This window comes from Syngnathus typhle, linkage group LG19, assembly GCF_033458585.1.
Source record: "Syngnathus typhle isolate RoL2023-S1 ecotype Sweden linkage group LG19, RoL_Styp_1.0, whole genome shotgun sequence".
Classification (NCBI taxonomy): domain Eukaryota; kingdom Metazoa; phylum Chordata; class Actinopteri; order Syngnathiformes; family Syngnathidae; genus Syngnathus; species Syngnathus typhle.
The window spans coordinates 493,344-565,432 of record NC_083756.1 but is presented as its reverse complement, the minus strand read 5'-3'; positions in this window follow the sequence as shown (position 1 = coordinate 565,432).

The following is a 72,089-nucleotide window of genomic DNA, read 5'->3' as shown; positions in this document are numbered from 1 at the left end:
AATGCGATTTAAGCAATAAAATTAAAAATGCTTATTAAACATAAACCAAACGTTGGAGGTGGTCATTTCTTCATGCGCAGTGAATAACTCGGCACTCTAAAGCACCCGAGAGCGTTTTTTTCGATGCCAACCTAACCAGAGTGACGGGAGCGGCACAATTCAGAAAAAGCGCTCAGCTCGCCGAGAAAATGCAATTTAAGCAATAAAATTAAAAATGCTTATAAAACATAAACCAAACGTTGGAGGTGGTCATTTCTTCATGCGCAGTGATAAACTCGGCACTCTAAAGCACCCGAGAGCGTTTTTTTCGATGCCAACCTAACCAGAGTGACGGGAGCGGCACAATTCAGAAAAAGTGCTCAGCTCGCCGAGAAAATGCGATTTAAGCAATAAAATTAAAAATGCTTATAAAACATAAACCAAACGTTGGAGGTGGTCATTTCTTCATGCGCAGTGAATAACTCGGCACTCTAAAGCACCCGAGAGCGTTTTTTTCGATGCCAACCTAACCAGAGTGACGGGAGCGGCACAATTCAGAAAAAGTGCTCAGCTCGCCGAGAAAATGCGATTTAAGCAATAAAATTAAAAATGCTTATAAAACATAAACCAAACGTTGGAGGTGGTCATTTCTTAATGCGCAGTAATAAACTCGGCACTCTAAAGCACCCGTGAGCGTTTTTTTCGATGCCAACCTAACCAGAGTGACGGGAGCGGCACAATTCAGAAAAAGTGCTCAGCTCGCCGAGAAAATGCGATTTAAGCAATAAAACTAAAAATGCTTATAAAACATAAACCAAACGTTGGAGGTGGTCATTTCTTCATGCGCAGTGATAAAGTCGGCACTCTAAAGCACCCGAGAGCGTTTTTTTCGATGCCAACCTAACCAGAGTGACGGGAGCGGCACAATTCAGAAAAAGTGCTCAGCTCGCCGAGAAAATGCGATTTAAGCAATAAAATTAAAAATGCTTATTAAACATAAACCAAACGTTGGAGGTGGTCATTTCTTTATGCGCAGTGATAAACTCGGCACTCTAAAGCACCCGAGAGCGTTTTTTTCGATGCCAATCTAACCAGAGTGACGGGAGCGGCACAATTCAGAAAAAGTGCTCAGCTCGCCGAGAAAATGCGATTTAAGCAATAAAACTGAAAATGCTTATAAAACATAAACCAAACGTTGGAGGTGGTCATTTCTTCATGCGCAGTGAATAACTCGGCACTCTAAAGCACCCGAAAGCGTTTTTTTCGATGCCAACCTAACCAGAGTGACGGGAGCGGCACAATTCAGAAAAAGCGCTCAGCTCGCCGAGAAAATGCGATTTAAGCAATAAATTTAAAAATGCTTATAAAACATAAACCAAACGTTGGAGGTGGTCATTTCTTCATGCGCAGTGATAAACTCGGCACTCTAAAGCACCCGAGAGCGTTTTTTTCGATGCCAACCTAACCAGAGTGACGGGAGCGGCACAATTCAGAAAAAGTGCTCAGCTCGCCGAGAAAATGCGATTTAAGCAATAAAATTAAAAATGCTTATAAAACATAAACCAAACGTTGGAGGTGGTCATTTCTTCATGCGCAGTGATAAAGTCGGCACTCTAAAGCACCCGAGAGCGTTTTTTTCGATGCCAACCTAACCAGAGTGACGGGAGCGGCACAATTCAGAAAAAGTGCTCAGCTCGCCGAGAAAATGCGATTTAAGCAATAAAATTAAAAATGCTTATTAAACATAAACCAAACGTTGGAGGTGGTCATTTCTTCATGCGCAGTGATAAACTCGGCACTCTAAAGCACCCGAGAGCGTTTTTTTCGATGCCAACCTAACCAGAGTGACGGGAGCGGCACAATTCAGAAAAAGTGCTCAGCTCGCCGAGAAAATGCGATTTAAGCAATAAAACTAAAAATGCTTATAAAACATAAACCAAACGTTGGAGGTGGTCATTTCTTCATGCGCAGTGAATAACTCGGCACTCTAAAGCACCCGAGAGCGTTTTTTTCGATGCCAACCTAACCAGAGTGACGGGAGCGGCACAATTCAGAAAAAGCGCTCAGCTCGCCGAGAAAATGCGATTTAAGCAATAAATTTAAAAATGCTTATAAAACATAAACCAAACGTTGGAGGTGGTCATTTCTTCATGCGCAGTGATAAACTCGGCACTCTAAAGCACCCGAGAGCGTTTTTTTCGATGCCAACCTAACCAGAGTGACGGGAGCGGCACAATTCAGAAAAAGTGCTCAGCTCGCCGAGAAAATGCGATTTAAGCAATAAAATTAAAAATGCTTATAAAACATAAACCAAACGTTGGAGGTGGTCATTTCTTCATGCGCAGTGATAAACTCGGCACTCTAAAGCACCCGAGAGCGTTTTTTTCGATGCCAACCTAACCAGAGTGACGGGAGCGGCACAATTCAGAAAAAGCGCTCAGCTCGCCGAGAAAATGCGATTTAAGCAATAAAATTAAAAATGCTTATAAAACATAAACCAAACGTTGGAGGTGGTCATTTCTTCATGCGCAGTGATAAACTCGGCACTCTAAAGCACCCGAGAGCGTTTTTTTCGATGCCAACCTAACCAGAGTGACGGGAGCGGCACAATTCAGAAAAAGTGCTCAGCTCGCCGAGAAAATGCGATTTAAGCAATAAAATTAAAAATGCTTATAAAACATAAACCAAACGTTGGAGGTGGTCATTTCTTCATGCGCAGTGAATAACTCGGCACTCTAAAGCACCCGAGAGCGTTTTTTTCGATGCCAACCTAACCAGAGTGACGGGAGCGGCACAATTCAGAAAAAGTGCTCAGCTCGCCGAGAAAATGCGATTTAAGCAATAAAATTAAAAATGCTTATAAAACATAAACCAAACGTTGGAGGTGGTCATTTCTTAATGCGCAGTAATAAACTCGGCACTCTAAAGCACCCGTGAGCGTTTTTTTCGATGCCAACCTAACCAGAGTGACGGGAGCGGCACAATTCAGAAAAAGTGCTCAGCTCGCCGAGAAAATGCGATTTAAGCAATAAAACTAAAAATGCTTATAAAACATAAACCAAACGTTGGAGGTGGTCATTTCTTCATGCGCAGTGATAAAGTCGGCACTCTAAAGCACCCGAGAGCGTTTTTTTCGATGCCAACCTAACCAGAGTGACGGGAGCGGCACAATTCAGAAAAAGTGCTCAGCTCGCCGAGAAAATGCGATTTAAGCAATAAAATTAAAAATGCTTATTAAACATAAACCAAACGTTGGAGGTGGTCATTTCTTTATGCGCAGTGATAAACTCGGCACTCTAAAGCACCCGAGAGCGTTTTTTTCGATGCCAACCTAACCAGAGTGACGGGAGCGGCACAATTCAGAAAAAGTGCTCAGCTCGCCGAGAAAATGCGATTTAAGCAATAAAACTAAAAATGCTTATAAAACATAAACCAAACGTTGGAGGTGGTCATTTCTTCATGCGCAGTGAATAACTCGGCACTCTAAAGCACCCGAAAGCGTTTTTTTCGATGCCAACCTAACCAGAGTGACGGGAGCGGCACAATTCAGAAAAAGCGCTCAGCTCGCCGAGAAAATGCGATTTAAGCAATAAATTTAAAAATGCTTATAAAACATAAACCAAACGTTGGAGGTGGTCATTTCTTCATGCGCAGTGATAAACTCGGCACTCTAAAGCACCCGAGAGCGTTTTTTTCGATGCCAACCTAACCAGAGTGACGGGAGCGGCACAATTCAGAAAAAGTGCTCAGCTCGCCGAGAAAATGCGATTTAAGCAATAAAATTAAAAATGCTTATAAAACATACGTTGGAGGTGGTCATTTCTTCATGCGCAGTGATAAAGTCGGCACTCTAAAGCACCCGAGAGCGTTTTTTTCGATGCCAACCTAACCAGAGTGACGGGAGCGGCACAATTCAGAAAAAGTGCTCAGCTCGCCGAGAAAATGCGATTTAAGCAATAAAATTAAAAATGCTTATTAAACATAAACCAAACGTTGGAGGTGGTCATTTCTTCATGCGCAGTGATAAACTCGGCACTCTAAAGCACCCGAGAGCGTTTTTTTCGATGCCAACCTAACCAGAGTGACGGGAGCGGCACAATTCAGAAAAAGTGCTCAGCTCGCCGAGAAAATGCGATTTAAGCAATAAAACTAAAAATGCTTACAAAACATAAACCAAACGTTGGAGGTGGTCATTTCTTCATGCGCAGTGAATAACTCGGCACTCTAAAGCACCCGAGAGCGTTTTTTTCGATGCCAACCTAACCAGAGTGACGGGAGCGGCACAATTCAGAAAAAGCGCTCAGCTCGCCGAGAAAATGCGATTTAAGCAATAAATTTAAAAATGCTTATAAAACATAAACCAAACGTTGGAGGTGGTCATTTCTTCATGCGCAGTGATAAACTCGGCACTTTAAAGCACCCGAGAGCGTTTTTTTCGATGCCAACCTAACCAGAGTGACGGGAGCGGCACAATTCAGAAAAAGTGCTCAGCTCGCCGAGAAAATGCGATTTAAGCAATAAAATTAAAAATGCTTATTAAACATAAACCAAACGTTGGAGGTGGTCATTTCTTTATGCGCAGTGATAAACTCGGCACTCTAAAGCACCCGAGAGCGTTTTTTTCGATGCCAACCTAACCAGAGTGACGGGAGCGGCACAATTCAGAAAAAGTGCTCAGCTCGCCGAGAAAATGCGATTTAAGCAATAAAACTAAAAATGCTTATAAAACATAAACCAAACGTTGGAGGTGGTCATTTCTTCATGCGCAGTGAATAACTCGGCACTCTAAAGCACCCGAAAGCGTTTTTTTCGATGCCAACCTAACCAGAGTGACGGGAGCGGCACAATTCAGAAAAAGCGCTCAGCTCGCCGAGAAAATGCGATTTAAGCAATAAATTTAAAAATGCTTATAAAACATAAACCAAACGTTGGAGGTGGTCATTTCTTCATGCGCAGTGATAAACTCGGCACTCTAAAGCACCCGAGAGCGTTTTTTTCGATGCCAACCTAACCAGAGTGACGGGAGCGGCACAATTCAGAAAAAGTGCTCAGCTCGCCGAGAAAATGCGATTTAAGCAATAAAATTAAAAATGCTTATAAAACATAAACCAAACGTTGGAGGTGGTCATTTCTTCATGCGCAGTGATAAAGTCGGCACTCTAAAGCACCCGAGAGCGTTTTTTTCGATGCCAACCTAACCAGAGTGACGGGAGCGGCACAATTCAGAAAAAGTGCTCAGCTCGCCGAGAAAATGCGATTTAAGCAATAAAATTAAAAATGCTTATTAAACATAAACCAAACGTTGGAGGTGGTCATTTCTTCATGCGCAGTGATAAACTCGGCACTCTAAAGCACCCGAGAGCGTTTTTTTCGATGCCAACCTAACCAGAGTGACGGGAGCGGCACAATTCAGAAAAAGTGCTCAGCTCGCCGAGAAAATGCGATTTAAGCAATAAAACTAAAAATGCTTATAAAACATAAACCAAACGTTGGAGGTGGTCATTTCTTCATGCGCAGTGAATAACTCGGCACTCTAAAGCACCCGAGAGCGTTTTTTTCGATGCCAACCTAACCAGAGTGACGGGAGCGGCACAATTCAGAAAAAGTGCTCAGCTCGCCGAGAAAATGCGATTTAAGCAATAAAATTAAAAATGCTTATAAAACATAAACCAAACGTTGGAGGTGGTCATTTCTTCATGCGCAGTGATAAACTCGGCACTCTAAAGCACCCGAGAGCGTTTTTTTCGATGCCAACCTAACCAGAGTGACGGGAGCGGCACAATTCAGAAAAAGTGCTCAGCTCGCCGAGAAAATGCGATTTAAGCAATAAAATTAAAAATGCTTATAAAACATAAACCAAACGTTGGAGGTGGTCATTTCTTCATGCGCAGTGATAAACTCGGCACTCTAAAGCACCCGAGAGCGTTTTTTTCGATGCCAACCTAACCAGAGTGACGGGAGCGGCACAATTCAGAAAAAGCGCTCAGCTCGCCGAGAAAATGCGATTTAAGCAATAAAATTAAAAATGCTTATAAAACATAAACCAAACGTTGGAGGTGGTCATTTCTTCATGCGCAGTGATAAACTCGGCACTCTAAAGCACCCGAGAGCGTTTTTTTCGATGCCAACCTAACCAGAGTGACGGGAGCGGCACAATTCAGAAAAAGTGCTCAGCTCGCCGAGAAAATGCGATTTAAGCAATAAAATTAAAAATGCTTATAAAACATAAACCAAACGTTGGAGGTGGTCATTTCTTCATGCGCAGTGAATAACTTCGCACTCTAAAGCACCCGAGAGCGTTTTTTTCGATGCCAACCTAACCAGAGTGACGGGAGCGGCACAATTCAGAAAAAGTGCTCAGCTCGCCGAGAAAATGCGATTTAAGCAATAAAATTAAAAATGCGTATAAAACATAAACCAAACGTTGGAGGTGGTCATTTCTTAATGCGCAGTAATAAACTCGGCACTCTAAAGCACCCGTGAGCGTTTTTTTCGATGCCAACCTAACCAGAGTGACGGGAGCGGCACAATTCAGAAAAAGTGCTCAGCTCGCCGAGAAAATGCGATTTAAGCAATAAAACTAAAAATGCTTATAAAACATAAACCAAACGTTGGAGGTGGTCATTTCTTCATGCGCAGTGATAAAGTCGGCACTCTAAAGCACCCGAGAGCGTTTTTTTCGATGCCAACCTAACCAGAGTGACGGGAGCGGCACAATTCAGAAAAAGTGCTCAGCTCGCCGAGAAAATGCGATTTAAGCAATAAAATTAAAAATGCTTATTAAACATAAACCAAACGTTGGAGGTGGTCATTTCTTTATGCACAGTGATAAACTCGGCACTCTAAAGCACCCGAGAGCGTTTTTTTCTATGCCAACCTAACCAGAGTGACGGGAGCGGCACAATTCAGAAAAAGTGCTCAGCTCGCCGAGAAAATGCGATTCAAGCAATAAAATTAAAAATGCTTATTAAACATAAACCAAACGTTGGAGGTGGTCATTTCTTCATGCGCAGTGAATAACTCGGCACTCTAAAGCACCCGAGAGCGTTTTTTTCGATGCCAACCTAACCAGAGTGACGGGAGCGGCACAATTCAGAAAAAGTGCTCAGCTCGCCGAGAAAATGCGATTTAAGCAATAAAATTAAAAATGCTTATAAAACATAAACCAAACGTTGGAGGTGGTCATTTCTTAACGCGCAGTAATAAACTCGGCACTCTAAAGCACCCGAGAGCGTTTTTTTCGATGCCAACCTAACCAGAGTGACGGGAGCGGCACAATTCAGAAAAAGTGCTCAGCTCGCCGAGAAAATGCGATTTAAGCAATAAAATTAAAAATGCTTATAAAACATAAACCAAACGTTGGAGGTGGTCATTTCTTAATGCGCAGTAATAAACTCGGCACTCTAAAGCACCCGAGAGCGTTTTTTTCGATGCCAACCTAACCAGAGTGACGGGAGCGGCACAATTCAGAAAAAGTGCTCAGCTCGCCGAGAAAATGCGATTTAAGCAATAAAATTAAAAATGCTTATTAAACATAAACCAAACGTTGGAGGTGGTCATTTCTTTATGCGCAGTGATAAACTCGGCACTCTAAAGCACCCGAGAGCGTTTTTTTCGATGCCAACCTAACCAGAGTGACGGGAGCGGCACAATTCAGAAAAAGTGCTCAGCTCGCCGAGAAAATGCGATTTAAGCAATAAAACTAAAAATGCTTATAAAACATAAACCAAACGTTGGAGGTGGTCATTTCTTCATGCGCAGTGAATAACTCGGCACTCTAAAGCACCCGATAGCATTTTTTTCGATGCCAACCTAACCAGAGTGACGGGAGCGGCACAATTCAGAAAAAGTGCTCAGCTCGCCGAGAAAATGCGATTTAAGCAATAAAATTAAAAATGCTTATAAAACATAAACCAAACGTTGGAGGTGGTCATTTCTTCATGCGCAGTGATAAACTCGGCACTCTAAAGCACCCGAGAGCGTTTTTTTCGATGCCAACCTAACCAGAGTGACGGGAGCGGCACAATTCAGAAAAAGCGCTCAGCTCGCCGAGAAAATGCGATTTAAGCAATAAAATTAAAAATGCTTATAAAACATAAACCAAACGTTGGAGGTGGTCATTTCTTCATGCGCAGTGATAAACTCGGCACTCTAAAGCACCCGAGAGCGTTTTTTTCGATGCCAACCTAACCAGAGTGACGGGAGCGGCACAATTCAGAAAAAGTGCTCAGCTCGCCGAGAAAATGCGATTTAAGCAATAAAATTAAAAATGCTTATAAAACATAAACCAAACGTTGGAGGTGGTCATTTCTTCATGCGCAGTGAATAACTCGGCACTCTAAAGCACCCGAGAGCGTTTTTTTCGATGCCAACCTAACCAGAGTGACGGGAGCGGCACAATTCAGAAAAAGTGCTCAGCTCGCCGAGAAAATGCGATTTAAGCAATAAAATTAAAAATGCTTATAAAACATAAACCAAACGTTGGAGGTGGTCATTTCTTAATGCGCAGTAATAAACTCGGCACTCTAAAGCACCCGTGAGCGTTTTTTTCGATGCCAACCTAACCAGAGTGACGGGAGCGGCACAATTCAGAAAAAGTGCTCAGCTCGCCGAGAAAATGCGATTTAAGCAATAAAACTAAAAATGCTTATAAAACATAAACCAAACGTTGGAGGTGGTCATTTCTTCATGCGCAGTGATAAAGTCGGCACTCTAAAGCACCCGAGAGCGTTTTTTTCGATGCCAACCTAACCAGAGTGACGGGAGCGGCACAATTCAGAAAAAGTGCTCAGCTCGCCGAGAAAATGCGATTTAAGCAATAAAATTAAAAATGCTTATTAAACATAAACCAAACGTTGGAGGTGGTCATTTCTTTATGCGCAGTGATAAACTCGGCACTCTAAAGCACCCGAGAGCGTTTTTTTCGATGCCAACCTAACCAGAGTGACGGGAGCGGCACAATTCAGAAAAAGTGCTCAGCTCGCCGAGAAAATGCGATTTAAGCAATAAAACTAAAAATGCTTATAAAACATAAACCAAACGTTGGAGGTGGTCATTTCTTCATGCGCAGTGAATAACTCGGCACTCTAAAGCACCCGAAAGCGTTTTTTTCGATGCCAACCTAACCAGAGTGACGGGAGCGGCACAATTCAGAAAAAGCGCTCAGCTCGCCGAGAAAATGCGATTTAAGCAATAAATTTAAAAATGCTTATAAAACATAAACCAAACGTTGGAGGTGGTCATTTCTTCATGCGCAGTGATAAACTCGGCACTCTAAAGCACCCGAGAGCGTTTTTTTCGATGCCAACCTAACCAGAGTGACGGGAGCGGCACAATTCAGAAAAAGTGCTCAGCTCGCCGAGAAAATGCGATTTAAGCAATAAAATTAAAAATGCTTATAAAACATACGTTGGAGGTGGTCATTTCTTCATGCGCAGTGATAAAGTCGGCACTCTAAAGCACCCGAGAGCGTTTTTTTCGATGCCAACCTAACCAGAGTGACGGGAGCGGCACAATTCAGAAAAAGTGCTCAGCTCGCCGAGAAAATGCGATTTAAGCAATAAAATTAAAAATGCTTATTAAACATAAACCAAACGTTGGAGGTGGTCATTTCTTCATGCGCAGTGATAAACTCGGCACTCTAAAGCACCCGAGAGCGTTTTTTTCGATGCCAACCTAACCAGAGTGACGGGAGCGGCACAATTCAGAAAAAGTGCTCAGCTCGCCGAGAAAATGCGATTTAAGCAATAAAACTAAAAATGCTTACAAAACATAAACCAAACGTTGGAGGTGGTCATTTCTTCATGCGCAGTGAATAACTCGGCACTCTAAAGCACCCGAGAGCGTTTTTTTCGATGCCAACCTAACCAGAGTGACGGGAGCGGCACAATTCAGAAAAAGCGCTCAGCTCGCCGAGAAAATGCGATTTAAGCAATAAATTTAAAAATGCTTATAAAACATAAACCAAACGTTGGAGGTGGTCATTTCTTCATGCGCAGTGATAAACTCGGCACTTTAAAGCACCCGAGAGCGTTTTTTTCGATGCCAACCTAACCAGAGTGACGGGAGCGGCACAATTCAGAAAAAGTGCTCAGCTCGCCGAGAAAATGCGATTTAAGCAATAAAATTAAAAATGCTTATTAAACATAAACCAAACGTTGGAGGTGGTCATTTCTTTATGCGCAGTGATAAACTCGGCACTCTAAAGCACCCGAGAGCGTTTTTTTCGATGCCAACCTAACCAGAGTGACGGGAGCGGCACAATTCAGAAAAAGTGCTCAGCTCGCCGAGAAAATGCGATTTAAGCAATAAAACTAAAAATGCTTATAAAACATAAACCAAACGTTGGAGGTGGTCATTTCTTCATGCGCAGTGAATAACTCGGCACTCTAAAGCACCCGAAAGCGTTTTTTTCGATGCCAACCTAACCAGAGTGACGGGAGCGGCACAATTCAGAAAAAGCGCTCAGCTCGCCGAGAAAATGCGATTTAAGCAATAAATTTAAAAATGCTTATAAAACATAAACCAAACGTTGGAGGTGGTCATTTCTTCATGCGCAGTGATAAACTCGGCACTCTAAAGCACCCGAGAGCGTTTTTTTCGATGCCAACCTAACCAGAGTGACGGGAGCGGCACAATTCAGAAAAAGTGCTCAGCTCGCCGAGAAAATGCGATTTAAGCAATAAAATTAAAAATGCTTATAAAACATAAACCAAACGTTGGAGGTGGTCATTTCTTCATGCGCAGTGATAAAGTCGGCACTCTAAAGCACCCGAGAGCGTTTTTTTCGATGCCAACCTAACCAGAGTGACGGGAGCGGCACAATTCAGAAAAAGTGCTCAGCTCGCCGAGAAAATGCGATTTAAGCAATAAAATTAAAAATGCTTATTAAACATAAACCAAACGTTGGAGGTGGTCATTTCTTCATGCGCAGTGATAAACTCGGCACTCTAAAGCACCCGAGAGCGTTTTTTTCGATGCCAACCTAACCAGAGTGACGGGAGCGGCACAATTCAGAAAAAGTGCTCAGCTCGCCGAGAAAATGCGATTTAAGCAATAAAACTAAAAATGCTTATAAAACATAAACCAAACGTTGGAGGTGGTCATTTCTTCATGCGCAGTGAATAACTCGGCACTCTAAAGCACCCGAGAGCGTTTTTTTCGATGCCAACCTAACCAGAGTGACGGGAGCGGCACAATTCAGAAAAAGTGCTCAGCTCGCCGAGAAAATGCGATTTAAGCAATAAAATTAAAAATGCTTATAAAACATAAACCAAACGTTGGAGGTGGTCATTTCTTCATGCGCAGTGATAAACTCGGCACTCTAAAGCACCCGAGAGCGTTTTTTTCGATGCCAACCTAACCAGAGTGACGGGAGCGGCACAATTCAGAAAAAGTGCTCAGCTCGCCGAGAAAATGCGATTTAAGCAATAAAATTAAAAATGCTTATAAAACATAAACCAAACGTTGGAGGTGGTCATTTCTTCATGCGCAGTGATAAACTCGGCACTCTAAAGCACCCGAGAGCGTTTTTTTCGATGCCAACCTAACCAGAGTGACGGGAGCGGCACAATTCAGAAAAAGCGCTCAGCTCGCCGAGAAAATGCGATTTAAGCAATAAAATTAAAAATGCTTATAAAACATAAACCAAACGTTGGAGGTGGTCATTTCTTCATGCGCAGTGATAAACTCGGCACTCTAAAGCACCCGAGAGCGTTTTTTTCGATGCCAACCTAACCAGAGTGACGGGAGCGGCACAATTCAGAAAAAGTGCTCAGCTCGCCGAGAAAATGCGATTTAAGCAATAAAATTAAAAATGCTTATAAAACATAAACCAAACGTTGGAGGTGGTCATTTCTTCATGCGCAGTGAATAACTTCGCACTCTAAAGCACCCGAGAGCGTTTTTTTCGATGCCAACCTAACCAGAGTGACGGGAGCGGCACAATTCAGAAAAAGTGCTCAGCTCGCCGAGAAAATGCGATTTAAGCAATAAAATTAAAAATGCGTATAAAACATAAACCAAACGTTGGAGGTGGTCATTTCTTAATGCGCAGTAATAAACTCGGCACTCTAAAGCACCCGTGAGCGTTTTTTTCGATGCCAACCTAACCAGAGTGACGGGAGCGGCACAATTCAGAAAAAGTGCTCAGCTCGCCGAGAAAATGCGATTTAAGCAATAAAACTAAAAATGCTTATAAAACATAAACCAAACGTTGGAGGTGGTCATTTCTTCATGCGCAGTGATAAAGTCGGCACTCTAAAGCACCCGAGAGCGTTTTTTTCGATGCCAACCTAACCAGAGTGACGGGAGCGGCACAATTCAGAAAAAGTGCTCAGCTCGCCGAGAAAATGCGATTTAAGCAATAAAATTAAAAATGCTTATTAAACATAAACCAAACGTTGGAGGTGGTCATTTCTTTATGCACAGTGATAAACTCGGCACTCTAAAGCACCCGAGAGCGTTTTTTTCTATGCCAACCTAACCAGAGTGACGGGAGCGGCACAATTCAGAAAAAGTGCTCAGCTCGCCGAGAAAATGCGATTCAAGCAATAAAATTAAAAATGCTTATTAAACATAAACCAAACGTTGGAGGTGGTCATTTCTTCATGCGCAGTGAATAACTCGGCACTCTAAAGCACCCGAGAGCGTTTTTTTCGATGCCAACCTAACCAGAGTGACGGGAGCGGCACAATTCAGAAAAAGTGCTCAGCTCGCCGAGAAAATGCGATTTAAGCAATAAAATTAAAAATGCTTATAAAACATAAACCAAACGTTGGAGGTGGTCATTTCTTAACGCGCAGTAATAAACTCGGCACTCTAAAGCACCCGAGAGCGTTTTTTTCGATGCCAACCTAACCAGAGTGACGGGAGCGGCACAATTCAGAAAAAGTGCTCAGCTCGCCGAGAAAATGCGATTTAAGCAATAAAATTAAAAATGCTTATAAAACATAAACCAAACGTTGGAGGTGGTCATTTCTTAATGCGCAGTAATAAACTCGGCACTCTAAAGCACCCGAGAGCGTTTTTTTCGATGCCAACCTAACCAGAGTGACGGGAGCGGCACAATTCAGAAAAAGTGCTCAGCTCGCCGAGAAAATGCGATTTAAGCAATAAAATTAAAAATGCTTATTAAACATAAACCAAACGTTGGAGGTGGTCATTTCTTTATGCGCAGTGATAAACTCGGCACTCTAAAGCACCCGAGAGCGTTTTTTTCGATGCCAACCTAACCAGAGTGACGGGAGCGGCACAATTCAGAAAAAGTGCTCAGCTCGCCGAGAAAATGCGATTTAAGCAATAAAACTAAAAATGCTTATAAAACATAAACCAAACGTTGGAGGTGGTCATTTCTTCATGCGCAGTGAATAACTCGGCACTCTAAAGCACCCGATAGCATTTTTTTCGATGCCAACCTAACCAGAGTGACGGGAACGGCACAATTCAGAAAAAGCGCTCAGCTCGCCGAGAAAATGCGATTTAAGCAATAAATTTAAAAATGCTTATAAAACATAAACCAAACGTTGGAGGTGGTCATTTCTTCATGCGCAGTGATAAACTCGGCACTCTAAAGCACCCGAGAGCGTTTTTTTCGATGCCAACCTAACCAGAGTGACAGGAGCGGCACGATTCAGAAAAAGTGCTCAGCTCGCCGAGAAAATGCGATTTAAGCAATAAAATTAAAAATGCTTATAAAACATAAACCAAACGTTGGAGGTGGTCATTTCTTCATGCGCAGTGATAAAGTCGGCACTCTAAAGCACCCGAGAGCATTTTTTTCGATGCCAACCTAACCAGAGTGACGGGAGCGGCACATATCAGAAAAAGTGCTCAGCTCGCCGAGAAAATGCGATTTAAGCAATAAAATTAAAAATGCTTATTAAACATAAACCAAACGTTGGAGGTGGTCATTTCTTCATGCGCAGTGATAAACTCGGCACTCTAAAGCACCCGAGAGCGTTTTTTTCGATGCCAACCTAACCAGAGTGACGGGAGCGGCACAATTCAGAAAAAGTGCTCAGCTCGCCGAGAAAATGCGATTTAAGCAATAAAACTAAAAATGCTTATAAAACATAAACCAAACGTTGGAGGTGGTCATTTCTTCATGCGCAGTGAATAACTCGGCACTCTAAAGCACCCGAGAGCGTTTTTTTCGATGCCAACCTAACCAGAGTGACGGGAGCGGCACAATTCAGAAAAAGCGCTCAGCTCGCCGAGAAAATGCGATTTAAGCAATAAATTTAAAAATGCTTATAAAACATAAACCAAACGTTGGAGGTGGTCATTTCTTCATGCGCAGTGATAAACTCGGCACTCTAAAGCACCCGAGAGCGTTTTTTTCGATGCCAACCTAACCAGAGTGACGGGAGCGGCACAATTCAGAAAAAGTGCTCAGCTCGCCGAGAAAATGCGATTTAAGCAATAAAATTAAAAATGCTTATAAAACATAAACCAAACGTTGGAGGTGGTCATTTCTTCATGCGCAGTGATAAACTCGGCACTCTAAAGCACCCGAGAGCGTTTTTTTCGATGCCAACCTAACCAGAGTGACGGGAGCGGCACAATTCAGAAAAAGCGCTCAGCTCGCCGAGAAAATGCGATTTAAGCAATAAAATTAAAAATGCTTATAAAACATAAACCAAACGTTGGAGGTGGTCATTTCTTCATGCGCAGTGATAAACTCGGCACTCTAAAGCACCCGAGAGCGTTTTTTTCGATGCCAACCTAACCAGAGTGACGGGAGCGGCACAATTCAGAAAAAGTGCTCAGCTCGCCGAGAAAATGCGATTCAAGCAATAAAATTAAAAATGCTTATTAAACATAAACCAAACGTTGGAGGTGGTCATTTCTTCATGCGCAGTGAATAACTCGGCACTCTAAAGCACCCGAGAGCGTTTTTTTCGATGCCAACCTAACCAGAGTGACGGGAGCGGCACAATTCAGAAAAAGTGCTCAGCTCGCCGAGAAAATGCGATTTAAGCAATAAAATTAAAAATGCTTATAAAACATAAACCAAACGTTGGAGGTGGTCATTTCTTAATGCGCAGTAATAAACTCGGCACTCTAAAGCACCCGAGAGCGTTTTTGTCGATGCCAACCTAACCAGAGTGACGGGAGCGGCACAATTCAGAAAAAGTGCTCAGCTCGCCGAGAAAATGCGATTTAAGCAATAAAATTAAAAATGCTTATAAAACATAAACCAAACGTTGGAGGTGGTATTTCTTAATGCGCAGTAATAAACTCGGCACTCTAAAGCACCCGAGAGCGTTTTTTTCGATGCCAACCTAACCAGAGTGACGGGAGCGGCACAATTCAGAAAAAGTGCTCAGCTCGCCGAGAAAATGCGATTTAAGCAATAAAATTAAAAATGCTTATTAAACATAAACCAAACGTTGGAGGTGGTCATTTCTTCATGCACAGTGAATAACTCGGCACTCTAAAGCACCCGAGAGCGTTTTTTTCGATGCCAACCTAACCAGAGTGACGGGAGCGGCACAATTCAGAAAAAGCGCTCAGGTCGCCGAGAAAATGCGATTTAAGCAATAAAATTAAAAATGCTTATTAAACATAAACCAAACGTTGGAGGTGGTCATTTCTTCATGCGCAGTGAATAACTCGGCACTCTAAAGCACCCGAGAGCGTTTTTTTCGATGCCAACCTAACCAGAGTGACGGGAGCGGCACAATTCAGAAAAAGCGCTCAGCTCGCCGAGAAAAAGCGATTTAAGCAATAAAATTAAAAATGCTTATAAAACATAAACCAAACGTTGGAGGTGGTCATTTCTTCATGCGCAGTGATAAACTCGGCACTCTAAAGCACCCGAGAGCGTTTTTTTCGATGCCAACCTAACCAGAGTGACGGGAGCGGCACAATTCAGAAAAAGTGCTCAGCTCGCCGAGAAAATGCGATTCAAGCAATAAAATTAAAAATGCTTATAAAACATAAACCAAACGTTGGAGGTGGTCATTTCTTCATGCGCAGTGAATAACTCGGCACTCTAAAGCACCCGAGAGCGTTTTTTTCGATGCCAACCTAACCAGAGTGACGGGAGCGGCACAATTCAGAAAAAGTGCTCAGCTCGCCGAGAAAATGCGATTTAAGCAATAAAATTAAAAATGCTTATAAAACATAAACCAAACGTTGGAGGTGGTCATTTCTTAATGCGCAGTAATAAACTCGGCACTCTAAAGCACCCGAGAGCGTTTTTTTCGATGCCAACCTAACCAGAGTGACGGGAGCGGCACAACTCAGAAAAAGTGCTCAGCTCGCCGAGAAAATGCGATTTAAGCAATAAAATTAAAAATGCTTATAAAACATAAACCAAACGTTGGAAGTGGTCATTTCTTCATGCGCAGTGATAAACTCGGCACTCTAAAGCACCCGAGAGCGTTTTTTTCGATGCCAACCTAACCAGAGTTACGGGAGCGGCACAATTCAGAAAAAGCGCTCAGCTCGCCGAGAAAATGCGATTTAAGCAATAAAATTAAAAATGCTTATAAAACATAAACCAAACGTTGGAGGTGGTCATTTCTTCATGCGCAGTGAATAACTCGGCACTCTAAAGCACCCGAGAGCGTTTTTTTCAATGCCAACCTAACCAGAGTGACGGGAGCGGCACAATTCAGAAAAAGCGCTCAGGTCGCCGAGAAAATGCGATTTAAGCAATAAAATTAAAAATGCTTATTAAACATAAACCAAACGTTGGAGGTGGTCATTTCTTCATGCGCAGTGAATAACTCGGCACTCTAAAGCACCCGAGAGCATTTTTTTCGATGCCAACCTAACCAGAGTGACGGGAGCGGCACAATTCAGAAAAAGCGCTCAGCTCGCCGAGAAAATGCGATTTAAGCAATAAAATTAAAAATGCTTATAAAACATAAACCAAACGTTGGAGGTGGTCATTTCTTCATGCGCAGTGATAAACTCGGCACTCTAAAGCACCCGAGAGCGTTTTTTTCGATGCCAACCTAACCAGAGTGACGGGAGCGGAACAATTCAGAAAAAGCGCTCAGCTCGCCGAGAAAATGCGATTTAAGCAATAAAATTAAAAATGCTTATAAAACATAAACCAAACGTTGGAGGTGGTCATTTCTTCATGCGCAGTGATAAACTCGGCACTCTAAAGCACCCGAGAGCGTTTTTTTCGATGCCTTCCTAACCAGAGTGACGGGAGCGGCACAATTCAGAAAAAGTGCTCAGCTCGCCGAGAAAATGCGATTTAAGCAATAAAATTAAACATGCTTATAAAACATAAACCAAACGTTGGAGGTGGTCATTTCTTCATGCGCAGTGAATAACTCGGCACTCTAAAGCACCCGAGAGCGTTTTTTTCGATGCCAACCTAACCAGAGTGACGGGAGCGGCACAATTCAGAAAAAGTGCTCAGCTCGCCGAGAAAATGCGATTTAAGCAATAAAATTAAAAATGCTTATAAAACATAAACCAAACGTTGGAGGTGGTCATTTCTTAATGCGCAGTAATAAACTCGGCACTCTAAAGCACCCGAGAGCGTTTTTTTCGATGCCAACCTAACCAGAGTGACGGGAGCGGCACAATTCAGAAAAAGCGCTCAGCTCGCCGAGAAAATGCGATTTAAGCAATAAAATTAAAAATGCTTATAAAACATAAACCAAACGTTGGAGGTGGTCATTTCTTCGTGCGCAGTGAATAACTCGGCACTCTAAAGCACCCAAGAGCGTTTTTTTCGATGCCAACCTAACCAGAGTGACGGGAGCGGCACAATTCAGAAAAAGTGCTCAGCTCGCCGAGAAAATGCGATTTAAGCAATAAAATTAAAAATGCTTATAAAACATAAACCAAACGTTGGAGGTGGTCATTTCTTAATGCGCAGTAATAAACTCGGCACTCTAAAGCACCCGAGAGCGTTTTTTTCGATGCCAACCTAACCAGAGTGACGGGAGCGGCACAATTCAGAAAAAGTGCTCAGCTCGCCGAGAAAATGCGATTTAAGCAATAAAATTAAAAATGCTTATTAAACATAAACCAAACGTTGGAGGTGGTCATTTCTTCATGCGCAGTGAATAACTCGGCACTCTAAAGCACCCGAGAGCGTTTTTTTTTATGCCAACCTAACCAGAGTGACGGGAGCGGCACAATTCAGAAAAAGCGCTCAGCTCGCCGAGAAAATGCGATTTAAGCAATAAAATTAAAAATGCTTATTAAACAAAAAACCAAACGTTGGAGGTGGTCATTTCTTCATGCGCAGTGAATAACTCGGCACTCTAAAGCACCCAAGAGCGTTTTTTTCGATGCCAACCTAACCAGAGTGACGGGAGCGGCACAATTCAGAAAAAGCGCTCAGCTCTCCGAGAAAATGCGATTTAAGCAATAAAATTAAAAATGCTTATAAAACATAAACCAAACGTTGGAGGTGGTCATTTCTTCATGCGCAGTGATAAACTCGGCACTCTAAAGCACCCGAGAGCGTTTTTTTCGATGCCAACCTAACCAGAGTGACGGGAACGGCACAATTCAGAAAAAGTGCTCAGCTCGCCGAGAAAATGCGATTTAAGCAATAAAATTAAAAATGCTTATAAAACATAAACCAAACGTTGGAGGTGGTCATTTCTTCATGCGCAGTGATAACTCGGCACTCTAAAGCACCCGAGAGCGTTTTTTTCGATGCCAACCTAACCAGAGTGACGGGAGCGGCACAATTCAGAAAAAGTGCTCAGCTCGCCGAGAAAATGCGATTTAAGCAATAAAATTAAAAATGCTTATAAAACATAAACCAAACGTTGGAGGTGGTCATTTCTTAATGCGCAGTAATAAACTCGGCACTCTAAAGCACCCGAGAGCGTTTTTTTCGATGCCAACCTAACCAGAGTGACGGGAGCGGCACAATTCAGAAAAAGTGCTCAGCTCGCCGAGAAAATGCGATTTAAGCAATAAAATTAAAAATGCTTATAAAACATAAACCAAACGTTGGAAGTGGTCATTTCTTCATGCGCAGTGATAAACTCGGCACTCTAAAGCACCCGAGAGCGTTTTTTTTCGATGCCAACCTAACCAGAGTGACGGGAGCGGCACAATTCAGAAAAAGCGCTCAGCTCGCCGAGAAAATGCGATTTAAGCAATAAAATTAAAAATGCTTATAAAACATAAACCAAACGTTGGAGGTGGTCATTTCTTCATGCGCAGTGATAAACTCGGCACTCTAAAGCACCCGAGAGCGTTTTTTTCGATGCCAACCTAACCAGAGTGACGGGAGCGGCACAATTCAGAAAAAGCGCTCAGCTCGCCGAGAAAATGCGATTTAAGCAATAAAATTAAAAATGCTTATAAAACATAAACCAAACGTTGGAGGTGGTCATTTCTTCATGCGCAGTGATAAACTCGGCACTCTAAAGCACCCGAGAGCGTTTTTTTCGATGCCAACCTAACCAGAGTGACGGGAGCGGCACAATTCAGAAAAAGTGCTCAGCTCGCCGAGAAAATGCGATTTAAGCAATAAAATTAAAAATGCTTATAAAACATAAACCAAACGTTGGAGGTGGTCATTTCTTCATGCGCAGTGAATAACTCGGCACTCTAAAGCACCCGAGAGCATTTTTTTCGATGCCAACCTAACCAGAGTGACGGGAGCGGCACAATTCAGAAAAAGTGCTCAGCTCGCCGAGAAAATGCGATTTAAGCAATAAAATTAAAAATGCTTATAAAACATAAACCAAACGTTGGAGGTGGTCATTTCTTAATGCGCAGTAATAAACTCGGCACTCTAAAGCACCCGTGAGCGTTTTTTTCGATGCCAACCTAACCAGAGTGACGGGAGCGGCACAATTCAGAAAAAGTGCTCAGCTCGCCGAGAAAATGCGATTTAAGCAATAAAATTAAAAATGCTTATAAAACATAAACCAAACGTTGGAGGTGGTCATTTCTTCATGCGCAGTGATAAAGTCGGCACTCTAAAGCACCCGAGAGCGTTTTTTTCGATGCCAACCTAACCAGAGTGACGGGAGCGGCACAATTCAGAAAAAGTGCTCAGCTCGCCGAGAAAATGCGATTTAAGCAATAAAATTAAAAATGCTTATTAAACATAAACCAAACGTTGGAGGTGGTCATTTCTTCATGCGCAGTGATAAACTCGGCACTCTAAAGCACCCGAGAGCGTTTTTTTCGATGCCAACCTAACCAGAGTGACGGGAGCGGCACAATTCAGAAAAAGTGCTCAGCTCGCCGAGAAAATGCGATTTAAGCAATAAAACTAAAAATGCTTATAAAACATAAACCAAACGTTGGAGGTGGTCATTTCTTCATGCGCAGTGAATAATTCGGCACTCTAAAGCACCCGAGAGCGTTTTTTTCGATGCCAACCTAACCAGAGTGACGGGAGCGGCACAATTCAGAAAAAGCGCTCAGCTCGCCGAGAAAATGCGATTTAAGCAATAAAATTAAAAATGCTTATAAAACATAAACCAAACGTTGGAGGTGGTCATTTCTTCATGCGCAGTGATAAACTCGGCACTCTAAAGCACCTGAGAGCGTTTTTTTCGATGCCAACCTAACCAGAGTGACGGGAGCGGCACAATTCAGAAAAAGTGCTCAGCTCGCCGAGAAAATGCGATTCAAGCAATAAAATTAAAAATGCTTATTAAACATAAACCAAACGTTGGAGGTGGTCATTTCTTCATGCGCAGTGAATAACTCGGCACTCTAAAGCACCCGAGAGCGTTTTTTGCGATGCCAACCTAACCAGAGTGACGGGAGCGGCACAATTCAGAAAAAGTGCTCAGCTCGCCGAGAAAATGCGATTTAAGCAATAAAACTAAAAATGCTTATAAAACATAAACCAAACGTTGGAGGTGGTCATTTCTTCATGCGCAGTGATAAAGTCGGCACTCTAAAGCACCCGAGAGCGTTTTTTTCGATGCCAACCTAACCAGAGTGACGGGAGCGGCACAATTCAGAAAAAGTGCTCAGCTCGCCGAGAAAATGCGATTTAAGCAATAAAATTAAAAATGCTTATTAAACATAAACCAAACGTTGGAGGTGGTCATTTCTTCATGCGCAGTAATAAACTCGGCACTCTAAAGCACCCGAGTGCGTTTTTTTCGATGCCAACCTAACCAGAGTGACGGGAGCGGCACAATTCAGAAAAAGTGCTCAGCTCGCCGAGAAAATGCGATTTAGGCAATAAAATTAAAAATGCTTATAAAACATAAACCAAACGTTGGAGGTGGTCATTTCTTAATGCGCAGTAATAAACTCGGCACTCTAAAGCACCCGAGAGCGTTTTTTTCGATGCCAACCTAACCAGAGTGACGGGAGCGGCACAATTCAGAAAAAGTGCTCAGCTCGTCGAGAAAATGCGATTTAAGCAATAAAATTAAAAATGCTTAATAAACATAAACCAAACGTTGGAGGTGGTCATTTCTTCATGCGCAGTGAATAACTCGGCACTCTAAAGCACCCGATAGCGTTTTTTTCGATGCCAACCTAACCAGAGTGACGGGAGCGCCACAATTCATAAAAAGTGCTCAGCTCGCCGAGAAAATGCGATTTAAGCAATAAAACTAAAAATGCTTATAAAACATAAACCAAACGTTGGAGGTGGTCATTTCTTCATGCGCAGTGAATAATTCGGCACTCTAAAGCACCCGAGAGCGTTTTTTTCGATGCCAACCTAACCAGAGTGACGGGAGCGGCACAATTCAGAAAAAGCGCTCAGCTCGCCGAGAAAATGCGATTTAAGCAATAAAATTAAAAATGCTTATAAAACATAAACCAAACGTTGGAGGTGGTCATTTCTTCATGCGCAGTGATAAACTCGGCACTCTAAAGCACCTGAGAGCGTTTTTTTCGATGCCAACCTAACCAGAGTGACGGGAGCGGCACAATTCAGAAAAAGTGCTCAGCTCGCCGAGAAAATGCGATTCAAGCAATAAAATTAAAAATGCTTATTAAACATAAACCAAACGTTGGAGGTGGTCATTTCTTCATGCGCAGTGAATAACTCGGCACTCTAAAGCACCCGAGAGCGTTTTTTGCGATGCCAACCTAACCAGAGTGACGGGAGCGGCACAATTCAGAAAAAGTGCTCAGCTCGCCGAGAAAATGCGATTTAAGCAATAAAACTAAAAATGCTTATAAAACATAAACCAAACGTTGGAGGTGGTCATTTCTTCATGCGCAGTGATAAAGTCGGCACTCTAAAGCACCCGAGAGCGTTTTTTTCGATGCCAACCTAACCAGAGTGACGGGAGCGGCACAATTCAGAAAAAGTGCTCAGCTCGCCGAGAAAATGCGATTTAAGCAATAAAATTAAAAATGCTTATTAAACATAAACCAAACGTTGGAGGTGGTCATTTCTTCATGCGCAGTAATAAACTCGGCACTCTAAAGCACCCGAGTGCGTTTTTTTCGATGCCAACCTAACCAGAGTGACGGGAGCGGCACAATTCAGAAAAAGTGCTCAGCTCGCCGAGAAAATGCGATTTAGGCAATAAAATTAAAAATGCTTATAAAACATAAACCAAACGTTGGAGGTGGTCATTTCTTAATGCGCAGTAATAAACTCGGCACTCTAAAGCACCCGAGAGCGTTTTTTTCGATGCCAACCTAACCAGAGTGACGGGAGCGGCACAATTCAGAAAAAGTGCTCAGCTCGTCGAGAAAATGCGATTTAAGCAATAAAATTAAAAATGCTTAATAAACATAAACCAAACGTTGGAGGTGGTCATTTCTTCATGCGCAGTGAATAACTCGGCACTCTAAAGCACCCGATAGCGTTTTTTTCGATGCCAACCTAACCAGAGTGACGGGAGCGGCACAATTCAGAAAAAGTGCTCAGCTCGCCGAGAAAATGCGATTTAAGCAATAAAATTAAAAATGCTTATAAAACATAAACCAAACGTTGGAGGTGGTCATTATTTAATGCGCAGTAATAAACTCGGCACTCTAAAGCACCCGAGAGCGTTTTTTTCGATGCCAACCTAACCAGAGTGACGGGAGCGGCACAATTCAGAAAAAAGTGCTCAGCTCGCCGAGAAAATGCGATTTAAGCAATAAAATTAAAAATGCTTATAAAACATAAACCAAACGTTGGAGGTGGTCATTTCTTAATGCGCAGTAATAAACTCGGCACTCTAAAGCACCCGAGAGCGTTTTTTTCGATGCCAACCTAACCAGAGTGACGGGAGCGGCACAATTCAGAAAAAGTGCTCAGCTCGCCGAGAAAATGCGATTTAAGCAATAAAATTAAAAATGCTTATAAAACATAAACCAAACGTTGGAGGTGGTAATTTCTTAATGCGCAGTAATAAACTCGGCACTCTAAAGCACCCGAGAGCGTTTTTTTCTATGCCAACCTAACCAGAGTGACGGGAGCGGCACAATTCAGAAAAAGTGCTCAGCTCGCCGAGAAAATGCGATTTAAGCAATAAAATTAAAAATGCTTATTAAACATAAACTAAACGTTGGAGGTGGTCATTTCTTCATGCACAGTGAATAACTCGACACTCTAAAGCACCCGAGAGCGTTTTTTTCGATGCCAACCTAACCAGAGTGACGGGAGCGGCACAATTCAGAAAAAGCGCTCAGCTCGCCGAGAAAATGCGATTTAAGCAATAAAATTAAAAATGCTTATTAAACATAAACCAAACGTTGGAGGTGGTCATTTCTTCATGCGCAGTGAATAACTCGGCACTCTAAAGCACCCGAGAGCGTTTTTTTCGATGCCAACCTAACCAGAGTGACGGGAGCGGCACAATTCAGAAAAAGCGCTCAGCTCGCCGAGAAAATGCGATTTAAGCAATAAAATTAAAAATGCTTATAAAACATAAACCAAACGTTGGAGGTGGTCATTTCCTCATGCGCAGTGATAAACTCGGCACTCTAAAGCACCCGAGAGCGTTTTTTTCGATGCCAACCTAACCAGAGTGACGGGAGCGGCACAATTCAGAAAAAGTGCTCAGCTCGCCGAGAAAATGCGATTTAAGCAATAAAATTAAAAATGCTTATAAAACATAAACCAAACGTTGGAGGTGGTCATTTCTTCATGCGCAGTTAATAACTCGGCACTCTAAAGCACCCGAGAGCGTTTTTTTCGATGCCAACCTAACCAGAGTGACGGGAGCGGCACAATTCAGAAAAAGTGCTCAGCTCGCCGAGAAAATGCGATTTAAGCAATAAAATTAAAAATGCTTATAAAACATAAACCAAACGTTGGAGGTGGTCATTTCTTAATGCGCAGTAATAAACTCGGCACTCTAAAGCACCCGAGAGCGTTTTTTTCGATGCCAACCTAACCAGAGTGACGGGAGCGGCACAATTCAGAAAAAGTGCTCAGCTCGCCGAGAAAATGCGATTTAAGCAATAAAATTAAAAATGCTTATAAAACACAAACCAAACGTTGGAAGTGGTCATTTCTTCATGCGCAGTGATAAACTCGGCACTCTAAAGCACCCGAGAGCGTTTTTTTCGATGCCAACCTAACCAGAGTTACGGGAGCGGCACAATTCAGAAAAAGCGCTCAGCTCGCCGAGAAAATGCGATTTAAGCAATAAAATTAAAAATGCTTATAAAACATAAACCAAACGTTGGAGGTGGTCATTTCTTCATGCGCAGTGATAAACTCGGCACTCTAAAGCACCCGAGAGCGTTTTTTTCGATGCCAACCTAACCAGAGTGACGGGAGCGGCACAATTCAGAAAAAGCGCTCAGCTCGCCGAGAAAATGCGATTTAAGCAATAAAATTAAAAATGCTTATAAAACATAAACCAAACGTTGGAGGTGGTCATTTCTTCATGCGCAGTGATAAACTCGGCACTCTAAAGCACCCGAGAGCGTTTTTTTCAATGCCAACCTAACCAGAGTGACGGGAGCGGCACAATTCAGAAAAAGTGCTCAGCTCGCCGAGAAAATGCGATTTAAGCAATAAAATTAAAAATGCTTATAAAACATAAACCAAACGTTGGAGGTGGTCATTTCTTCATGCGCAGTGAATAACTCGGCACTCTAAAGCACCCGAGAGCGTTTTTTTCGATGCCAACCTAACCAGAGTGACGAGAGCGGCACAATTCAGAAAAAGTGCTCAGCTCGCCGAGAAAATGCGATTTAAGCAATAAAATTAAAAATGCTTATAAAACATAAACCAAACGTTGGAGGTGGTCATTTCTTCATGCGCAGTGATAAACTCGGCACTCTAAAGCACCCGAGAGCGTTTTTTTCGATGCCAACCTAACCAGAGTGACGGGAGCGGCACAATTCAGAAAAAGCGCTCAGCTCGCCGAGAAAATGCGATTTAAGCAATAAAATTAAAAATGCTTATAAAACATAAACCAAACGTTGGAGGTGGTCATTTCTTCATGCGCAGTGATAAACTCGGCACTCTAAAGCACCCGAGAGCGTTTTTTTCGATGCCAACCTAACCAGAGTGACGGGAGCGGCACAATTCAGAAAAAGTGCTCAGCTCGCCGAGAAAATGCGATTTAAGCAATAAAATTAAAAATGCTTATAAAACATAAACCAAACGTTGGAGGTGGTCATTTCTTCATGCGCAGTGAATAACTCGGCACTCTAAAGCACCCGAGAGCGTTTTTTTCGATGCCAACCTAACCAGAGTGACGGGAGCGGCACAATTCAGAAAAAGTGCTCAGCTCGCCGAGAAAATGCGATTTAAGCAATAAAATTAAAAATGCTTATAAAACATAAACCAAACGTTGGAGGTGGTCATTTCTTAATGCGCAGTAATAAACTCGGCACTCTAAAGCACCCGTGAGCGTTTTTTTCGATGCCAACCTAACCAGAGTGACGGGAGCGGCACAATTCAGAAAAAGTGCTCAGCTCGCCGAGAAAATGCGATTTAAGCAATAAAATTAAAAATGCTTATAAAACATAAACCAAACGTTGGAGGTGGTCATTTCTTCATGCGCAGTGATAAAGTCGGCACTCTAAAGCACCCGAGAGCGTTTTTTTTTATGCCAACCTAACCAGAGTGACGGGAGCGGCACAATTCAGAAAAAGTGCTCAGCTCGCCGAGAAAATGCGATTTAAGCAATAAAACTAAAAATGCTTATAAAACATAAACCAAACGTTGGAGGTGGTCATTTCTTCATGCGCAGTGAATAACTCGGCACTCTAAAGCACCCGAGAGCGTTTTTTTCGATGCCAACCTAACCAGAGTGACGGGAGCGGCACAATTCAGAAAAAGTGCTCAGCTCGCCGAGAAAATGCGATTTAAGCAATAAAATTAAAAATGCTTATAAAACATAAACCAAACGTTGGAGGTGGTCATTTCTTCATGCGCAGTAATATACTCGGCACTCTAAAGCACCCGAGAGCGTTTTTTTCGATGCCAACCTAACCAGAGTGACGGGAGCGGCACAATTCAGAAAAAGTGCTCAGCTCGCCGAGAAAATGCGATTTAAGCAATAAAATTAAAAATGCTTATAAAACATAAACCAAACGTTGGAGGTGGTCATTTCTTAATGCGCAGTAATAAACTCGGCACTCTAAAGCACCCGAGAGCGTTTTTTTCGATGCCAACCTAACCAGAGTGACGGGAGCGGCACAACTCAGAAAAAGTGCTCAGCTCGCCGAGAAAATGCGATTTAAGCAATAAAATTAAAAATGCTTATTAAACATAAACCAAACGTTGGAGGTGGTCTTTTCTTCATGCGCAGTGAATAACTCGGCACTCTAAAGCACCCGATAGCGTTTTTTTCGATGCCAACCTAACCAGAGTGACGGGAGCGGCACAATTCAGAAAAAGTGCTCAGCTCGCCGAGAAAATGCGATTTAAGCAATAAAATTAAAAATGCTTATAAAACATAAACCAAACGTTGGTGGTGGTCATTTCTTAATGCGCAGTAATAAACTCGGCACTCTAAAGCACCCGAGAGCGTTTTTTTCGATGCCAACCTAACCAGAGTGACGGGAGCGGCACAATTCAGAAAAAGTGCTCAGCTCGCCGAGAAAATGCGATTTAAGCAATAAAATTAAAAATGCTTATAAAACATAAACCAAACGTTGGAGGTGGTCATTTCTTAATGCGCAGTAATAAACTCGGCACTCTAAAGCACCCGAGAGCGTTTTTTTCGATGCCAACCTAACCAGAGTGACGGGAGCGGCACAATTCAGAAAAAGCGCTCAGCTCGCCGAGAAAATGCGATTTAAACAATAAAATTAAAAATGCTTATAAAACATAAACCAAACGTTGGAGGTGGTCATTTCTTCGTGCGCAGTGAATAACTCAGCACTCTAAAGCACCCGAGAGCGTTTTTTTCGATGCCAACCTAACCAGAGTGACGGGAGCGGCACAATTCAGAAAAAGTGCTCAGCTCGCCGAGAAAATGCGATTTAAGCAATAATATTAAAAATGCTTATAAAACATAAACCAAACGTTGGAGGTGGTCATTTCTTCATGCGCAGTGAATAACTCGGCACTCTAAAGCACCCGAGAGCGTTTTTTTCGATGCCAACCTAACCAGAGTGACGGGAGCGGCACAATTCAGAAAAAGCGCTCAGCTCGCCGAGAAAATGCGATTTAAGCAATAAATTTAAAAATGCTTATAAAACATAAACGAAACTTTGGAGGTGGTCATTTCTTCATGCGCAGTGATAAACTCGGCACTCTAAAGCACCCGAGAGCGTTTTTTTCGATGCCAACCTAACCAGAGTGACGGGAGCGGCACAATTCAGAAAAAGTGCTCAGCTCGCCGAGAAAATGCGATTTAAGCAATAAAATTAAAAATGCTTATAAAACATAAACCAAACGTTGGAGGTGGTCATTTCTTCATGCGCAGTGATAAACTCGGCACTCTAAAGCACCCGAGAGCGTTTTTTTCGATGCCAACCTAACCAGAGTGACGGGAGCGCCACAATTCATAAAAAGTGCTCAGCTCGCCGAGAAAATGCGATTTAAGCAATAAAACTAAAAATGCTTATAAAACATAAACCAAACGTTGGAGGTGGTCATTTCTTCATGCGCAGTGAATAATTCGGCACTCTAAAGCACCCGAGAGCGTTTTTTTCGATGCCAACCTAACCAGAGTGACGGGAGCGGCACAATTCAGAAAAAGCGCTCAGCTCGCCGAGAAAATGCGATTTAAGCAATAAAATTAAAAATGCTTATAAAACATAAACCAAACGTTGGAGGTGGTCATTTCTTCATGCGCAGTGATAAACTCGGCACTCTAAAGCACCCGAGAGCGTTTTTTTCGATGCCAACCTAACCAGAGTGACGGGAGCGGCACAATTCAGAAAAAGTGCTCAGCTCGCCGAGAAAATGCGATTCAAGCAATAAAATTAAAAATGCTTATTAAACATAAACCAAACGTTGGAGGTGGTCATTTCTTCATGCGCAGTGAATAACTCGGCACTCTAAAGCACCCGAGAGCGTTTTTTTCGATGCCAACCTAACCAGAGTGACGGGAGCGGCACAATTCAGAAAAAGTGCTCAGCTCGCCGAGAAAATGCGATTTAAGCAATAAAATTAAAAATGCTTATAAAACATAAACCAAACGTTGGAGGTGGTCATTTCTTCATGCGCAGTAATAAACTCGGCACTCTAAAGCACCCGTGAGCGTTTTTTTCGATGCCAACCTAACCAGAGTGACGGGAGCGGCACAATTCAGAAAAAGTGCTCAGCTCGCCGAGAAAATGCGATTTAAGCAATAAAATTAAAAATGCTTATAAAACATAAACCAAACGTTGGAGGTGGTCATTTCTTCATGCGCAGTGATAAACTCGGCACTCTAAAGCACCCGAGAGCGTTTTTTTCGATGCCAACCTAACCAGAGTGACGGGAGCGGCACAATTCAGAAAAAGCGCTCAGCTCGCCGAGAAAATGCGATTTAAGCAATAAAATTAAAAATGCTTATAAAACATAAACCAAACGTTGGAGGTGGTCATTTCTTCATGCGCAGTGATAAACTCGGCACTCTAAAGCACCCGAGAGCGTTTTTTTCGATGCCAACCTAACCAGAGTGACGGGAGTGGCACAATTCAGAAAAAGTGCTCAGCTCGCCGAGAAAATGCGATTCAAGCAATAAAATTAAAAATGCTTATTAAACATAAACCAAACGTTGGAGGTGGTCATTTCTTCATGCGCAGTGAATAACTCGGCACTCTAAAGCACCCGAGAGCGTTTTTTTCGATGCCAACCTAACCAGAGTGACGGGAGCGGCACAATTCAGAAAAAGTGCTCAGCTCGCCGAGAAAATGCGATTTAAGCAATAAAATTAAAAATGCTTATAAAACATAAACCAAACGTTGGAGGTGGTCATTTCTTAATGCGCAGTAATAAACTCGGCACTCTAAAGCACCCGAGAGCGTTTTTTTCGATGCCAACCTAACCAGAGTTACGGGAGCGGCACAATTCAGAAAAAGCGCTCAGCTCGCCGAGAAAATGCGATTTAAGCAATAAAATTAAAAATGCTTATAAAACATAAACCAAACGTTGGAGGTGGTCATTTCTTCATGCGCAGTGATAAACTCGCCACTCTAAAGCACCCGAGAGCGTTTTTTTCGATGCCAACCTAACCAGAGTGACGGGAGCGGCACAATTCAGAAAAAGTGCTCAGCTCGCCGAGAAAATGCGATTTAAGCAATAAAATTAAAAATGCTTATAAAACATAAACCAAACGTTGGAGGTGGTCATTTCTTCATGCGCAGTGATAAAGTCGGCACTCTAAAGCACCCGAGAGCGTTTCTTTCGATGCCAACCTAACCAGAGTGACGGGAGCGGCACAATTCAGAAAAAGTGCTCAGCTCGCCGAGAAAATGCGATTTAAGCAATAAAATTAAAAATGCTTATTAAACATAAACCAAACGTTGGAGGTGGTCATTTCTTCATGCGCAGTGATAAACTCGGCACTCTAAAGCACCCGAGAGCGTTTTTTTCGATGCCAACCTAACCAGAGTGACGGGAGCGGCACAATTCAGAAAAAGTGCTCAGCTCGCCGAGAAAATGCGATTTAAGCAATAAAACTAAAAATGCTTATAAAATATAAACCAAACGTTGGAGGTGGTCATTTCTTCATGCGCAGTGAATAACTCGGCACTCTAAAGCACCCGAGAGCGTTTTTTTCGATGCCAACCTAACCAGAGTGACGGGAGCGGCACAATTCAGAAAAAGCGCTCAGCTCGCCGAGAAAATGCGATTTAAGCAATAAATTTAAAAATGCTTATAAAACATAAACCAAACGTTGGAGGTGGTCATTTCTTAATGCGCAGTAATAAACTCGGCACTCTAAAGCACCCGAGAGCGTTTTTTTCGATGCCAACCTAACCAGAGTGACGGGAGCGGCACAATTCAGAAAAAGTGCTCAGCTCGCCGAGAAAATGCGATTTAAGCTATAAAATTAAAAATGCTTATAAAACATAAACCAAACGTTGGAGGTGGTCATTTCTTAATGCGCAGTAATAAACTCGGCACTCTAAAGCACCCGTGAGCGTTTTTTTCGATGCCAACCTAACCAGAGTGACGGGAGCGGCACAATTCAGAAAAAGTGCTCAGCTCGCCGAGAAAATGCGATTTAAGCAATAAAATTAAAAATGCTTATTAAACATAAACCAAACGTTGGAGGTGGTCATTTCTTCATGCGCAGTGAATAACTCGGCACTCTAAAGCACCCGATAGCGTTTTTTTCGATGCCAACCTAACCAGAGTGACGGGAGCGGCACAATTCAGAAAAAGCGCTCAGCTCGCCGAGAAAATGCGATTTAAGCAATAAAATTAAAAATGCTTATTAAACATAAACCAAACGTTGGAGGTGGTCATTTCTTCATGCGCAGTGAATAACTCGGCACTCTAAAGCACCCGAGAGCGTTTTTTTTTATGCCAACCTAACCAGAGTGACGGGAGCGGCACAATTCAGAAAAAGTGCTCAGCTCGCCGAGAAAATGCGATTCAAGCAATAAAATTAAAAATGCTTATTAAACATAAACCAAACGTTGGAGGTGGTCATTTCTTCATGCGCAGTGAATAACTCGGCACTCTAAAGCACCCGAGAGCGTTTTTTTCGATGCCAACCTAACCAGAGTGACGGGAGCGGCACAATTCAGAAAAAGTGCTCAGCTCGCCGAGAAAATGCGATTTAAGCAATAAAATTAAAAATGCTTATAAAACATAAACCAAACGTTGGAGGTGGTCATTTCTTCATGCGCAGTAATAAACTCGGCACTCTAAAGCACCCGAGAGCGTTTTTTTCGATGCCAACATAACCAGAGTGACGGGAGCGGCACAATTCAGAAAAAGTGCTCAGCTCGCCGAGAAAATGCGATTTAAGCAATAAAATTAAAAATGCTTATTAAACATAAACCAAACGTTGGAGGTGGTCATTTCTTCATGCGCAGTGAATAACTCGGCACTCTAAAGCACCCGAGAGCGTTTTTTTTTATGCCAACCTAACCAGAGTGACGGGAGCGGCACAATTCAGAAAAAGCGCTCAGCTCGCCGAGAAAATGCGATTTAAGCAATAAAATTAAAAATGCTTATTAAACACAAACCAAACGTTGGAAGTGGTCATTTCTTCATGCGCAGTGATAAACTCGGCACTCTAAAGCACCCGAGAGCGTTTTTTTCGATGCAAACCTAACCAGAGTGACGGGAGCGGCACAATTCAGAAAAAGCGCTCAGCTCGCCGAGAAAATGCGATTTAAGCAATAAAATTAAAAATGCTTATAAAACATAAACCAAACGTTGGAGGTGGTCATTTCTTCATGCGCAGTGATAAACTCGGCACTCTAAAGCACCCGAGAGCGTTTTTTTCGATGCCAACCTAACCAGAGTGACGGGAGCGGCACAATTCAGAAAAAGCGCTCAGCTCGCCGAGAAAATGCGATTTAAGCAAATAAAATTAAAAATGCTTATAAAACATAAACCAAACGTTGGAGGTGGTCATTTCTTCATGCGCAGTGATAAACTCGGCACTCTAAAGCACCCGAGAGCGTTTTTTTCGATGCCAACCTAACCAGAGTGACGGGAGCGGCACAATTCAGAAAAAGTGCTCAGCTCGCCGAGAAAATGCGATTTAAGCAATAAAATTAAAAATGCTTATAAAACATAAACCAAACGTTGGAGGTGGTCATTTCTTCATGCGCAGTGAATAACTCGGCACTCTAAAGCACCCGAGAGCGTTTTTTTCGATGCCAACCTAACCAGAGTGACGGGAGCGGCACAATTCAGAAAAAGTGCTCAGCTCGCCGAGAAAATGCGATTTAAGCAATAAAATTAAAAATGCTTATAAAACATAAACCAAACGTTGGAGGTGGTCATTTCTTAATGCGCAGTAATAAACTCGGCACTCTAAAGCACCCGTGAGCGTTTTTTTCGATGCCAACCTAACCAGAGTGACGGGAGCGGCACAATTCAGAAAAAGTGCTCAGCTCGCCGAGAAAATGCGATTTAAGCAATAAAATTAAAAATGCTTATAAAACATAAACCAAACGTTGGAGGTGGTCATTTCTTCATGCGCAGTGATAAACTCGGCACTCTAAAGCACCCGAGAGCGTTTTTTTCGATGCCAACCTAACCAGAGTGACGGGAGCGGCACAATTCAGAAAAAGCGCTCAGCTCGCCGAGAAAATGCGATTTAAGCAATAAAATTAAAAATGCTTATAAAACATAAACCAAACGTTGGAGGTGGTCATTTCTTCATGCGCAGTGATAAACTCGGCACTCTAAAGCACCCGAGAGCGTTTTTTTCGATGCCAACCTAACCAGAGTGACGGGAGTGGCACAATTCAGAAAAAGTGCTCAGCTCGCCGAGAAAATGCGATTCAAGCAATAAAATTAAAAATGCTTATTAAACATAAACCAAACGTTGGAGGTGGTCATTTCTTCATGCGCAGTGAATAACTCGGCACTCTAAAGCACCCGAGAGCGTTTTTTTCGATGCCAACCTAACCAGAGTGACGGGAGCGGCACAATTCAGAAAAAGTGCTCAGCTCGCCGAGAAAATGCGATTTAAGCAATAAAATTAAAAATGCTTATAAAACATAAACCAAACGTTGGAGGTGGTCATTTCTTAATGCGCAGTAATAAACTCGGCACTCTAAAGCACCCGAGAGCGTTTTTTTCGATGCCAACCTAACCAGAGTTACGGGAGCGGCACAATTCAGAAAAAGCGCTCAGCTCGCCGAGAAAATGCGATTTAAGCAATAAAATTAAAAATGCTTATAAAACATAAACCAAACGTTGGAGGTGGTCATTTCTTCATGCGCAGTGATAAACTCGGCACTCTAAAGCACCCGAGAGCGTTTTTTTTCGATGCCAACCTAACCAGAGTGACGGGAGCGGCACAATTCAGAAAAAGTGCTCAGCTCGCCGAGAAAATGCGATTTAAGCAATAAAATTAAAAATGCTTATAAAACATAAACCAAACGTTGGAGGTGGTCATTTCTTCATGCGCAGTGATAAAGTCGGCACTCTAAAGCACCCGAGAGCGTTTTTTTCGATGCCAACCTAACCAGAGTGACGGGAGCGGCACAATTCAGAAAAAGTGCTCAGCTCGCCGAGAAAATGCGATTTAAGCAATAAAATTAAAAATGCTTATTAAACATAAACCAAACGTTGGAGGTGGTCATTTCTTCATGCGCAGTGATAAACTCGGCACTCTAAAGCACCCGAGAGCGTTTTTTTCGATGCCAACCTAACCAGAGTGACGGGAGCGGCACAATTCAGAAAAAGTGCTCAGCTCGCCGAGAAAATGCGATTTAAGCAATAAAACTAAAAATGCTTATAAAATATAAACCAAACGTTGGAGGTGGTCATTTCTTCATGCGCAGTGAATAACTCGGCACTCTAAAGCACCCGAGAGCGTTTTTTTCGATGCCAACCTAACCAGAGTGACGGGAGCGGCACAATTCAGAAAAAGCGCTCAGCTCGCCGAGAAAATGCGATTTAAGCAATAAATTTAAAAATGCTTATAAAACATAAACCAAACGTTGGAGGTGGTCATTTCTTAATGCGCAGTAATAAACTCGGCACTCTAAAGCACCCGAGAGCGTTTTTTTCGATGCCAACCTAACCAGAGTGACGGGAGCGGCACAATTCAGAAAAAGTGCTCAGCTCGCCGAGAAAATGCGATTTAACCTATAAAATTAAAAATGCTTATAAAACATAAACCAAACGTTGGAGGTGGTCATTTCTTAATGCGCAGTAATAAACTCGGCACTCTAAAGCACCCGTGAGCGTTTTTTTCGATGCCAACCTAACCAGAGTGACGGGAGCGGCACAATTCAGAAAAAGTGCTCAGCTCGCCGAGAAAATGCGATTTAAGCAATAAAATTAAAAATGCTTATTAAACATAAACCAAACGTTGGAGGTGGTCATTTCTTCATGCGCAGTGATAAAGTCGGCACTCTAAAGCACCCGAGAGCGTTTTTTTCGATGCCAACCTAACCAGAGTGACGGGAGCGGCACAATTCAGAAAAAGTGCTCAGCTCGCCGAGAAAATGCGATTTAAGCAATAAAATTAAGAATGCTTATTAAACATAAACCAAACGTTGGAGGTGGTCATTTCTTCATGCGCAGTGATAAACTCGGCACTCTAAAGCACCCGAGAGCGTTTTTTTCGATGCCAACCTAACCAGAGTGACGGGAGCGGCACAATTCAGAAAAAGTGCTCAGCTCGCCGAGAAAATGCGATTTAAGCAATAAAACTAAAAATGCTTATAAAACATAAACCAAACGTTGGAGGTGGTCATTTCTTCATGCGCAGTGAATAACTCGGCACTCTAAAGCACCCGAGAGCGTTTTTTTCGATGCCAACCTAACCAGAGTGACGGGAGCGGCACAATTCAGAAAAAGCGCTCAGCTCGCCGAGAAAATGCGATTTAAGCAATAAATTTAAAAATGCTTATAAAACATAAACCAAACGTTGGAGGTGGTCATTTCTTCATGCGCAGTGATAAACTCGGCACTCTAAAGCACCCGAGAGCGTTTTTTTCGATGCCAACCTAACCAGAGTGACGGGAGCGGCACAATTCAGAAAAAGTGCTCAGCTCGCCGAGAAAATGCGATTTAAGCAATAAAATTAAAAATGCTTATAAAACATAAACCAAACGTTGGAGGTGGTCATTTCTTCATGCGCAGTGATAAACTCGGCACTCTAAAGCACCCGAGAGCGTTTTTTTCGATGCCAACCTAACCAGAGTGACGGGAGCGGCACAATTCAGAAAAAGCGCTCAGCTCGCCGAGAAAATGCGATTTAAGCAATAAAATTAAAAATGCTTATAAAACATGAACCAAACGTTGGAGGTGGTCATTTCTTCATGCGCAGTGATAAACTCGGCACTCTAAAGCACCCGAGAGCGTTTTTTCCGATGCCAACCTAACCAGAGTGACGGGAGCGGCACAATTCAGAAAAAGTGCTCAGCTCGCGGAGAAAATGCGATTCAAGCAATAAAATTAAAAATGCTTATTAAACATAAACCAAACGTTGGAGGTGGTCATTTCTTCATGCGCAGTGAATAACTCGGCACTCTAAAGCACCCGAGAGCGTTTTTTTCGATGCCAACCTAACCAGAGTGACGGGAGCGGCACAATTCAGAAAAAGCGCTCAGCTCGCCGAGAAAATGCGATTTAAGCAATAAAATTAAAAATGCTTATAAAACATAAACCAAACGTTGGAGGTGGTCATTTCTTCATGCGCAGTGATAAAGTCGGCACTCTAAAGCACCCGAGAGCGTTTTTTTCGATGCCAACCTAACCAGAGTGACGGGAGCGGCACAATTCAGAAAAAGTGCTCAGCTCGCCGAGAAAATGCGATTTAAGCAATAAAATTAAGAATGCTTATTAAACATAAACCAAACGTTGGAGGTGGTCATTTCTTCATGCGCAGTGATAAACTCGGCACTCTAAAGCACCCGAGAGCGTTTTTTTCGATGCCAACCTAACCAGAGTGACGGGAGCGGCACAATTCAGAAAAAGTGCTCAGCTCGCCGAGAAAATGCGATTTAAGCAATAAAACTAAAAATGCTTATAAAACATAAACCAAACGTTGGAGGTGGTCATTTCTTCATGCGCAGTGAATAACTCGGCACTCTAAAGCACCCGAGAGCGTTTTTTTCGATGCCAACCTAACCAGAGTGACGGGAGCGGCACAATTCAGAAAAAGCGCTCAGCTCGCCGAGAAAATGCGATTTAAGCAATAAATTTAAAAATGCTTATAAAACATAAACCAAACGTTGGAGGTGGTCATTTCTTCATGCGCAGTGATAAACTCGGCACTCTAAAGCACCCGAGAGCGTTTTTTTCGATGCCAACCTAACCAGAGTGACGGGAGCGGCACAATTCAGAAAAAGTGCTCAGCTCGCCGAGAAAATGCGATTTAAGCAATAAAATTAAAAATGCTTATAAAACATAAACCAAACGTTGGAGGTGGTCATTTCTTCATGCGCAGTGATAAACTCGGCACTCTAAAGCACCCGAGAGCGTTTTTTTCGATGCCAACCTAACCAGAGTGACGGGAGCGGCACAATTCAGAAAAAGCGCTCAGCTCGCCGAGAAAATGCGATTTAAGCAATAAAATTAAAAATGCTTATAAAACATGAACCAAACGTTGGAGGTGGTCATTTCTTCATGCGCAGTGATAAACTCGGCACTCTAAAGCACCCGAGAGCGTTTTTTCCGATGCCAACCTAACCAGAGTGACGGGAGCGGCACAATTCAGAAAAAGTGCTCAGCTCGCGGAGAAAATGCGATTCAAGCAATAAAATTAAAAATGCTTATTAAACATAAACCAAACGTTGGAGGTGGTCATTTCTTCATGCGCAGTGAATAACTCGGCACTCTAAAGCACCCGAGAGCGTTTTTTTCGATGCCAACCTAACCAGAGTGACGGGAGCGGCACAATTCAGAAAAAGCGCTCAGCTCGCCGAGAAAATGCGATTTAAGCAATAAAATTAAAAATGCTTATAAAACATAAACCAAACGTTGGAGGTGGTCATTTCTTCATGCGCAGTGATAAAGTCGGCACTCTAAAGCACCCGAGAGCGTTTTTTTCGATGCCAACCTAACCAGAGTGACGGGAGCGGCACAATTCAGAAAAAGTGCTCAGCTCGCCGAGAAAATGCGATTTAAGCAATAAAATTAAGAATGCTTATTAAACATAAACCAAACGTTGGAGGTGGTCATTTCTTCATGCGCAGTGATAAACTCGGCACTCTAAAGCACCCGAGAGCGTTTTTTTCGATGCCAACCTAACCAGAGTGACGGGAGCGGCACAATTCAGAAAAAGTGCTCAGCTCGCCGAGAAAATTCGATTTAAGCAATAAAACTAAAAATGCTTATAAAACATAAACCAAACGTTGGAGGTGGTCATTTCTTCATGCGCAGTGAATAACTCGGCACTCTAAAGCACCCGAGAGCGTTTTTTTCGATGCCAACCTAACCAGAGTGACGGGAGCGGCACAATTCAGAAAAAGCGCTCAGCTCGCCGAGAAAATGCGATTTAAGCAATAAATTTAAAAATGCTTATAAAACATAAACCAAACGTTGGAGGTGGTCATTTCTTCATGCGCAGTGATAAACTCGGCACTCTAAAGCACCCGAGAGCGTTTTTTTCGATGCCAACCTAACCAGAGTGACGGGAGCGGCACAATTCAGAAAATGTGCTCAGCTCGCCGAGAAAATGCGATTTAAGCAATAAAATTAAAAATGCTTATAAAACATAAACCAAACGTTGGAGGTGGTCATTTCTTCATGCGCAGTGATAAACTCGGCACTCTAAAGCACCCGAGAGCGTTTTTTTCGATGCCAACCTAACCAGAGTGACGGGAGCGGCACAATTCAGAAAAAGCGCTCAGCTCGCCGAGAAAATGCGATTTAAGCAATAAAATTAAAAATGCTTATAAAACATGAACCAAACGTTGGAGGTGGTCATTTCTTCATGCGCAGTGATAAACTCGGCACTCTAAAGCACCCGAGAGCGTTTTTTCCGATGCCAACCTAACCAGAGTGACGGGAGCGGCACAATTCAGAAAAAGTGCTCAGCTCGCGGAGAAAATGCGATTCAAGCAATAAAATTAAAAATGCTTATTAAACATGAACCAAACGTTGGAGGTGGTCATTTCTTCATGCGCAGTGAATAACTCGGCACTCTAAAGCACCCGAGAGCGTTTTTTTCGATGCCAACCTAACCAGAGTGACGGGAGCGGCACAATTCAGAAAAAGTGCTCAGCTCGCCGAGAAAATGCGATTTAAGCAATAAAATTAAAAATGCTTATAAAACATAAACCAAACGTTGGAGGTGGTCATTTCTTAATGCGCAGTAATAAACTCGGCACTCTAAAGCACCCGAGAGCGTTTTTTTCGATGCCAACCTAACCAGAGTGACGGGAGCGGCACAATTCAGAAAAAGTGCTCAGCTCGCCGAGAAAATGCGATTTAAGCAATAAAATTAAAAATGCTTTTAAAACATAAACCAAACGTTGGAGGTGGTCATTTCTTAATGCGCAGTAATAAACTCGGCACTCTAAAGCACCCGAGAGCGTTTTTTTCGATGCCAACCTAACCAGAGTGACGGGAGCGGCACAATTCAGAAAAAGTGCTCAGCTCGCCGAGAAAATGCGATTTAAGCAATAAAATTAAAAATGCTTATTAAACATAAACCAAACGTTGGAGGTGGTCATTTCTTCATGCGCAGTGAATAACTCGGCACTCTAAAGCACCCGAGAGCGTTTTTTTCGATGCCAACCTAACCAGAGTGACGGGAGCGGCACAATTCAGAAAAAGTGCTCAGCTCGCCGAGAAAATGCGATTTAAGCAATAAAATTAAAAATGCTTATAAAACATAAACCAAACGTTGGAGGTGGTCATTTCTTCATGCGCAGTGAATAACTCGGCACTCTAAAGCACCCGAGAGCGTTTTTTCCGATGCCAACCTAACCAGAGTGACGGGAGCGGCACAATTCAGAAAAAGTGCTCAGCTCGCCGAGAAAATGCGATTTAAGCAATAAAATTATAAATGCTTACAAAACATGAACCAAACGTTGGAGGTGGTCATTTCTTCATGCGCAGTGATAAAGTCGGCACTCTAAAGCACCCGAGAGCGTTTTTTTCGATGCCAACCTAACCAGAGTGACGGGAGCGGCACAATTCAGAAAAAGCGCTCAGCTCGCCGAGAAAATGCGATTTAAGCAATAAAATTAAAAATGCTTATTAAACATAAACCAAACGTTGGAGGTGGTCATTTCTTCATGCGCAGTGAATAACTCGGCACTCTAAAGCACCCGATAGCGTTTTTTTCGATGCCAACCTAACCAGAGTGACGGGAGCGGCACAATTCAGAAAAAGTGCTCAGCTCGCCGAGAAAATGCGATTTAAGCAATAAAATTAAAAATGCTTATAAAACATAAACCAAACGTTGGAGGTGGTCATTTCTTAATGCGCAGTAATAAACTCGGCACTCTAAAGCACCCGAGAGCGTTTTTTTCGATGCCAACCTAACCAGAGTGACGGGAGCGGCACAATTCAGAAAAAGTGCTCAGCTCGCCGAGAAAATGCGATTTAAGCAATAAAATTAAAAATGCTTATAAAACATAAACCAAACGTTGGAGGTGGTCATTTCTTAATGCGCAGTAATAAACTCGGCACTCGAAAGCACCCGTGAGCGTTTTTTTCGATGCCAACCTAACCAGAGTGACGGGAGCGGCACAATTCAGAAAAAGTGCTCAGCTCGCCGAGAAAATGCGATTTAAGCAATAAAATTAAAAATGCTTATAAAACATAAACCAAACGTTGGAGGTGGTCATTTCTTCATGCGCAGTAATAAACTCGGCACTCTAAAGCACCCGTGAGCGTTTTTTTCGATGCCAACCTAACCAGAGTGACGGGAGCGGCACAATTCAGAAAAAGTGCTCAGCTCGCCGAGAAAATGCGATTTAAGCAATAAAATTAAGAATGCTTATTAAACATAAACCAAACGTTGGAGGTGGTCATTTCTTCATGCGCAGTGATAAACTCGGCACTCTAAAGCACCCGAGAGCGTTTTTTTCGATGCCAACCTAACCAGAGTGACGGGAGCGGCACAATTCAGAAAAAGTGCTCAGCTCGCCGAGAAAATGCGATTTAAGCAATAAAACTAAAAATGCTTATAAAACATAAACCAAACGTTGGAGGTGGTCATTTCTTCATGCGCAGTGAATAACTCGGCACTCTAAAGCACCCGAGAGCGTTTTTTTCGATGCCAACCTAACCAGAGTTACGGGAGCGGCACAATTCAGAAAAAGCGCTCAGCTCGCCGAGAAAATGCGATTTAAGCAATAAAATTAAAAATGCTTATAAAACATAAACCAAACGTTGGAGGTGGTCATTTCTTCATGCGCAGTGATAAACTCGGCACTCTAAAGCACCCGAGAGCGTTTTTTTCGATGCCAACCTAACCAGAGTGACGGGAGCGGCACAATTCAGAAAAAGTGCTCAGCTCGCCGAGAAAATGCGATTTAAGCAATAAAATTAAAAATGCTTATAAAACATAAACCAAACGTTGGAGGTGGTCATTTCTTAATGCGCAGTAATAAACTCGGCACTCTAAAGCACCCGAGAGCGTTTTTTTCGATGCCAACCTAACCAGAGTGACGGGAGCGGCACAATTCAGAAAAAGCGCTCAGCTCGCCGAGAAAATGCGATTTAAGCAATAAAATTAAAAATGCTTATAAAACATAAACCAAACGTTGGAGGTGGTCATTTCTTCGTGCACAGTTAATAACTCGGCACTCTAAAGCACCCGAGAGCGTTTTTTTCGATGCCAACCTAACCAGAGTGACGGGAGCGGCACAATTCAGAAAAAGCGCTCAGCTCGCCGAGGAAATGCGATTTAAGCAATAAAATTAAAAATGCTTATAAAACATAAACCAAACGTTGGAGGTGGTCATTTCTTAATGCGCAGTAATAAACTCGGCACTCTAAAGCACCCGAGAGCGTTTTTTTCGATGCCAACCTAACCAGAGTGACGGGAGCGGCACAATTCAGAAAAAGTGCTCAGCTCGCCGAGAAAATGCGATTTAATCAATAAAATTAAAAATGCTTATTAAACATAAACCAAACGTTGGAGGTGGTCATTTCTTCATGCGCAGTGAATAACTCGACACTCTAAAGCACCCGAGAGCGTTTTTTTCGATGCCAACCTAACCAGAGTGACGGGAGCGGCACAATTCAGAAAAAGCGCTCAGCTCGCCGAGAAAATGCGATTTAAGCAATAAAATTAAAAATGCTTATTAAACATGAACCAAACGTTGGAGGTGGTCATTTCTTCATGCGCAGTGAATAACTCGGCACTCTAAAGCACCCGAGAGCGTTTTTTTCGATGCCAACCTAACCAGAGTGACGGGAGCGGCACAATTCAGAAAAAGCGCTCAGCTCGCCGAGAAAATGCGATTTAAGCAATAAAATTAAAAATGCTTATAAAACATAAACCAAACGTTGGAGGTGGTCATTTCTTCATGCGCAGTGATAAACTCGGCACTCTAAAGCACCCGAGAGCGTTTTTTTCGATGCCAACCTAACCAGAGTGACGGGAGCGGCACAATTCAGAAAAAGTGCTCAGCTCGCCGAGAAAATGCGATTTAAGCAATAAAATTAAAAATGCTTATAAAACATAAACCAAACGTTGGAGGTGGTCATTTCTTCATGCGCAGTGAATAACTCGGCACTCTAAAGCACCCGAGAGCGTTTTTTTCGATGCCAACCTAACCAGAGTGACGGGAGCGGCACAATTCAGAAAAAGCGCTCAGCTCGCCAAGAAAATGCGATTTAAGCAATAAAATTAAAAATGCTTATAAAACATAAACCAAACGTTGGAGGTGGTCATTTCTTCATGCGCAGTGATAAACTCGGCACTCTAAAGCACCCGAGAGCGTTTTTTTCGATGCCAACCTAACCAGAGTGACGGGAGCGGCACAATTTAGAAAAAGTGATCAGCTCGCCGAGAAAATTCGATTTAAGCAATAAAATTAAAAATGCTTATAAAACATAAACCAAACGTTGGAGGTGGTCATTTCTTCATGCGCAGTGAATAACTCGGCACTCTAAAGCACCCGAGAGCATTTTTTTCGATGCCAACCTAACCAGAGTGACGGGAGCGGCACAATTCAGAAAAAGCGCTCAGCTCGCCAAGAAAATGCGATTTAAGCAATAAAATTAAAAATGCTTATAAAACATAAACCAAACGTTGGAGGTGGTCATTTCTTCATGCGCAGTGATAAACTCGGCACTCTAAAGCACCCGAGAGCGTTTTTTTCGATGCCAACCTAACCAGAGTGACGGGAGCGGCACAATTTAGAAAAAGTGATCAGCTCGCCGAGAAAATTCGATTTAAGCAATAAAATTAAAAATGCTTATAAAACATAAACCAAACGTTGGAGGTGGTCATTTCTTCATGCGCAGTGATAAAGTCGGCACTCTAAAGCACCCGAGAGCGTTTTTTTCGATGCCAACCTAACCAGAGTGACGGGAGCGGCACAATTCAGAAAAAGTGCTCAGCTCGCCGAGAAAATGCGATTTAAGCAATAAAATTAAAAATGCTTATTAAACATAAACCAAACGTTGGAGGTGGTCATTTCTTCATGCGCAGTGATAAACTCGGCACTCTAAAGCACCCGAGAGCGTTTTTTTCGATGCCAACCTAACCAGAGTGACGGGAGCGGCACAATTCAGAAAAAGTGCTCAGCTCGCCGAGAAAATGCGATTTAAGCAATAAAACTAAAAATGCTTATAAAACATAAACCAAACGTTGGAGGTGGTCATTTCTTCATGCGCAGTGAATAACTCGGCACTCTAAAGCACCCGAGAGCGTTTTTTTCGATGCCAACCTAACCAGAGTGACGGGAGCGGCACAATTCAGAAAAAGCGCTCAGCTCGCCGAGAAAATGCGATTTAAGCAATAAAATTAAAAATGCTTATTAAACATAAACCAAACGTTGGAGGTGGTCATTTCTTCATGCGCAGTGAATAACTCGGCACTCTAAAGCACCCGAGAGCGTTTTTTTCGATGCCAACCTAACCAGAGTGACGGGAGCCGCACATTTCAGAAAAAGCGCTCAGCTCGCCGAGAAAATGCGATTTAAGCAATAAAATTAAAAATGCTTATAAAACATAAACCAAACGTTGGAGGTGGTAATTTCTTCATGCGCAGTGATAAAGTCGGCACTCTAAAGCACCCGAGAGCGTTTTTTTCGATGCCAACCTAACCAGAGTGACGGGAGCGGCACAATTCAGAAAAAGTGCTCAGCTCGCCGAGAAAATGCGATTTAAGCAATAAAATTAAGAATGCTTATTAAACATAAACCAAACGTTGGAGGTGGTCATTTCTTCATGCGCAGTGATAAACTCGGCACTCTAAAGCACCCGAGAGCGTTTTTTTCGATGCCAACCTAACCAGAGTGACGGGAGCGGCACAATTCAGAAAAAGTGCTCAGCTCGCCGAGAAAATTCGATTTAAGCAATAAAACTAAAAATGCTTATAAAACATAAACCAAACGTTGGAGGTGGTCATTTCTTCATGCGCAGTGAATAACTCGGCACTCTAAAGCACCCGAGAGCGTTTTTTTCGATGCCAACCTAACCAGAGTGACGGGAGCGGCACAATTCAGAAAAAGCGCTCAGCTCGCCGAGAAAATGCGATTTAAGCAATAAATTTAAAAATGCTTATAAAACATAAACCAAACGTTGGAGGTGGTCATTTCTTCATGCGCAGTGATAAACTCGGCACTCTAAAGCACCCGAGAGCGTTTTTTTCGATGCCAACCTAACCAGAGTGACGGGAGCGGCACAATTCAGAAAATGTGCTCAGCTCGCCGAGAAAATGCGATTTAAGCAATAAAATTAAAAATGCTTATAAAACATAAACCAAACGTTGGAGGTGGTCATTTCTTCATGCGCAGTGATAAACTCGGCACTCTAAAGCACCCGAGAGCGTTTTTTTCGATGCCAACCTAACCAGAGTGACGGGAGCGGCACAATTCAGAAAAAGCGCTCAGCTCGCCGAGAAAATGCGATTTAAGCAATAAAATTAAAAATGCTTATAAAACATGAACCAAATGTTGGAGGTGGTCATTTCTTCATGCGCAGTGATAAACTCGGCACTCTAAAGCACCCGAGAGCGTTTTTTCCGATGCCAACCTAACCAGAGTGACGGGAGCGGCACAATTCAGAAAAAGTGCTCAGCTCGCGGAGAAAATGCGATTCAAGCAATAAAATTAAAAATGCTTATTAAACATGAACCAAACGTTGGAGGTGGTCATTTCTTCATGCGCAGTGAATAACTCGGCACTCTAAAGCACCCGAGAGCGTTTTTTTCGATGCCAACCTAACCAGAGTGACGGGAGCGGCACAATTCAGAAAAAGTGCTCAGCTCGCCGAGAAAATGCGATTTAAGCAATAAAATTAAAAATGCTTATAAAACATAAACCAAACGTTGGAGGTGGTCATTTCTTAATGCGCAGTAATAAACTCGGCACTCTAAAGCACCCGAGAGCGTTTTTTTCGATGCCAACCTAACCAGAGTGACGGGAGCGGCACAATTCAGAAAAAGTGCTCAGCTCGCCGAGAAAATGCGATTTAAGCAATAAAATTAAAAATGCTTTTAAAACATAAACCAAACGTTGGAGGTGGTCATTTCTTAATGCGCAGTAATAAACTCGGCACTCTAAAGCACCCGAGAGCGTTTTTTTCGATGCCAACCTAACCAGAGTGACGGGAGCGGCACAATTCAGAAAAAGTGCTCAGCTCGCCGAGAAAATGCGATTTAAGCAATAAAATTAAAAATGCTTATTAAACATAAACCAAACGTTGGAGGTGGTCATTTCTTCATGCGCAGTGAATAACTCGGCACTCTAAAGCACCCGAGAGCGTTTTTTTCGATGCCAACCTAACCAGAGTGACGGGAGCGGCACAATTCAGAAAAAGTGCTCAGCTCGCCGAGAAAATGCGATTTAAGCAATAAAATTAAAAATGCTTATAAAACATAAACCAAACGTTGGAGGTGGTCATTTCTTCATGCGCAGTGAATAACTCGGCACTCTAAAGCACCCGAGAGCGTTTTTTCCGATGCCAACCTAACCAGAGTGACGGGAGCGGCACAATTCAGAAAAAGTGCTCAGCTCGCCGAGAAAATGCGATTTAAGCAATAAAATTATAAATGCTTACAAAACATAAACCAAACGTTGGAGGTGGTCATTTCTTCATGCGCAGTGATAAAGTCGGCACTCTAAAGCACCCGAGAGCGTTTTTTTCGATGCCAACCTAACCAGAGTGACGGGAGCGGCACAATTCAGAAAAAGCGCTCAGCTCGCCGAGAAAATGCGATTTAAGCAATAAAATTAAAAATGCTTATTAAACATAAACCAAACGTTGGAGGTGGTCATTTCTTCATGCGCAGTGAATAACTCGGCACTCTAAAGCACCCGATAGCGTTTTTTTCGATGCCAACCTAACCAGAGTGACGGGAGCGGCACAATTCAGAAAAAGTGCTCAGCTCGCCGAGAAAATGCGATTTAAGCAATAAAATTAAAAATGCTTATAAAACATAAACCAAACGTTGGAGGTGGTCATTTCTTAATGCGCAGTAATAAACTCGGCACTCTAAAGCACCCGAGAGCGTTTTTTTCGATGCCAACCTAACCAGAGTGACGGGAGCGGCACAATTCAGAAAAAGTGCTCAGCTCGCCGAGAAAATGCGATTTAAGCAATAAAATTAAAAATGCTTATAAAACATAAACCAAACGTTGGAGGTGGTCATTTCTTAATGCGCAGTAATAAACTCGGCACTCGAAAGCACCCGTGAGCGTTTTTTTCGATGCCAACCTAACCAGAGTGACGGGAGCGGCACAATTCAGAAAAAGTGCTCAGCTCGCCGAGAAAATGCGATTTAAGCAATAAAATTAAAAATGCTTATAAAACATAAACCAAACGTTGGAGGTGGTCATTTCTTCATGCGCAGTAATAAACTCGGCACTCTAAAGCACCCGTGAGCGTTTTTTTCGATGCCAACCTAACCAGAGTGACGGGAGCGGCACAATTCAGAAAAAGTGCTCAGCTCGCCGAGAAAATGCGATTTAAGCAATAAAATTAAGAATGCTTATTAAACATAAACCAAACGTTGGAGGTGGTCATTTCTTCATGCGCAGTGATAAACTCGGCACTCTAAAGCACCCGAGAGCGTTTTTTTCGATGCCAACCTAACCAGAGTGACGGGAGCGGCACAATTCAGAAAAAGTGCTCAGCTCGCCGAGAAAATGCGATTTAAGCAATAAAACTAAAAATGCTTATAAAACATAAACCAAACGTTGGAGGTGGTCATTTCTTCATGCGCAGTGAATAACTCGGCACTCTAAAGCACCCGAGAGCGTTTTTTTCGATGCCAACCTAACCAGAGTTACGGGAGCGGCACAATTCAGAAAAAGCGCTCAGCTCGCCGAGAAAATGCGATTTAAGCAATAAAATTAAAAATGCTTATAAAACATAAACCAAACGTTGGAGGTGGTCATTTCTTCATGCGCAGTGATAAACTCGGCACTCTAAAGCACCCGAGAGCGTTTTTTTCGATGCCAACCTAACCAGAGTGACGGGAGCGGCACAATTCAGAAAAAGTGCTCAGCTCGCCGAGAAAATGCGATTTAAGCAATAAAATTAAAAATGCTTATAAAACATAAACCAAACGTTGGAGGTGGTCATTTCTTAATGCGCAGTAATAAACTCGGCACTCTAAAGCACCCGAGAGCGTTTTTTTCGATGCCAACCTAACCAGAGTGACGGGAGCGGCACAATTCAGAAAAAGCGCTCAGCTCGCCGAGAAAATGCGATTTAAGCAATAAAATTAAAAATGCTTATAAAACATAAACCAAACGTTGGAGGTGGTCATTTCTTCGTGCACAGTTAATAACTCGGCACTCTAAAGCACCCGAGAGCGTTTTTTTCGATGCCAACCTAACCAGAGTGACGGGAGCGGCACAATTCAGAAAAAGCGCTCAGCTCGCCGAGGAAATGCGATTTAAGCAATAAAATTAAAAATGCTTATAAAACATAAACCAAACGTTGGAGGTGGTCATTTCTTAATGCGCAGTAATAAACTCGGCACTCTAAAGCACCCGAGAGCGTTTTTTTCGATGCCAACCTAACCAGAGTGACGGGAGCGGCACAATTCAGAAAAAGTGCTCAGCTCGCCGAGAAAATGCGATTTAATCAATAAAATTAAAAATGCTTATTAAACATAAACCAAACGTTGGAGGTGGTCATTTCTTCATGCGCAGTGAATAACTCGACACTCTAAAGCACCCGAGAGCGTTTTTTTCGATGCCAACCTAACCAGAGTGACGGGAGCGGCACAATTCAGAAAAAGCGCTCAGCTCGCCGAGAAAATGCGATTTAAGCAATAAAATTAAAAATGCTTATTAAACATGAACCAAACGTTGGAGGTGGTCATTTCTTCATGCGCAGTGAATAACTCGGCACTCTAAAGCACCCGAGAGCGTTTTTTTCGATGCCAACCTAACCAGAGTGACGGGAGCGGCACAATTCAGAAAAAGCGCTCAGCTCGCCGAGAAAATGCGATTTAAGCAATAAAATTAAAAATGCTTATAAAACATAAACCAAACGTTGGAGGTGGTCATTTCTTCATGCGCAGTGATAAACTCGGCACTCTAAAGCACCCGAGAGCGTTTTTTTCGATGCCAACCTAACCAGAGTGACGGGAGCGGCACAATTCAGAAAAAGTGCTCAGCTCGCCGAGAAAATGCGATTTAAGCAATAAAATTAAAAATGCTTATAAAACATAAACCAAACGTTGGAGGTGGTCATTTCTTCATGCGCAGTGAATAACTCGGCACTCTAAAGCACCCGAGAGCGTTTTTTTCGATGCCAACCTAACCAGAGTGACGGGAGCGGCACAATTCAGAAAAAGCGCTCAGCTCGCCAAGAAAATGCGATTTAAGCAATAAAATTAAAAATGCTTATAAAACATAAACCAAACGTTGGAGGTGGTCATTTCTTCATGCGCAGTGATAAACTCGGCACTCTAAAGCACCCGAGAGCGTTTTTTTCGATGCCAACCTAACCAGAGTGACGGGAGCGGCACAATTTAGAAAAAGTGATCAGCTCGCCGAGAAAATTCGATTTAAGCAATAAAATTAAAAATGCTTATAAAACATAAACCAAACGTTGGAGGTGGTCATTTCTTCATGCGCAGTGAATAACTCGGCACTCTAAAGCACCCGAGAGCATTTTTTTCGATGCCAACCTAACCAGAGTGACGGGAGCGGCACAATTCAGAAAAAGCGCTCAGCTCGCCAAGAAAATGCGATTTAAGCAATAAAATTAAAAATGCTTATAAAACATAAACCAAACGTTGGAGGTGGTCATTTCTTCATGCGCAGTGATAAACTCGATACTCTAAAGCACCCGAGAGCGTTTTTTTCGATGCCAACCTAACCAGAGTGACGGGAGCGGCACAATTTAGAAAAAGTGATCAGCTCGCCGAGAAAATTCGATTTAAGCAATAAAATTAAAAATGCTTATAAAACATAAACCAAACGTTGGAGGTGGTCATTTCTTCATGCGCAGTGATAAAGTCGGCACTCTAAAGCACCCGAGAGCGTTTTTTTCGATGCCAACCTAACCAGAGTGACGGGAGCGGCACAATTCAGAAAAAGTGCTCAGCTCGCCGAGAAAATGCGATTTAAGCAATAAAATTAAAAATGCTTATTAAACATAAACCAAACGTTGGAGGTGGTCATTTCTTCATGCGCAGTGATAAACTCGGCACTCTAAAGCACCCGAGAGCGTTTTTTTCGATGCCAACCTAACCAGAGTGACGGGAGCGGCACAATTCAGAAAAAGTGCTCAGCTCGCCGAGAAAATGCGATTTAAGCAATAAAACTAAAAATGCTTATAAAACATAAACCAAACGTTGGAGGTGGTCATTTCTTCATGCGCAGTGAATAACTCGGCACTCTAAAGCACCCGAGAGCGTTTTTTTCGATGCCAACCTAACCAGAGTGACGGGAGCGGCACAATTCAGAAAAAGTGCTCAGCTCGCCGAGAAAATGCGATTTAAGCAATAAAATTAAAAATGCTTATTAAACATAAACCAAACGTTGGAGGTGGTCATTTCTTCATGCGCAGTGAATAACTCGGCACTCTAAAGCACCCGAGAGCGGTTTTTTCGATGCCAACCTAACCAGAGTGACGGGAGCGGCACAATTCAGAAAAAGCGCTCAGCTCGCCGAGAAAATGCGATTTAAGCAATAAAATTAAAAATGCTTATTAAACATAAACCAAACGTTGGAGGTGGTCATTTCTTCATGCGCAGTGAATAACTCGGCACTCTAAAGCACCCGAGAGCGTTTTTTTCGATGCCAACCTAACCAGAGTGACGGGAGCCGCACATTTCAGAAAAAGCGCTCAGCTCGCCGAGAAAATGCGATTTAAGCAATAAAATTAAAAATGCTTATAAAACATAAACCAAACGTTGGAGGTGGTAATTTCTTCATGCGCAGTGATAAACTCGGCACTCTAAAGCACCCGAGAGCGTTTTTTTCGATGCCAACCTAACCAGAGTGACGGGAGCGGCACAATTCAGAAAAAGTGCTCAGCTCGCCGAGAAAATGCGATTTAAGCAATAAAATTAAAACATAAACCAAACGTTGGAGGTGGTCATTTCTTCATGCGCAGTGAATAACTCGGCACTCTAAAGCACCCGAGAGCGTTTTTTTCGATGCCAACCTAACCAGAGTGACGGGAGCGGCACAATTCAGAAAAAGTGCTCAGCTCGCCGAGAAAATGCGATTCAAGCAATAAAATTAAAAATGCTTATTAAACATAAACCAAACGTTGGAGGTGGTCATTTCTTCATGCGCAGTGAATAACTCGGCACTCTAAAGCACCCGAGAGCGTTTTTTTCGATGCCAACCTAACCAGAGTGACGGGAGCGGCACAATTCAGAAAAAGTGCTCAGCTCGCCGAGAAAATGCGATTTAAGCAATAAAATTAAAAATGCTTATAAAACATAAACCAAACGTTGGAGGTGGTCATTTCTTAATGCGCAGTAATAAACTCGGCACTCTAAAGCACCCGAGAGCGTTTTTTTCGATGCCAACCTAACCAGAGTGACGGGAGCGGCACAATTCAGAAAAAGTGCTCAGCTCGCCGAGAAAATGCGATTTAAGCAATAAAATTAAAAATGCTTATAAAACATAAACCAAACGTTGGAAGTGGTCATTTCTTCATGCGCAGTGATAAACTCGGCACTCTAAAGCACCCGAGAGCGTTTTTTTCGATGCCAACCTAACCAGAGTTACGGGAGCGGCACAATTCAGAAAAAGCGCTCAGCTCGCCGAGAAAATGCGATTTAAGCAATACAATTAAAAATGCTTATAAAACATAAACCAAACGTTGGAGGTGGTCATTTCTTCATGCGCAGTGATAAACTCGGCACTCTAAAGCACCCGAGAGCGTTTTTTTCGATGCCAACCTAACCAGAGTGACGGGAGCGGCACAATTCAGAAAAAGTGCTCAGCTCGCCGAGAAAATGCGATTTAAGCAATAAAATTAAAAATGCTTATAAAACATAAACCAAACGTTGGAGGTGGTCATTTCTTAATGCGCAGTAATAAACTCGGCACTCTAAAGCACCCGAGAGCGTTTTTTTCGATGCCAACCTAACCAGAGTGACGGGAGCGGCACAATTCAGAAAAAGCGCTCAGCTCGCCGAGAAAATGCGATTTAAGCAATAAAATTAAAAATGCTTATAAAACATAAACCAAACGTTGGAGGTGGTCATTTCTTCGTGCGCAGTTAATAACTCGGCACTCTAAAGCACCCGAGAGCGTTTTTTTCGATGCCAACCTAACCAGAGTGACGGGAGCGGCACAATTCAGAAAAAGCGCTCAGCTCGCCGAGGAAATGCGATTTAAGCAATAAAATTAAAAATGCTTATAAAACATAAACCAAACGTTGGAGGTGGTCATTTCTTAATGCGCAGTAATAAACTCGGCACTCTAAAGCACCCGAGAGCGTTTTTTTCGATGCCAACCTAACCAGAGTGACGGGAGCGGCACAATTCAGAAAAAGTGCTCAGCTCGCCGAGAAAATGCGATTTAATCAATAAAATTAAAAATGCTTATTAAACATAAACCAAACGTTGGAGGTGGTCATTTCTTCATGCGCAGTGAATAACTCGACACTCTAAAGCACCCGAGAGCGTTTTTTTCGATGCCAACCTAACCAGAGTGACGGGAGCGGCACAATTCAGAAAAAGCGCTCAGCTCGCCGAGAAAATGCGATTTAAGCAATAAAATTAAAAATGCTTATTAAACATGAACCAAACGTTGGAGGTGGTCATTTCTTCATGCGCAGTGAATAACTCGGCACTCTAAAGCACCCGAGAGCGTTTTTTTCGATGCCAACCTAACCAGAGTGACGGGAGCGGCACAATTCAGAAAAAGCGCTCAGCTCGCCGAGAAAATGCGATTTAAGCAATAAAATTAAAAATGCTTATAAAACATAAACCAAACGTTGGAGGTGGTCATTTCTTCATGCGCAGTGATAAACTCGGCACTCTAAAGCACCCGAGAGCGTTTTTTTCGATGCCAACCTAACCAGAGTGACGGGAGCGGCACAATTCAGAAAAAGTGCTCAGCTCGCCGAGAAAATGCGATTTAAGCAATAAAATTAAAAATGCTTATAAAACGTAAACCAAACGTTGGAGGTGGTCATTTCTTCATGCGCAGTGAATAACTCGGCACTCTAAAGCACCCGAGAGCGTTTTTTTCGATGCCAACCTAACCAGAGTGACGGGAGCGGCACAATTCAGAAAAAGCGCTCAGCTCGCCAAGAAAATGCGATTTAAGCAATAAAATTAAAAATGCTTATAAAACATAAACCAAACGTTGGAGGTGGTCATTTCTTCATGCGCAGTGATAAACTCGGCACTCTAAAGCACCCGAGAGCGTTTTTTTCGATGCCAACCTAACCAGAGTGACGGGAGCGGCACAATTTAGAAAAAGTGATCAGCTCGCCGAGAAAATTCGATTTAAGCAATAAAATTAAAAATGCTTATAAAACATAAACCAAACGTTGGAGGTGGTCATTTCTTCATGCGCAGTGATAAAGTCGGCACTCTAAAGCACCCGAGAGCGTTTTTTTCGATGCCAACCTAACCAGAGTGACGGGAGCGGCACAATTCAGAAAAAGTGCTCAGCTCGCCGAGAAAATGCGATTTAAGCAATAAAATTAAAAATGCTTATTAAACATAAACCAAACGTTGGAGGTGGTCATTTCTTCATGCGCAGTGATAAACTCGGCACTCTAAAGCACCCGAGAGCGTTTTTTTCGATGCCAACCTAACCAGAGTGACGGGAGCGGCACAATTCAGAAAAAGTGCTCAGCTCGCCGAGAAAATGCGATTTAAGCAATAAAACTAAAAATGCTTATAAAACATAAACCAAACGTTGGAGGTGGTCATTTCTTCATGCGCAGTGAATAACTCGGCACTCTAAAGCACCCGAGAGCGTTTTTTTCGATGCCAACCTAACCAGAGTGACGGGAGCGGCACAATTCAGAAAAAGCGCTCAGCTCGCCGAGAAAATGCGATTTAAGCAATAAAATTAAAAATGCTTATAAAACATAAACCAAACGTTGGAGGTGGTCATTTCTTCGTGCGCAGTGAATAACTCGGCACTCTAAAGCACCCGAGAGCGTTTTTTTCGATGCCAACCTAACCAGAGTGACGGGAGCGGCACAATTCAGAAAAAGTGCTCAGCTCGCCGAGAAAATGCGATTTAAGCAAAAAAATTAAAAATGCTTATAAAACATAAACCAAACGTTGGAGGTGGTCATTTCTTAATGCGCAGTAATAAACTCGGCACTCTAAAGCACCCGAGAGCGTTTTTTTCGATGCCAACCTAACCAGAGTGACGGGAGCGGCACAATTCAGAAAAAGTGCTCAGCTCGCCGAGAAAATGCGATTTAAGCAATAAAATTAAAAATGCTTATTAAACATAAACCAAACGTTGGAGGTGGTCATTTCTTCATGCGCAGTGAATAACTCGGCACTCTAAAGCACCCGAGAGCGGTTTTTTCGATGCCAACCTAACCAGAGTGACGGGAGCGGCACAATTCAGAAAAAGCGCTCAGCTCGCCGAGAAAATGCGATTTAAGCAATAAAATTAAAAATGCTTATTAAACATAAACCAAACGTTGGAGGTGGTCATTTCTTCATGCGCAGTGAATAACTCGGCACTCTAAAGCACCCGAGAGCGTTTTTTTCGATGCCAACCTAACCAGAGTGACGGGAGCCGCACATTTCAGAAAAAGCGCTCAGCTCGCCGAGAAAATGCGATTTAAGCAATAAAATTAAAAATGCTTATAAAACATAAACCAAACGTTGGAGGTGGTAATTTCTTCATGCGCAGTGATAAACTCGGCACTCTAAAGCACCCGAGAGCGTTTTTTTCGATGCCAACCTAACCAGAGTGACGGGAGCGGCACAATTCAGAAAAAGTGCTCAGCTCGCCGAGAAAATGCGATTTAAGCAATAAAATTAAAACATAAACCAAACGTTGGAGGTGGTCATTTCTTCATGCGCAGTGAATAACTCGGCACTCTAAAGCACCCGAGAGCGTTTTTTTCTATGCCAACCTAACCAGAGTGACGGGAGCGGCACAATTCAGAAAAAGTGCTCAGCTCGCCGAGAAAATGCGATTTAAGCAATAAAATTAAAAATGCTTATAAAACATAAACCAAACGTTGGAGGTGGTCATTTCTTAATGCGGAGTAATAAACTCGGCACTCTAAAGCACCCGTGAGCGTTTTTTTCGATGCCAACCTAACCAGAGAGACGGGAGCGGCACAATTCAGAAAAAGTGCTCAGCTCGCCGAGAAAATGCGATTTAAGCAATAAAATTAAAAATGCTTATAAAACATAAACCAAACGTTGGAGGTGGTCATTTCTTCATGCGCAGTGATAAACTCGGCACTCTAAAGCACCCGAGAGCGTTTTTTTCGATGCCAACCTAACCAGAGTGACGGGAGCGGCACAATTTAGAAAAAGTGATCAGCTCGCCGAGAAAATTCGATTTAAGCAATAAAATTAAAAATGCTTATAAAACATAAACCAAACGTTGGAGGTGGTCATTTCTTCATGCGCAGTGATAAAGTCGGCACTCTAAAGCACCCGAGAGCGTTTTTTTCGATGCCAACCTAACCAGAGTGACGGGAGCGGCACAATTCAGAAAAAGTGCTCAGCTCGCCGAGAAAATGCGATTTAAGCAATAAAATTAAAAATGCTTATTAAACATAAACCAAACGTTGGAGGTGGTCATTTCTTCATGCGCAGTGATAAACTCGGCACTCTAAAGCACCCGAGAGCGTTTTTTTCGATGCCAACCTAACCAGAGTGACGGGAGCGGCACAATTCAGAAAAAGTGCTCAGCTCGCCGAGAAAATGCGATTTAAGCAATAAAACTAAAAATGCTTATAAAACATGAACCAAACGTTGGAGGTGGTCATTTCTTCATGCGCAGTGAATAACTCGGCACTCTAAAGCACCCGTGAGCGTTTTTTTCGATGCCAACCTAACCAGAGTGACGGGAGCGGCACAATTCAGAAAAAGTGCTCAGCTCGCCGAGAAAATGCGATTTAAGCAATAAAATTAAAAATGCTTATAAAACATAAACCAAACGTTGGAGGTGGTCATTTCTTCATGCGCAGTAATAAACTCGGCACTCTAAAGCACCCGAGAGCGTTTTTTTCGATGCCAACCTAACCAGAGTGACGGGAGCGGCACAATTCAGAAAAAGTGCTCAGCTCGCCGAGAAAATGCGATTTAAGCAATAAAACTAAAAATGCTTATAAAACATAAACCAAACGTTGGAGGTGGTCATTTCTTCATGCGCAGTGAATAACTCGGCACTCTAAAGCACCCGAGAGCGTTTTTTTCGATGCCAACCTAACCAGAGTGACGGGAGCGGCACAATTCAGAAAAAGCGCTCAGCTCGCCGAGAAAATGCGACTTAAGCAATAAATTTAAAAATGCTTATAAAACATAAACCAAACGTTGGAGGTGGTCATTTCTTCATGCGCAGTGATAAACTCGGCACTCTAAAGCACCCGAGAGCGTTTTTTTCGATGCCAACCTAACCAGAGTGACGGGAGCGGCACAATTCAGAAAAAGTGCTCAGCTCGCCGAGAAAATGCGATTTAAGCAATAAAATTAAAAATGCTTATAAAACATAAACCAAACGTTGGAGGTGGTCATTTCTTCATGCGCAGTGATAGACTCGGCACTCTAAAGCACCCGAGAGCGTTTTTTTCGATGCCAACCTAACCAGAGTGACGGGAGCGGCACAATTCAGAAAAAGCGCTCAGCTCGCCGAGAAAATGCGATTTAAGCAATAAAATTAAAAATGCTTATAAAACATGAACCAAACGTTGGAGGTGGTCATTTCTTCATGCGCAGTGATAAACTCGGCACTCTAAAGCACCCGAGAGCGTTTTTTCCGATGCCAACCTAACCAGAGTGACGGGAGCGGCACAATTCAGAAAAAGTGCTCAGCTCGCGGAGAAAATGCGATTCAAGCAATAAAATTAAAAATGCTTATTAAACATAAACCAAACGTTGGAGGTGGTCATTTCTTCATGCGCAGTGAATAACTCGGCACTCTAAAGCACCCGAGAGCGTTTTTTTCGATGCCAACCTAACCAGAGTGACGGGAGCGGCACAATTCAGAAAAAGTGCTCAGCTCGCTGAGAAAATGCGATTCAAGCAATAAAATTAAAAATGCTTATTAAACATAAACCAAACGTTGGAGGTGGTCATTTCTTCATGCGCAGTGAATAACTCGGCACTCTAAAGCACCCGAGAGCGTTTTTTTCGATGCCAACCTAACCAGAGTGACGGGAGCGGCACAATTCAGAAAAAGCGCTCAGCTCGCCGAGAAAATGCGATTTAAGCAATAAAATTAAAAATGCTTATAAAACATAAACCAAACGTTGGAGGTGGTCATTTCTTCATGCGCAGTGATAAACTCGGCACTCTAAAGCACCCGAGAGCGTTTTTTTCGATGCCAACCTAACCAGAGTGACGGGAGCGGCACAATTCAGAAAAAGCGCTCAGCTCGCCGAGAAAATGCGATTTAAGCAATAAAATTAAAAATGCTTATAAAACATAAACCAAACGTTGGAGGTGGTCATTTCTTCATGCGCAGTGATAAACTCGGCACTCTAAAGCACCCGAGAGCGTTTTTTTCGATGCCAACCTAACCAGAGTGACGGGAGCGGCACAATTCAGAAAAAGTGCTCAGCTCGCCGAGAAAATGCGATTCAAGCAATAAAATTAAAAATGCTTATTAAACATAAACCAAACGTTGGAGGTGGTCATTTCTTCATGCGCAGTGAATAACTCGGCACTCTAAAGCACCCGAGAGCGTTTTTTTCGATGCCAACCTAACCAGAGTGACGGGAGCGGCACAATTCAGAAAAAGTGCTCAGCTCGCCGAGAAAATGCGATTTAAGCAATAAAATTAAAAATGCTTATAAAACATAAACCAAACGTTGGAGGTGGTCATTTCTTAATGCGCAGTAATAAACTCGGCACTCTAAAGCACCCGAGAGCGTTTTTTTCGATGCCAACCTAACCAGAGTGACGGGAGCGGCACAATTCAGAAAAAGTGCTCAGCTCGCCGAGAAAATGCGATTTAAGCAATAAAATTAAAAATGCTTATAAAACATAAACCAAACGTTGGAGGTGGTCATTTCTTAATGCGCAGTAATAAACTCGGCACTCTAAAGCACCCGAGAGCGTTTTTTTCGATGCCAACCTAACCAGAGTGACGGGAGCGGCACAATTCAGAAAAAGTGCTCAGCTCGCCGAGAAAATGCGATTTAAGCAATAAAATTAAAAATGCTTATTAAACATAAACCAAACGTTGGAGGTGGTCATTTCTTCATGCGCAGTGAATAACTCGGCACTCTAAAGCACCCGATAGCGTTTTTTTCGATGCCAACCTAACCAGAGTGACGGGAGCGGCACAATTCAGAAAAAGTGCTCAGCTCGCCGAGAAAATGCGATTTAAGCAATAAAATTAAAAATGCTTATAAAACATAAACCAAACGTTGGAGGTGGTCATTTCTTAATGCGCAGTAATAAACTCGGCACTCTAAAGCACCCGAGAGCGTTTTTTTCGATGCCAACCTAACCAGAGTGACGGGAGCGGCACAATTCAGAAAAAGTGCTCAGCTCGCCGAGAAAATGCGATTCAAGCAATAAAATTAAAAATGCTTATTAAACATAAACCAAACGTTGGAGGTGGTCATTTCTTCATGCGCAGTAATAAACTCGGCACTCTAAAGCACCCGAGAGCGTTTTTTTCGATGCCAACCTAACCAGATTGACGGGAGCGGCACAATTCAGAAAAAGTGCTCAGCTCGCCGAGAAAATGCGATTTAAGCAATAAAATTAAAAATGCTTATAAAACATAAACCAAACGTTGGAGGTGGTCATTTCTTAATGCGCAGTAATAAACTCGGCACTCTAAAGCACCCGAGAGCGTTTTTTTCGATGCCAACCTAACCAGAGTGACGGGAGCGGCACAATTCAGAAAAAGCGCTCAGCTCGCCGAGAAAATGCGATTTAAGCAATAAAATTAAAAATGCTTATAAAACATAAACCAAACGTTGGAGGTGGTCATTTCTTCGTGCGCAGTGAATAACTCGGCACTCTAAAGCACCCGAGAGCGTTTTTTTCGATGCCAACCTAACCAGAGTGACGGGAGCGGCACAATTCAGAAAAAGCGCTCAGCTCGCCGAGAAAATGCGATTTAAGCAATAAAATTAAAAATGCTTATAAAACATAAACCAAACGTTGGATGTGGCCATTTCTTCATGCGCAGTGATAAACTCGGCACTCTAAAGCACCCGAGAGCGTTTTTTTCGATGCCAACCTAACCAGAGTGACTGGAGCGGCACAATTCAGAAAAAGCGCTCAGCTCGCCGAGAAAATGCGATTTAAGCAAAAAAATTAAAAATGCTTATAAAACATAAACCAAACGTTGGAGGTGGTCATTTCTTCATGCGCAGTGATAAACTCGGCACTCTAAAGCACCCGAGAGCGTTTTTTTCGATGCCAACCTAACCAGAGTGACGGGAGCGGCACAATTCAGAAAAAGTGCTCAGCTCGCCGAGAAAATGCGATTTAAGCAATAAAATTAAAAATGCTTATAAAACATAAACCAAACGTTGGAGGTGGTCATTTCTTCATGCGCAGTGAATAACTCGGCACTCTAAAGCACCCGAGAGCGTTTTTTTCGATGCCAACCTAACCAGAGTGACGGGAGCGGCACAATTCAGAAAAAGTGCTCAGCTCGCCGAGAAAATGCGATTTAAGCAATAAAATTAAAAATGCTTATAAAACATAAACCAAACGTTGGAGGTGGTCATTTCTTAATGCGCAGTAATAAACTCGGCACTCTAAAGCACCCGAGAGCGTTTTTTTCGATGCCAACCTAACCAGAGTGACGGGAGCGGCACAATTCAGAAAAAGTGCTCAGCTCGCCGAGAAAATGCGATTTAAGCAATAAAACTAAAAATGCTTATAAAACATAAACCAAACGTTGGAGGTGGTCATTTCTTCATGCGCAGTGAATAACTCGGCACTCTAAAGCACCCGAGAGCGTTTTTTTCGATGCCAACCTAACCAGAGTGACGGGAGCGGCACAATTCAGAAAAAGCGCTCAGCTCGCCGAGAAAATGCGATTTAAGCAATAAATTTAAAAATGCTTATAAAACATAAACCAAACGTTGGAGGTGGTCATTTCTTCATGCGCAGTGATAAACTCGGCACTCTAAAGCACCCGAGAGCGTTTTTTTCGATGCCAACCTAACCAGAGTGACGGGAGCGGCACAATTCAGAAAAAGTGCTCAGCTCGCCGAGAAAATGCGATTTAAGCAATAAAATTAAAAATGCTTATAAAACATAAACCAAACGTTGGAGGTGGTCATTTCTTCATGCGCAGTGATAAACTCGGCACTCTAAAGCACCCGAGAGCGTTTTTTTTCGATGCCAACCTAACCAGAGTGACGGGAGCGGCACAATTCAGAAAAAGCGCTCAGCTCGCCGAGAAAATGCGATTTAAGCAATAAAATTAAAAATGCTTATAAAACATGAACCAAACGTTGGAGGTGGTCATTTCTTCATGCGCAGTGATAAACTCGGCACTCTAAAGCACCCGAGAGCGTTTTTTCCGATGCCAACCTAACCAGAGTGACGGGAGCGGCACAATTCAGAAAAAGTGCTCAGCTCGCCGAGAAAATGCGATTCAAGCAATAAAATTAAAAATGCTTATTAAACATAAACCAAACGTTGGAGGTGGTCATTTCTTCATGCGCAGTGAATAACTCGGCACTCTAAAGCACCCGAGAGCGTTTTTTTCGATGCCAACCTAACCAGAGTGACGGGAGCGGCACAATTCAGAAAAAGCGCTCAGCTCGCCGAGAAAATGCGATTTAAGCAATAAAATTAAAAATGCTTATAAAACATAAACCAAACGTTGGAGGTGGTCATTTCTTCATGCGCAGTGATAAACTCGGCACTCTAAAGCACCCGAGAGCGTTTTTTTCGATGCCAACCTAACCAGAGTGACGGGAGCGGCACAATTCAGAAAAAGTGCTCAGCTCGCCGAGAAAATGCGATTCAAGCAATAAAATTAAAAATGCTTATTAAACATAAACCAAACGTTGGAGGTGGTCATTTCTTCATGCGCAGTGAATAACTCGGCACTCTAAAGCACCCGAGAGCGTTTTTTTCGATGCCAACCTAACCAGAGTGACGGGAGCGGCACAATTCAGAAAAAGTGCTCAGCTCGCCGAGAAAATGCGATTTAAGCAATAAAATTAAAAATGCTTATAAAACATAAACCAAACGTTGGAGGTGGTCATTTCTTAATGCGCAGTAATAAACTCGGCACTCTAAAGCACCCGAGAGCGTTTTTTTCGATGCCAACCTAACCAGAGTGACGGGAGCGGCACAATTCAGAAAAAGTGCTCAGCTCGCCGAGAAAATGCGATTTAAGCAATAAAATTAAAAATGCTTATTAAACATAAACCAAACGTTGGAGGTGGTCATTTCTTCATGCGCAGTGAATAACTCGGCACTCTAAAGCACCCGAGAGCGTTTTTTTCGATGCCAACCTAACCAGAGTGACGGGAGCGGCACAATTCAGAAAAAGCGCTCAGCTCGCCGAGAAAATGCGATTTAAGCAATAAAATTAAAAATGCTTATTAAACATAAACCAAACGTTGGAGGTGGTCATTTCTTCATGCGCAGTGAATAACTCGGCACTCTAAAGCACCCGAGAGCGTTTTTTTCGATGCCAACCTAACCAGAGTGACGGGAGCGGCACAATTCAGAAAAAGCGCTCAGCTCGCCGAGAAAATGCGATTTAAGCAATAAAATTAAACATGCTTATAAAACATAAACCAAACGTTGGAGGTGGTCATTTCTTCATGCGCAGTGATAAACTCGGCACTCTAAAGCACCCGAGAGCGTTTTTTTCGATGCCAACCTAACCAGAGTGACGGGAGCGGCACAATTCAGAAAACGTGCTCAGCTCGCCGAGAAAATGCGATTTAAGCAATAAAATTAAAAATGCTTATAAAACATAAACCAAACGTTGGAGGTGGTAATTTCTTCATGCGCAGTGAATAACTCGGCACTCTAAAGCACCCGAGAGCGTTTTTTTCGATGCCAACCTAACCAGAGTGACGGGAGCGGCACAATTCAGAAAAAGTGCTCAGCTCGCCGAGAAAATGCAATTTAAGCAATAAAATTAAAAATGCTTATAAAACATAAACCAAACGTTGGAGGTGGTCATTTCTTAATGCGCAGTAATAAACTCGGCACTCTAAAGCACCCGAGAGCGTTTTTTTCGATGCCAACCTAACCAGAGTGACGGGAGCGGCACAATTCAGAAAAAGTGCTCAGCTCGCCGAGAAAATGCGATTTAAGCAATAAAATTAAAAATGCTTATTAAACATAAACCAAACGTTGGAGGTGGTCATTTCTTCATGCGCAGTGAATAACTCGGCACTCTAAAGCACCCGATAGCGTTTTTTTCGATGCCAACCTAACCAGAGTGACGGGAGCGGCACAATTCAGAAAAAGTGCTCAGCTCGCCGAGAAAATGCGATTTAAGCAATAAAATTAAAAATGCTTATAAAACATAAACCAAACGTTGGAGGTGGTCATTTCTTAATGCGCAGTAATAAACTCGGCACTCAAAAGCACCCGAGAGCGTTTTTTTCGATGCCAACCTAACCAGAGTGACGGGAGCGGCACAATTCAGAAAAAGTGCTCAGCTCGCCGAGAAAATGCGATTTAAGCAATAAAATTAAAAATGCTTATAAAACATAAACCAAACGTTGGAGGTGGTCATTTCTTAATGCGCAGTAATAAACTCGGCACTCTAAAGCACCCGAGAGCGTTTTTTTCGATGCCAACCTAACCAGAGTGACGGGAGCGGCACAATTCAGAAAAAGCGCTCAGCTCGCCGAGAAAATGCGATTTAAGCAATAAAATTAAAAATGCTTATAAAACATAAACCAAACGTTGGAGGTGGTCATTTCTTCGTGCGCAGTGAATAACTCGGCACTCTAAAGCACCCGAGAGCGTTTTTTTCGATGCCAACCTAACCAGAGTGACGGGAGCGGCACAATTCAGAAAAAGTGCTCAGCTCGCCGAGAAAATGCGATTTAAGCAATAAAATTAAAAATGCTTATAAAACATAAACCAAACGTTGGAGGTGGTCATTTCTTCATGCGCAGTGATAAACTCGGCACTCTAAAGCACCCGAGAGCGTTTTTTTCGATGCCAACCTAACCAGAGTGACGGGAGCGGCACAATTCAGAAAAAGTGCTCAGCTCGCCGAGAAAATGCGATTTAAGCAATAAAATTAAAAATGCTTATAAAACATAAACCAAACGTTGGAGGTGGTCATTTCTTCATGCGCAGTGAATAACTCGGCACTCTAAAGCACCCGAGAGCGTTTTTTTCGATGCCAACCTAACCAGAGTGACGGGAGCGGCACAATTCAGAAAAAGTGCGCAGCTGGCCGAGAAAATGCGATTTAAGCAATAAAATTAAAAATGCTTATAAAACACAAACCAAACGTTGGAGGTGGTCATTTCTTAATGCGCAGTAATAAACTCGGCACTCTAAAGCACCCGAGAGCGTTTTTTTCGATGCCAACCTAACCAGAGTGACGGGAGCGGCACAATTCAGAAAAAGTGCTCAGCTCGCCGAGAAAATGCGATTTAAGCAATAAAATTAAAAATGCTTATAAAACATAAACCAAACGTTGGAAGTGGTCATTTCTTCATGCGTAGTGATAAACTCGGCACTCTAAAGCACCCGAGAGCGTTTTTTTCGATGCCAACCTAACCAGAGTTACGGGAGCGGCACAATTCAGAAAAAGCGCTCAGCTCGCCGAGAAAATGCGATTTAAGCAATAAAATTAAAAATGCTTATAAAACATAAACCAAACGTTGGAGGTGGTCATTTCTTCATGCGCAGTGATAAACTCGGCACTCTAAAGCACCCGAGAGCGTTTTTTTCGATGCCAACTTAACCAGAGTGACGGGAGCGGCACAATTCAGAAAAAGCGCTCAGCTCGCCGAGAAAACGCGATTTAAGCAATAAAATTAAAAATGCTTATAAAACATAAACCAAACGTTGGAGGTGGTCATTTCTTCATGCGCAGTGATAAACTCGGCACTCTAAAGCACCCGAGAGCGTTTTTTTCGATGCCAACCTAACCAGAGTGACGGGAGCGGCACAATTCAGAAAAAGTGCTCAGCTCGCCGAGAAAATGCGATTTAAGCAATAAAATTAAAAATGCTTATAAAACATAAACCAAACGTTGGAGGTGGTCATTTCTTCATGCGCAGTGAATAACTCGGCACTCTAAAGCACCCGATAGCGTTTTTTTCGATGCCAACCTAACCAGAGTGACGGGAGCGGCACAATTCAGAAAAAGTGCTCAGCTCGCCGAGAAAATGCGATTTAAGCAATAAAATTAAAAATGCTTATAAAACATAAACCAAACGTTGGAGGTGGTCATTTCTTAATGCGGAGTAATAAACTCGGCACTCTAAAGCACCCGTGAGCGTTTTTTTCGATGCCAACCTAACCAGAGAGACGGGAGCGGCACAATTCAGAAAAAGTGCTCAGCTCGCCGAGAAAATGCGATTTAAGCAATAAAATTAAAAATGCTTATAAAACATAAACCAAACGTTGGAGGTGGTCATTTCTTCATGCGCAGTGATAAAGTCGGCACTCTAAAGCACCCGAGAGCGTTTTTTTCGATGCCAACCTAACCAGAGTGACGGGAGCGGCACAATTCAGAAAAAGTGCTCAGCTCGCCGAGAAAATGCGATTTAAGCAATAAAATTAAAAATGCTTATTAAACATAAACCAAACGTTGGAGGTGGTCATTTCTTCATGCGCAGTGATAAACTCGGCACTCTAAAGCACCCGAGAGCGTTTTTTTCGATGCCAACCTAACCAGAGTGACGGGAGCGGCACAATTCAGAAAAAGTGCTCAGCTCGCCGAGAAAATGCGATTTAAGCAATAAAATTAAAAATGCTTATTAAACATAAACCAAACGTTGGAGGTGGTCATTTCTTCATGCGCAGTGATAAACTCGGCACTCTAAAGCACCCGAGAGCGTTTTTTTCGATGCCAACCTAACCAGAGTGACGGGAGCGGCACAATTCAGAAAAAGTGCTCAGCTCGCCGAGAAAATGCGATTTAAGCAATAAAACTAAAAATGCTTATAAAACATAAACCAAACGTTGGAAGTGGTCATTTCTTCATGCGCAGTGATAAACTCGGCACTCTAAAGCACCCGAGAGCGTTTTTTTCGATGCCAACCTAAACAGAGTTACGGGAGCGGCACAATTCAGAAAAAGCGCTCAGCTCGCCGAGAAAATGCGATTTAAGCAATAAAATTAAAAATGCTTATAAAACATAAACCAAACGTTGGAGGTGGTCATTTCTTCATGCGCAGTGAATAACTCGGCACTCTAAAGCACCCGAGAGCGTTTTTTTCGATGCCAACCTAACCAGAGTGACGGGAGCGGCACAATTCAGAAAAAGTGCTCAGCTCGCCGAGAAAATGCGATTTAAGCAATAAAATTAAAAATGCTTATAAAACATAAACCAAACGTTGGAGGTGGTCATTTCTTAATGCGCAGTAATAAACTCGGCACTCTAAAGCACCCGAGAGCGTTTTTTTCGATGCCAACCTAACCAGAGTGACGGGAGCGGCACAATTCAGAAAAAGTGCTCAGCTCGCCGAGAAAATGCGATTTAAGCAATAAAATTAAAAATGCTTATAAAACATAAACCAAACGTTGGAAGTGGTCATTTCTTCATGCGCAGTGATAAACTCGGCACTCTAACGCACCCGAGAGCGTTTTTTTCGATGCCAACCTAACCAGAGTTACGGGAGCGGCACAATTCAGAAAAAGCGCTCAGCTCGCCGAGAAAATGCGATTTAAGCAATAAAATTAAAAATGCTTATAAAACATAAACCAAACGTTGGAGGTGGTCATTTCTTCATGCGCAGTGATAAACTCGGCACTCTAAAGCACCCGAGAGCGTTTTTTTCGATGCCAACCTAACCAGAGTGACGGGAGCGGCACAATTCAGAAAAAGTGCTCAGCTCGCCGAGAAAATGCGATTTAAGCAATAAAATTAAAAATGCTTATAAAACATAAACCAAACGTTGGAGGTGGTCATTTCTTAATGCGCAGTAATAAACTCGGCACTCTAAAGCACCCGAGAGCGTTTTTTTCGATGCCAACCTAACCAGAGTGACGGGAGCGGCACAATTCAGAAAAAGCGCTCAGCTCGCCGAGAAAATGCGATTTAAGCAATAAAATTAAAAATGCTTATAAAACATAAACCAAACGTTGGAGGTGGTCATTTCTTCGTGCGCAGTTAATAACTCGGCACTCTAAAGCACCCGAGAGCGTTTTTTTCGATGCCAACCTAACCAGAGTGACGGGAGCGGCACAATTCAGAAAAAGCGCTCAGCTCGCCGAGGAAATGCGATTTAAGCAATAAAATTAAAAATGCTTATAAAACATAAACCAAACGTTGGAGGTGGTCATTTCTTCATGCGCAGTAATAAACTCGGCACTCTAAAGCACCCGAGAGCGTTTTTTTCGATGCCAACCTAACCAGAGTGACGGGAGCGGCACAATTCAGAAAAAGCGCTCAGCTCGCCGAGAAAATGCGATTTAAGCAATAAAATTAAAAATGCTTATAAAACATAAACCAAACGTTGGAGGTGGTCATTTCTTCATGCGCAGTGATAAACTCGGCACTCTAAAGCACCCGAGAGCGTTTTTTTCGATGCCAACCTAACCAGAGTGACGGGAGCGGCACAATTCAGAAAAAGTGCTCAGCTCGCCGAGAAAATGCGATTTAAGCAATAAAATTAAAAATGCTTATAAAACATAAACCAAACGTTGGAGGTGGTCATTTCTTCATGCGCAGTGAATAACTCGGCACTCTAAAGCACCCGAGAGCGTTTTTTTCGATGCCAACCTAACCAGAGTGACGGGAGCGGCACAATTCAGAAAAAGCGCTCAGCTCGCCAAGAAAATGCGATTTAAGCAATAAAATTAAAAATGCTTATAAAACATAAACCAAACGTTGGAGGTGGTCATTTCTTCATGCGCAGTGATAAACTCGGCACTCTAAAGCACCCGAGAGCGTTTTTTTCGATGCCAACCTAACCAGAGTGACGGGAGCGGCACAATTTAGAAAAAGTGATCAGCTCGCCGAGAAAATTCGATTTAAGCAATAAAATTAAAAATGCTTATAAAACATAAACCAAACGTTGGAGGTGGTCATTTCTTCATGCGCAGTGAATAACTCGGCACTCTAAAGCACCCGAGAGCGTTTTTTTCGATGCCAACCTAACCAGAGTGACGGGAGCGGCACAATTCAGAAAAAGCGCTCAGCTCGCCAAGAAAATGCGATTTAAGCAATAAAATTAAAAATGCTTATAAAACATAAACCAAACGTTGGAGGTGGTCATTTCTTCATGCGCAGTGATAAACTCGGCACTCTAAAGCACCCGAGAGCGTTTTTTTCGATGCCAACCTAACCAGAGTGACGGGAGCGGCACAATTTAGAAAAAGTGATCAGCTCGCCGAGAAAATTCGATTTAAGCAATAAAATTAAAAATGCTTATAAAACATAAACCAAACGTTGGAGGTGGTCATTTCTTCATGCGCAGTGATAAAGTCGGCACTCTAAAGCACCCGAGAGCGTTTTTTTCGATGCCAACCTAACCAGAGTGACGGGAGCGGCACAATTCAGAAAAAGTGCTCAGCTCGCCGAGAAAATGCGATTTAAGCAATAAAATTAAAAATGCTTATTAAACATAAACCAAACGTTGGAGGTGGTCATTTCTTCATGCGCAGTGATAAACTCGGCACTCTAAAGCACCCGAGAGCGTTTTTTTCGATGCCAACCTAACCAGAGTGACGGGAGCGGCACAATTCAGAAAAAGTGCTCAGCTCGCCGAGAAAATGCGATTTAAGCAATAAAACTAAAAATGCTTATAAAACATAAACCAAACGTTGGAGGTGGTCATTTCTTCATGCGCAGTGAATAACTCGGCACTCTAAAGCACCCGAGAGCGTTTTTTTTCGATGCCAACCTAACCAGAGTGACGGGAGCGGCACAATTCAGAAAAAGCGCTCAGCTCGCCGAGAAAATGCGATTTAAGCAATAAAATTAAAAATGCTTATAAAACATAAACCAAACGTTGGAGGTGGTCATTTCTTCGTGCGCAGTGAATAACTCGGCACTCTAAAGCACCCGAGAGCGTTTTTTTCGATGCCAACCTAACCAGAGTGACGGGAGCGGCACAATTCAGAAAAAGTGCGCAGCTGGCCGAGAAAATGCGATTTAAGCAATAAAATTAAAAATGCTTATAAAACACAAACCAAACGTTGGAGGTGGTCATTTCTTAATGCGCAGTAATAAACTCGGCACTCTAAAGCACCCGAGAGCGTTTTTTTCGATGCCAACCTAACCAGAGTGACGGGAGCGGCACAATTCAGAAAAAGTGCTCAGCTCGCCGAGAAAATGCGATTTAAGCAATAAAATTAAAAATGCTTATAAAACATAAACCAAACGTTGGAAGTGGTCATTTCTTCATGCGTAGTGATAAACTCGGCACTCTAAAGCACCCGAGAGCGTTTTTTTCGATGCCAACCTAACCAGAGTTACGGGAGCGGCACAATTCAGAAAAAGCGCTCAGCTCGCCGAGAAAATGCGATTTAAGCAATAAAATTAAAAATGCTTATAAAACATAAACCAAACGTTGGAGGTGGTCATTTCTTCATGCGCAGTGATAAACTCGGCACTCTAAAGCACCCGAGAGCGTTTTTTTCGATGCCAACTTAACCAGAGTGACGGGAGCGGCACAATTCAGAAAAAGCGCTCAGCTCGCCGAGAAAACGCGATTTAAGCAATAAAATTAAAAATGCTTATAAAACATAAACCAAACGTTGGAGGTGGTCATTTCTTCATGCGCAGTGATAAACTCGGCACTCTAAAGCACCCGAGAGCGTTTTTTTCGATGCCAACCTAACCAGAGTGACGGGAGCGGCACAATTCAGAAAAAGTGCTCAGCTCGCCGAGAAAATGCGATTTAAGCAATAAAATTAAAAATGCTTATAAAACATAAACCAAACGTTGGAGGTGGTCATTTCTTCATGCGCAGTGAATAACTCGGCACTCTAAAGCACCCGATAGCGTTTTTTTCGATGCCAACCTAACCAGAGTGACGGGAGCGGCACAATTCAGAAAAAGTGCTCAGCTCGCCGAGAAAATGCGATTTAAGCAATAAAATTAAAAATGCTTATAAAACATAAACCAAACGTTGGAGGTGGTCATTTCTTAATGCGGAGTAATAAACTCGGCACTCTAAAGCACCCGTGAGCGTTTTTTTCGATGCCAACCTAACCAGAGAGACGGGAGCGGCACAATTCAGAAAAAGTGCTCAGCTCGCCGAGAAAATGCGATTTAAGCAATAAAATTAAAAATGCTTATAAAACATAAACCAAACGTTGGAGGTGGTCATTTCTTCATGCGCAGTGATAAAGTCGGCACTCTAAAGCACCCGAGAGCGTTTTTTTCGATGCCAACCTAACCAGAGTGACGGGAGCGGCACAATTCAGAAAAAGTGCTCAGCTCGCCGAGAAAATGCGATTTAAGCAATAAAATTAAAAATGCTTATTAAACATAAACCAAACGTTGGAGGTGGTCATTTCTTCATGCGCAGTGATAAACTCGGCACTCTAAAGCACCCGAGAGCGTTTTTTTCGATGCCAACCTAACCAGAGTGACGGGAGCGGCACAATTCAGAAAAAGTGCTCAGCTCGCCGAGAAAATGCGATTTAAGCAATAAAATTAAAAATGCTTATTAAACATAAACCAAACGTTGGAGGTGGTCATTTCTTCATGCGCAGTGATAAACTCGGCACTCTAAAGCACCCGAGAGCGTTTTTTTCGATGCCAACCTAACCAGAGTGACGGGAGCGGCACAATTCAGAAAAAGTGCTCAGCTCGCCGAGAAAATGCGATTTAAGCAATAAAACTAAAAATGCTTATAAAACATAAACCAAACGTTGGAAGTGGTCATTTCTTCATGCGCAGTGATAAACTCGGCACTCTAAAGCACCCGAGAGCGTTTTTTTCGATGCCAACCTAAACAGAGTTACGGGAGCGGCACAATTCAGAAAAAGCGCTCAGCTCGCCGAGAAAATGCGATTTAAGCAATAAAATTAAAAATGCTTATAAAACATAAACCAAACGTTGGAGGTGGTCATTTCTTCATGCGCAGTGAATAACTCGGCACTCTAAAGCACCCGAGAGCGTTTTTTTCGATGCCAACCTAACCAGAGTGACGGGAGCGGCACAATTCAGAAAAAGTGCTCAGCTCGCCGAGAAAATGCGATTTAAGCAATAAAATTAAAAATGCTTATAAAACATAAACCAAACGTTGGAGGTGGTCATTTCTTAATGCGCAGTAATAAACTCGGCACTCTAAAGCACCCGAGAGCGTTTTTTTCGATGCCAACCTAACCAGAGTGACGGGAGCGGCACAATTCAGAAAAAGTGCTCAGCTCGCCGAGAAAATGCGATTTAAGCAATAAAATTAAAAATGCTTATAAAACATAAACCAAACGTTGGAAGTGGTCATTTCTTCATGCGCAGTGATAAACTCGGCACTCTAACGCACCCGAGAGCGTTTTTTTCGATGCCAACCTAACCAGAGTTACGGGAGCGGCACAATTCAGAAAAAGCGCTCAGCTCGCCGAGAAAATGCGATTTAAGCAATAAAATTAAAAATGCTTATAAAACATAAACCAAACGTTGGAGGTGGTCATTTCTTCATGCGCAGTGATAAACTCGGCACTCTAAAGCACCCGAGAGCGTTTTTTTCGATGCCAACCTAACCAGAGTGACGGGAGCGGCACAATTCAGAAAAAGTGCTCAGCTCGCCGAGAAAATGCGATTTAAGCAATAAAATTAAAAATGCTTATAAAACATAAACCAAACGTTGGAGGTGGTCATTTCTTAATGCGCAGTAATAAACTCGGCACTCTAAAGCACCCGAGAGCGTTTTTTTCGATGCCAACCTAACCAGAGTGACGGGAGCGGCACAATTCAGAAAAAGCGCTCAGCTCGCCGAGAAAATGCGATTTAAGCAATAAAATTAAAAATGCTTATAAAACATAAACCAAACGTTGGAGGTGGTCATTTCTTCGTGCGCAGTTAATAACTCGGCACTCTAAAGCACCCGAGAGCGTTTTTTTCGATGCCAACCTAACCAGAGTGACGGGAGCGGCACAATTCAGAAAAAGCGCTCAGCTCGCCGAGGAAATGCGATTTAAGCAATAAAATTAAAAATGCTTATAAAACATAAACCAAACGTTGGAGGTGGTCATTTCTTCATGCGCAGTAATAAACTCGGCACTCTAAAGCACCCGAGAGCGTTTTTTTCGATGCCAACCTAACCAGAGTGACGGGAGCGGCACAATTCAGAAAAAGCGCTCAGCTCGCCGAGAAAATGCGATTTAAGCAATAAAATTAAAAATGCTTATAAAACATAAACCAAACGTTGGAGGTGGTCATTTCTTCATGCGCAGTGATAAACTCGGCACTCTAAAGCACCCGAGAGCGTTTTTTTCGATGCCAACCTAACCAGAGTGACGGGAGCGGCACAATTCAGAAAAAGTGCTCAGCTCGCCGAGAAAATGCGATTTAAGCAATAAAATTAAAAATGCTTATAAAACATAAACCAAACGTTGGAGGTGGTCATTTCTTCATGCGCAGTGAATAACTCGGCACTCTAAAGCACCCGAGAGCGTTTTTTTCGATGCCAACCTAACCAGAGTGACGGGAGCGGCACAATTCAGAAAAAGCGCTCAGCTCGCCAAGAAAATGCGATTTAAGCAATAAAATTAAAAATGCTTATAAAACATAAACCAAACGTTGGAGGTGGTCATTTCTTCATGCGCAGTGATAAACTCGGCACTCTAAAGCACCCGAGAGCGTTTTTTTCGATGCCAACCTAACCAGAGTGACGGGAGCGGCACAATTTAGAAAAAGTGCTCAGCTCGCCGAGAAAATTCGATTTAAGCAATAAAATTAAAAATGCTTATTAAACATAAACCAAACGTTGGAGGTGGTCATTTCTTCATGCGCAGTGAATAACTCGGCACTCTAAAGCACCCGAGAGCGGTTTTTTCGATGCCAACCTAACCAGAGTGACGGGAGCGGCACAATTCAGAAAAAGCGCTCAGCTCGCCGAGAAAATGCGATTTAAGCAATAAAATTAAAAATGCTTATTAAACATAAACCAAACGTTGGAGGTGGTCATTTCTTCATGCGCAGTGAATAACTCGGCACTCTAAAGCACCCGAGAGCGTTTTTTTCGATGCCAACCTAACCAGAGTGACGGGAGCCGCACATTTCAGAAAAAGCGCTCAGCTCGCCGAGAAAATGCGATTTAAGCAATAAAATTAAAAATGCTTATAAAACATAAACCAAACGTTGGAGGTGGTAATTTCTTCATGCGCAGTGATAAACTCGGCACTCTAAAGCACCCGAGAGCGTTTTTTTCGATGCCAACCTAACCAGAGTGACGGGAGCGGCACAATTCAGAAAAAGTGCTCAGCTCGCCGAGAAAATGCGATTTAAGCAATAAAATTAAAACATAAACCAAACGTTGGAGGTGGTCATTTCTTCATGCGCAGGGATAAACTCGGCACTCTAAAGCACCCGAGAGCGTTTTTTTCGATGCCAACCTAACCAGAGTGACGGGAGCGGCACAATTCAGAAAAAGCGCTCAGCTCGCCGAGAAAATGCGATTTAAGCAATAAAATTAAAAATGCTTATAAAACATAAACCAAACGTTGGAGGTGGTCATTTCTTCATGCGCAGTGATAAACTCGGCACTCTAAAGCACCCGAGAGCGTTTTTTTCGATGCCAACCTAACCAGAGTGACGGGAGCGGCACAATTCAGAAAAAGTGCTCAGCTCGCCGAGAAAATGCGATTTAAGCAATAAAATTAAAAATGCTTATAAAACATAAACCAAACGTTGGAGGTGGTCATTTCTTAATGCGCAGTAATAAACTCGGCACTCTAAAGCACCCGAGAGCGTTTTTTTCGATGCCAACCTAACCAGAGTGACGGGAGCGGCACAATTCAGAAAAAGCGCTCAGCTCGCCGAGAAAATGCGATTTAAGCAATAAAATTAAAAATGCTTATAAAACATAAACCAAACGTTGGAGGTGGTCATTTCTTCGTGCGCAGTTAATAACTCGGCACTCTAAAGCACCCGAGAGCGTTTTTTTCGATGCCAACCTAACCAGAGTGACGGGAGCGGCACAATTCAGAAAAAGCGCTCAGCTCGCCGAGGAAATGCGATTTAAGCAATAAAATTAAAAATGCTTATAAAACATAAACCAAACGTTGGAGGTGGTCATTTCTTAATGCGCAGTAATAAACTCGGCACTCTAAAGCACCCGAGAGCGTTTTTTTCGATGCCAACCTAACCAG